Below are 72,089 nucleotides of genomic sequence, written 5' to 3' on the forward strand. Positions count from 1 at the left end.
GCGTACGTGCAGCGTACCAAGAGGTATGCCCAGCGTATGCGAGAAGATGCCAAACCCTAATTTTTAGGGTTTAAGACCTATAAATACCCCATTATAGCCTCCCATTTGGCCTCCTCACCTGTCCCTCACCTCCAGAGAAACCCTAGTTCGTTTCATACTCCTTTCTTGTGCATGTTTGACATAGTTGGGCTTATTTTAGTGAAGAAAGGCTTAGAAGAAGAAAGGAGAGGTCGGAGAAGAAGCGCTTAAGTATCTTGAGCTCAAGGATCTGGAGAAAGCTCATCATTTGGCACCCAAAGGAGGTATAAAGCCCATACCTTTCCTTCTAGAATCATAGATCTAGGGTTTTGTAGATTTTGACCTTTTAGGTCCAAAGTTTGGATCTTGACCATGTAATGTCGTTCTTGAGCTTAGGGTTGCCACCCTTGAAGCTCAATGTGTTCCTTTAGCTGTAAAGTTGTAAGCTTTGAGGATTTTATGAAGCCATGCAAGAGATCTAGCCATTTACATGAAAGTTCATTGTCATTTTTAGCGTTGGGCTCACTTAGTGGGTTGCAAGCCACCAAGTGATTGACTTTACGGGTTAGGACATAGTATGGGACTCAGATCTGTAGTTTGGACGTAGTGTCTTAAGGGATTAAGAAGTTTTGGAGAATAGAGCTTAACATGAGAATAGGTTGGGCATACACGCAAGTACACGCAGCGTAGAATCCATTTCAGCAGTACGCGGAGCGTACAGACAGGTATGCTCAGCGTACCCTTAGTCAATGGGTTTTCTTATTTGGCTTTATTTTGGGCCAAGTCTTGGACATAGCAATAGTAGGCCATGATGGGCCTTCAGAAGTCAGTTAAGGGCCCAAGGACTAGTTGGGCTTAAAAGGAAAGTCCAATTGAAGAGTTGGGCCCAATTTAGAAAATTAGGCCATTTGGGGACTTAATGGGCTTTAGTGAGGACTAGAAGGATTGGGCTTAGGTCATGGCCCAAATTAGATCAAATCGGGTAAAATAGTCGTTTTACCCATAGAAGAACCTTCAGTTTTTGACTAAGTGTTTATTTGGTTATCATAGTCGGGGAGTAGTTAGAGTAGCAGAAAGTGTCACCTTTGCACGAGTTTCAACAACCGGATTGAGAGATGAGTTTTTACTTCAGTAGGAACAGGTCTAAGGCACCAATGTCGGCCCGTTTATGTAGTTGTAGTATGCCGGGGCGATCCCGAGAAGTAGTTATGTATGCTTGATGTCTTTGTAATTCATGCATGTTTACGTTATGTGTTATATGTTCCGGACTTCGGTCCAATGCCGGGCGAGGCCCAAGTTATGTCGGACCTCGGTCCGATGTTGGGCAGGGGCCCAATGTCGGATTCGTCCGATGTCGGGTGGGGCCTAATATGTGTTTTATATGTTATTGTATGGTATGTGGTAGTTTGGGGAGCTCACTAAGTTTCATGCTTACAGTTTTCAGTTTTGGTTTCAGGTACTTCCACTAGTAAAGGGAAGGGCTCGGGATGATCGTATGACACATAGACACACCACAACTCTCAGCCTGGGATTGATTAAGACTCTGAAAGTTTAATTATACGTTTTGTTACAATATTGGATATGAGATTTCGAGATACATGACACTTGGTTTTCTTTATGTTTATGGGTGATTATGGTTTTTAAATTAACTTTCAAAACGAAATTTTGGCTTGTATTTTTGGGATGTTTCATATGTACCGGGCCCGGTCAAAACTAAATTGATGTTTTCAGTTATGTTCTATGTCAGACGAATCAGAAATCGGGAAACAAACTGTTGGACAATAAGTATGACATTGTTCCATGTATTTGTCCAGCTGATATCTTGAAAACAGGGGATTATATGATCCCTTATCTAAAGGATACATCACTGACTGGGTCAGAGTTGGCAGCGACTTTTAAAAGCTTATGATTGTTATGTCGGATCTGAAGTTAGATTGGCAGCTATAGTTAATAAGACATATACAAGTGGGAGACTATTGGATTTGGTGTCTCAGCCCATAACTATAACTGGGATGTACTTGACCCGATAGTAGCATGGTCCTTTTGGGTTGCCTTCACCAGTGCAATTTGATAGGATGAAATTTTGAGAATAAGGTTATTTATAATTTATTAATAAATTATAACTATAATATATTAATATATGAAATTATATTATTTAATTAGTATTGATCAAAAAATAATTTGGAATTAATTTTGTGGTCAAAAGAGACTAATTAAATATATGGGGATTGATTATGTAAATCAGTGGTTCTTATAGTGTGAGCTAATGATCCATGATTATGTAGATGAGCTAAACCAATGAAATAATCCATGGATAGTCCACGGAGGTTAAATCCATGGAGCATAAGAATGTGAAAAGACATGGAGCATTAGGGTTTACAAAGTGTAACCCTAGCATTTGCCAAAGTATAAATGGAATCCTCATGAGCCAAAATCGGTTACACCATCTTTTTAAGATAAGTAACTTATTCTATTAAGCCTCCTCTTGCATATTGGTGTTTGTGAACAATTAGAGGCATCACACTTGAGGTGCTCAAGCTTTCAATGGTCAAGAACTCTACCTACTCAAGAGGTAAGCATCCAAACTAAGTTTTTATTATACAACTTCAATTGTATGCTAGCTAGGGTGAATGCTTTGGAAAAAAAATGCATGTATAATTAGAGAAAACATAGATCCAAAGAATTTAGGGTTGCATGTGCACTATAGGAGTGTTATAGTGCTCAGAACCCAACATTGTTTTCCTAAGGGAGCAAGCCTTTGATTTGGTTCTTCTCTTGTTTCCAAATTCATATGATCATTATATTAGGAACCTCAATGTGACCCTATTGACCCTATTGATTTGACCCAAATGTTGGTGGTTGCAGGAGCAGAAATGCTTAAGAACACATCTGAAACAGAGATGCTTATATGTTCTGATTCCAAGGTTTACATGGACATTAGAAATGGTGACATTGGTGGTCTAGAAAATATTTCTCTTCCCAATGGAAAGGGGTCGTCCAAGATCAAACCGTTTGATCGTATGGTAAAGAGAAAAGCTTTTTCTGGGATCATTCCATGTGTTAACCCCAAAGAGTCCATCTATTTCTACTACCAATTGAATGGACATTGGTTGTGAAGCTGCCCAAAGTACCTGAAGGATCTCAAACATGGTAAAGTCAACTCGTATGACTCTACTTCATGTGCATCTATTATCTAACTCAACCGTTTCATAAGTTCCTATTCATAGACTCATAATACATGATGTAATGATCACATTTTACAGATATTGCAGGATCTAATAGAAAGAAGGATGCTTAAGCAGAGTGAGCTAAATCTGATCATGAGAGATGGACTTTTTTCACATGGTTTGATGGTCAGAATATGAAGCTACTGTTAAGGAGTTAGGATAATTTAATAGATTGCTATTGCTTTTCAAATGTGTCTAGAAACATAGTTTTCTCTTTATGCATTGTAAGGAAAAGTTCCAATTTTCTTTTTCAATAAAATGAAGTGTTGGTTCATATGGTTGCCTCAACTTATATTTCCTTTCAATGGCGTAAATGAATATGTTGATCGTGTTTCTAATAGTGGCAATGTTAATTGCGGATTTGATTCTTATGATATCATTTGTGTTACTGTCATAATCAACCAAGTGAAAATGAATCTCATCACTAAAGTTTCGATTGGACGGAAACATGGAGTCATATAATTTGAATTGTGTGATGCATGAGAGTCTTGTTCATTGGAAACTTATGACTAATTCATTTCTCACATGTTTATGAAAAGCAAGTGAAGGAATAATGGATCTAGTACATGTTGATATGAACTATTCAGATCCACCACAAACGATGATAACTCTATTTGTCATGATTTACTGATGCTTCAGTCAATATGGTTTTGTTTATAAGATTAAGCATAATTCTAATACTTTGAAAACATATAAAGAGTAGCATAATGAATAGAAGAATCTATTAGGCAGAAAGATAAAAGTTTCTCCAATCTTAAAGGAAAGTAGAGTACTTTATTATCATGTTTTATGATCATCTTAGTGATCATGGAATTATATCACAATTGATACTCGAAGAACATCTTAGTGCAATTGTATGACTAAGAAGAGGAATCATATATTGTTGGAAATGGTTTGATTAAGAGATGAGTCATACTTCATTCCCAATCAAGTTTAGAGCAATACTAAAGTAACTGTTAATCGTATCTTGAAACTCATTTCAAACTAAGAAGGTTGATAACACCTCACAATATGTGGAGTGATAATGTTTTCTTACTCTAGCACATTTGGAATTGGAGTTGTGACGTTTTCATTAATCAAGAAAAAAAAAGATAAACTGAGACCAATTCTATGAAGTGTTTTCTTGTCAGGAATCTACACGAACTTTTGAATATTTGTTTTAGCTCATTAATCTTCCTTGAAAGAAAACAAATGGGTCAAGAATTCAGTAGGAGTCACATTGATCTTGAGAGTTGCAAGAGTCAGCCGACAATAAACCTTTTAGTTATCACTAACAAGCGACCTGAGGTTGATAACCTATCGTGTTTGATTGGCACATTATTATTTATGTGCACTTCAATTTTAGTTGGCAATGCTTATGAGTTCTATGTTTTTCATTTAAATAAAAAAGCAAAGTGCACTAGTCAGTGAAAGTACATTGATCAATATGGGTGAGTTACTGACAACATGTAAAGACTAGTAAGCCTTGTACTGCTAAAAGGCAATAAATTTTGAATAACAAAGTTTAGTCCATGAAGGAAAGCGAAATTTGAATTTGGTTTCGTCCTAAACCTTATCTTATGATTGTAGGCTGAAAATGATAGAGTCACATGGATGGGAGCGTATGCAATATAAAATATAGGTGGCAAAGGTTTCACTCTAATTCATGAGAATGATTATGAGTAAATACTTCCGCTGATAGATTTTAAAGATCTGATAAAGATTAATATGGATATTTGTTGTGTTAATTGCATTCACAAATTCACAATATTATCACAACATCCCTCTTCATATTTCGAAATATGAGGAAGGTCATGGAATTGTTTCAACTTTCGATAGATATATCTTTCAGTCTTGAAGGGTTAAAACACACACATATGCTATCTAATTATGGTGTATAAGCTTGAAAAGTCTAATCGGAGACTTATCAAAGCATTGCTTAACAAAAATATGTAATTCTCCAAGAAAGTCAATGAGTATTGATTTCTAGAAGTCTATTTGATTTATGGGTACAAGTCAATGCTAGTGGGAGCATAATTGTTATGTTGGTATTTCATGTTGACAATACTATACATAGGAAACAATGCTTCCAATTTGCAAAGTGCAAAGTTTGGGAATTGTTTCACTATAGTAGACTTAAGGGAGAGGGAACTCCTACTTTAATTCGGATCTAAAGGTTTAGATCGTATATTTTAATATGACTTAGTCAATACATATATGAATATCATGTTGAAATGTTTTGACATAGGAAATTCGATATATGGAAATATTATAGCAAGACATTGAACATATATCAAGTGCTTATGTGAGACATAATGAATCGATTCACATATGCTTCGGACACAGGATCGATCATATATTCTATAATATTCACTTATTCTAAATTTTCAAATTCCTTGAGCATTTTCATGCGACTAAAGTTGTTAAACAATTGTCAAGAACATTCCGATTCTGAGTTTTTACTAAAGACTAGTTCCTTGTGGACAGTAAGAAGTATGATATTATATAGGAGGGACATAGTGACGCGTTTCTGGATTGAGATGATTCTTGGTAGGAATTGATTGTCATATGGAAATATGAAAATGATTCCATAATGTGAGATGCTTGTCAAATTTACACGTGAGTTGGAAACCTTAATGCAAGAAAGGTGTTCAAGGAGTGTACCTTGAATTTGAAAGTAATGTTCATTACCATGGAATTGTTTCTAGCAAGAAAGTTCCAGCAGAATGTTCTATAATATCAAAGACTCAGTCTTTGAGACTTTGGAATCTCGATAGAACAAAAGATAAATGCATGTAAAGTTGTAATTCCACCCTATCTTGGATAGTGATAAGAATTTGGAACTGTGAAATGAGCATCATTGGAGTAATGTCCAGTTGATCTTTTCACAAATGAAGGACCATAGAGAGGCATAGTATGCATTTTCATAACATGGCATGACTGGTGTTATTTAATTCAAGTGGTTAGTTGATTACTTGAAACATTATACAATGAATAAATTCGTAATTATTATGGTGATTAAATAACAAGAATTTATTTATATTCCATAAGTATGATACCATAGTCAGTTGTTTTATTATTGTGTTTCACTTTACATGTTTTACTTCCTAAATGATTTGATTATTCGAAATTCTACGTTCGCTCTCACTTTTGGGATTAATTATTGAATTAAGACTGTCATGAATAGATTGTAGACTGTCCATAGGGACTGGATAAACCCTCGCTCAGATAATTACTTCATCGATTCTATCACAATAAAATTTGAGATGATAATATCTTTTATTCTTCAAACGGAGATATATAAGTTATAATTTAAAAGTCAGTTATGCATTGGTATTGCGAAAACGCATTAGTAACATGATGTCATAAAACGTTGTATCATGTATGATTTAGTGAGTAAAAGATACAAATATATAAGTCAAAGTTTATTTGTTCCTTTTTCCTTAACAAGAAAAGTGCTATCTTTTGGCCCCTCGATGATTTGTTGTGGACATCTAAAGTGCTTGGCCGAGTCTGGATTAAATTGATGTGTTCAATGAGTAGTCTGAATTCAGTCTTCATAAATCGGGAAATCAAGAAACAAAATCTTGGACTATGAGATTAATTTTGATCTATGTCTCATGTCAATATGATATCTTGAGGAACAAAGGGATATTCGATCACTTATATTAGGGCCAATGTCTGATTGGACCAGAGTTCGGTAGTGACTTTGGAAAACACTCTTTTCTTTTTTGTTATAATTGCAATTGTAGTTATAGACTTATCCAAGTGGGATACTGTTGGATTAAGGTGTCTAAGATCATAACTAAATTGATATAAAGTTGCAAATGGAAGCAAAATCCTTTTTGGTTTTCCCTTAGAACTAGTAATTATGTAGAATGATTTTTGGTGAGAGAGGTTGATTTATCGGTCTATTATATGACTAATAAATAGCAATAAATGATTTCTTAATATATTATGAGATTAATATATTAATTAAAAATATTATTGTTTAATTATTAATTAATCAAAAATTAATTGGAATTAATGTTGGCATTAATTGGATTAATTAAAAGTGCAAGGACTTAAGTTGTAATTATTTAAATGTTGAACAAGCGAAATATTCTAGATCTTTCCTAGGGTGGCCGAATTTTTCGCCAGCCTTTAGGGTTTCTAGAATGATCCATGTGGATAATAAGAAACTACATAAATACCATATTTGAAATAATATTAATTTATTTCAAATTAGGGTTGCTAGGGTTTTCCTTGATAGGTTTTCTTGGTTATAAAAAAATTCATGTGGCGGAAAAACTCTTAAACCTTAAGTTCACATGCAACCTACAAAGGATATATGTTTTCTCTATTGGTAGCAACTAGCTAAGAATATAAAGAAACCCAAGGAACCCTAGTATAATCAAAAATCAAAAAGAGATTTAGGGTTACATATCTTTTGATTAATGTATCAATTAATTAAGTAAAACCTCCTTTGTCTTCCTTCGAAAGCAAGCACCAAATGCTTGGGTGCCTCTAATGGTTTGTACCCAAAACCCTAGCAACTAGAAGATTTTGAGAGAGGGGAGAGTAGAGAAAACTTGTGGCTCTTGTGTGTGTAAAGGGATAGATGAAATCAAGGAGCCCTTAAGGGGTTTATATAGGTGAGTAAGGAGGCTTAGATAATGCAGGTATCGTTAGATAACCCTTATCCCTTTTCTTGCTCCATAAGGCTCCTAGAAACTCTAGGAAGCCTCCAAACCTGTCCCCACTTTGTGGGAAGGTTCTGTAATTCTTCAATGCTCAACTTTTGAACATTTTCACCTTCAGTCCATTTATTTTCAATTAATCAAATTAATCACAAAATTAATTCTAATTAATTTTAGATTAATTCTTAATTAATAAATATATGTTCTAATTAATATATTAATCATATAATATATTAATAAATCATTTATTTTGATTTCTATTTAACTTATTAGTCATATAATAAATTAATAAATCATCATCTCTCTCTCTCCAAAAGTTATTATATTCAGTTACTAGTTATGAGGGCAATCCAAAAAGGACTTTGCTCTTAATTCAAGAATATACCAATTTAGTTATTGGATTAGACACCCTAATCCAACGTTCCTATCAGCTATAAATAGGACCCTTAGGAGTCCTCATTTTCGTCTATATCTTCTACAAAGAGAATAGCTAAAATTATCCTCCTCTCTCCTCTCACCTCTAATCTTCTTTTTACTAGGCTTTAAGTACAAACCATTAGAGGAATTAGATTTCTGGTGCTTGCTTTCCAAGACTTTTGAAGAAGAATTTAAATTGTTTGTTTTATATAATAATCAAAAGATATGTAAATCCTAAATCTATGTTTATTTCGATTATTATAGAGTTCCTTTAGTGTTCGTGATGTTCATGGTTTATTGCTATCAATAGAGAAAACATAGTTCAAAATAATTGCATGTGAACTTAAGATTTAAGTATTTTTCCGCCTCATGGATAGATTAATAACCTATAAAATCCATCATCATGATCATCTGCTACCTCTTCAAATGTTATTGGTTCTTCACTTGCAAATATCAGTACATCTGGTTTATCTACAAAGGATTGAGTTTTGTTGTATACATCTAGTATTGTTTGAAACCCTCAAACAGGTATGTGGTTAAATGTGGAATTGTCTATACTTGGAGTTACTTCTAATGATGGGGTCATTTTAATCCCTTTTGTATAGAGGAGTACTTGATGGCACACTCATGTTGGTGATCGATGATGGAGAAAATTTTCCATCTGATTATGGTGTAGGACTCTAGTTCTCACCTTGTACTAGTTCATTAATCTCTACACCATCTAGCATTGTTTCCTCACTTGGGAACCTTAACTACTCATTGCTAAGTATTATGCCTTATTGGGTCCTAACCTAATTCCACATGGGTTTTTCTTCAAACACCACATCCCGAGCTACACATATTCAATTTTGTTTAGGGTAAATGCAGTGCTTTACCGCCTCAGTCATTTACCAAGTAGACAAGTTCCACGCTTCTATAACTCAGCTTTATGAGTTGATTTGTTGGCAATTTTTCATGTGTAACACGTCCAAAAACCCTAAAGTGATCCAACACCGACTTCTTTCTATTTATACTTTCATATGGGGTCATATTTTTACTCCTTTTGTTTAAACATAGTTGAGAATTTGTATTGCGTGGCAGAAAACTCCCCCATAATGTTTTGGGACATCCATGGTTTCCAAAAAAGGTTCTGGTGACTCCAAGAATTATCCAGTTTTAGTGTTTTACTACCCCATTTTGTTGTGGGGTAGGGTGTTATTAACTGCCTTTGATATCCCCTTTGCTATAATATTCATTGGGTTCTTTACATGTGAATTCACATCACTGATCTGTACGTGGCATTTTTAGTTTGTATTGGCCTTCATTTTTAACTTGTATCTTGAACTTCTTGAAGGTTGTGAAAGCTTCACTCTTACTTTTAATCATAGACACCCACATGTACCTATTGTAATCATTGACAATTAGAAGGATTTATGTAACATCACAATTTCCGGTATGTTTTAATTTCTGAGTTTATTTAATTGTTTTTGGACTATAAAAATGAATGAGATAATTATATTAAATAGTAAAGAGTCTTTTATGCCAAATTAGAAAACTATTTTTGATAACCTTTCTGTCAAATGGGTCATGTTTGGTTGCCATGGGATCTAGAGGGTCTAGAATTGGAAAGTATGATATTTTAAGCCTATATCATCGTTTTGAAGGGGCCTTTCAGTCGGTTCTTTGCAATCCATTCTACCTTTCTTAAGCCTACATTGAGTCTTTAATACAACATTAATTGAAAATTTAAGCATGTGTGCTAGTATGGCCGGCCAAAATTAATAAAATATAGGTAGAGATGAGTCCGAGAAAAGAGAGAATCTGTGAGAAGGAAAAGAAGGAGGAAATCGATGGGAATAAAGAAAGAAGGAAAAGAAATAAGGAAAAGGAAGAGAGAGAAGGAAGTACGAATTGTTTTTCTTGTCTAGGTAAGTCTACATTACCTTGTGTCCTCTTCTTTTTCTTTACAATGATCGAACCACCTCCACCATGGCCGAATCATCGCCATCTTTGTGGTAACGGTTGTGTGTGGGTGTGTGCATTAGTGATATCCTCTTCTACTCCATGTTTTGACAGGTACTAAGGCACATAGGATTGATATCTTACAGATCTGGAAGGTCTTAATCGGATTTAGGACTTACGGGTTAAGTGGATTGAATCCTAACCCTAGTTTTGATTTTCTACAAAATCCATTGTTCAGTCCTGTTTTTGTAAGAATCATAACTAACTCTAGAGAAGTCATATTTGGCTGGTTCCAATGCCCAAAGTTTAGAAATTACACCCAGTTTATTTTGTGATGTTGAAGCATGGAAATGGCTCTAGCTTCGGTGAAATTTTCAATCTTTACAGACTGGTCCGGTTTGAGCTGCTATGGCATGCTATCTTTAAATTTTCATAATAAATAGTAGGGAAATCATATATACTTGTGTAATATGTCCTTGGAAAGGAAAAGTTTAAAATATAATGTTATGGAATGACAATGGAGAATTGATGGTTTTGAAAAAGGATAAAGTGGTCTTGATCAGACTGCTATTTTGGGTCTTAATTCGGTAATTTGACAGAATAATAATACAAGTGTAATAAGTGTTAAGGACTAGCCATTAACACTTTAAAATGATATTATAGGTGTGTAAGGGATGTGACTTGGTCTTTGTTAGATTCTCGGTTTGCTTTAGGGAGTTAAATCTACAGTTTGAGGTGAGTTTCTCACTATATTGTGTTGATATTGTACATCCTTTGCTTTAGCTCGTGTGTGCTTATCGGATGTACATGAGTAGTACTAGGTTGTACAAGGGATGAGCATGGGACATAAACGGTACCGACCGACACCGTTCCTAATTTCCCGAATACCGAATTTGATTGAAAATCAATCCTGAGTACTGTACCAAATTAACGTTACTGGTATCGGTACCGGGAATGATAACAGTTTTCAGTACTAGTACCGGTACCGACAATAGCGAATCCCAAATTTCATGATTTTGGAGTACCGATGTAACAACGTAAATTTTCAAACCAAATTTTTCATTTTTAAAACATACAAAAACTCATAATATATCTCAAAAACATAATTTTCTCATGTGTTAACACAATCCACATATAAATGTCAATATTCCAGAATCATCCACATAATCTCGTATCGGTGTGTACAATCAATCTGGTGCCTTCCTATGATCCTGAGAGGTACCTGAAACATATAACACATAACACGGTAAGCACAAAGCTTAGTGATTTCCCCAAAATACCACACATATCTCATTACCCTCTCATGGCTATGCTCAAATAAGACCCTCCGGTCAATGTGTCTCGGTGGGACCCTCCAGTTCCACACCTCGGATGGACCCTTTGGTCCTAACTCGATAAGCTCAGAATAATACACAACACAAATCACAAAGACATAGTGCAAGATATCACAATACTCAATATAACACATAAGACCCTCCGGTCACACAAAGATTACCGCTCTAGGTAAAGTATAGTGAGAAGACTCACCTCGTAAGCAAGCAAGTAATAATCTCGTACACGAATCTCGAACTAGCCTTCGCCTTCCAACAGAAGCTCAAAGTGAATGAATACTGGATCTCACATCGTTATCTCCTTCCTTGCTTGAATCTCACTTCTTCTCTTCCAATAATTCACCAAAACACTCAAATATTAGCTCTATCACTCTCTCTTAGCTCAAATGGCCGATTTTGGTTTCACATAGGGGAGTTGGGTAGATGTTGAGGAAGAAATGAGGACATAAGTTCCTTTAAATATGTCCCAACCCCGGAGATTTAGGGTTTCCTCTCACAGCGTCAACTCGGTGAGTCGACTCTGACTCGTCGAGTCTGTCTTTAAACCCACGTGCTCAATCCAACTCTACTCAATGAGTCAGACACTCAACTCGTCGAGTCACTTATTAAATAAATAAATAAATGAAGTACCTAGGAGTCGAGATGTTACAATTCTCCCCCACTAGAATCAGACTTCGCCCTCGAAGTCATGCTCCGGAAATAACTTTGGATACTACTCTCGCATCTTGGACTCCGGCTCCCAAGTCCACTTGGACCCCTTCTGATGTTACCACTGGACCTAAACCAGGGGCACCTCTTTGTTCCTCAGAACCTTCACTTTCCGATCCAAGATCACAATCGGCATCTCAATATAATTCAAGCTCGCATCCACCTGAATGTCCTCTAATGGTACCACCTTTGTCTCATCGGCTATACACTTCCTCAACGGAGACACGTGGAAGGTGTTATGAATCTGACTCAACGCTGCAGGTAGCTCTAACTAGTAAACTAACTTACGTACTCTGGCGATTACTCTGAAAGGACCAATGTATCGGGGCCCAGCTTGCCCGTTTCCTGAATTGGATCACCCCTTTCCATGGGGATACCTTCAAGAGGACAAAATCTCTAACCTGGAACTCTAGCTCGGATGGTCGCCAATCTGCATAACTCTTTTGGCGAGTCTGGGCTATCAGTAACCTCTGTCTAACCTGCTGAATCTGCTCGGTCATCTCCAGCACTATCTCAGTGCCATCCATAACTCGTTGCCCTACCTCTCCCCAACAGATGGGAGTTCCACACCTCCTCCCAAATAAGAGCTCGAAAGGAGGCAAGCCAACAATGGAATGGTGGCTGTTGTTGTAAGAAAACTCAGCCAAGGGCAAATAGGTGTCCCAACTTCCTCCGAAGTCCATAATATATGCACGTAGCATGTCCTCGAGTGTTTGAATCGTCTGCTTGTTCTCCCTGTCTGTCTGCGGGTGGTATGCGGTACTAAAATACAATCGGGTACTCAACTCCTCATGAAATTTCTTCCAGAATCTGGAAGTAAAATGCACATCTCGATCTATCACTATCAAGGTTTGCACTCCATGTCATGCTACCACCTCTCTCACATAAATCTCAGCCAGTTTCTCTGCAAAAGAGCTCACTGACAATCACCCATATCGCATCAACCACACGCGCGGTCTGTGATAGTTTGGTGATAAAATCCATCGAAATCTGATCCCACTTCTACTGGGGAATCTCTAGAGGCTATAACGGACCATGTGGATGCTGGTGCTCCGCTTTAACCCAGGGACATGTCAAGCACCTCTCTACAACCCATGCCACGTCCCTCTTCATACAGGGCCACCAGTAGCCTCTCTTCATGTCCAAATACATCATAGTGGCCCTTAGGTGGATCGAGAATCTTAATCTATGTGCCTCCTCCATCAATACACGACGAGTTCCATCTATATAGGGCACCCAAATTCTCCCTTGGAAAGTCATAAGCCCACGACTGTCCGTCTCAAACTCGGGAACCGGCCCAATAACCTGCTCCTTCTTGCGGTTCTCCAGTCTCACGGCCTCCACCTGGGCCTCTTGAATGGTATCTAAGACTGGATTCATCACTATCATCCTCATGCACACATCTCAGATCGGAGCACTCGCTGCTCTACGGATCAGGGCATCAACTACTACATTAGCCTTGCCCGGATGATATAAGATCTAACAGTCATAATACTTCACTACTTCCAACCACCTCCTTTGCCTCATATTCAAGTTGGGCTGGTCCATGAGGTACTTTAGGTTCTTGTGGTCCGTATATATGGTACACCGGACTTCATACAGTTAGTGGCGCTAGATCTTGAGGGCGGACACCACTGCCCCCAGCTCCAGGTCGTGGGTGGGATACCTCGTCTCATGAGGCTTCAGCTGCCTTGATGCATATGCTATCACGTTCCCCCTCTGCATCAACATCGCGCCCATCCCGGATATAGAAACATCAAAATAAACCACAAAGTCCTCCACTCCCTCGGGAAGGGCTAACACCGGGGCTTCGCACAATCTCTGGTGAAGGGTCTCAAATGAGGCCTACTGCTCGGGACTCCAAGTAAAAGTAACACCCTTCCAAGTCAACCTGGTGAGAGGAACGACAATCTTGGAGAAATCTCGGATAAATCTCCGATAGTAGCCAACTAAACCCAGAAAACTCCTGATCTCGGTTAGGGATCTTGGCACCTCCCATCTCATAACTGCCTCGATCTTGGCCGGGTCGACCAATATCCCATTATGATTATCGACATGTCCCAGGAACTGGACCTCTCGTAACCAGAAATCACACTTGGAGAATTTGGCATAAAGCCTCTCCGTCCTCAAAACTCCAAGAACCTCTCTAAGATGCTCCTCGTGCTGCTCTATGGATCTCGAATACACCAGGATATCTTGATGAACATGATCACTGATCGATCCAACATAGGCCTGCAAACCCGGTTCATGAGTTCCATGAACGCTTTCGGTGCGTTGGTGCGCCTGGAAGGCATCACCACAAACTCGTAGTGCCCATAACTAGTCCTAAAGGCCATCTTCTGGATATCCTCCTCGCAGACTCTCATCTAGTGATATCCAGATCTCAAATCAATCTTGGAAAACCAAGACACTCCCTGCAACTGATCGAACAGATCGTCAATCCTCGGTAGTGGGTAACGGTTCTTGACCGTCAGCTTGTTCAACTCCTGGTAATCAATACACATACGGTGTGAACCATCCTTTTTCTTCACAAAAAGGATCGGCACTCCCCACGGTGAGCTACTTGGTCTGATAAAACCTTTCCCCAGCAGCTCATGGAGCTGTGAGGATAACTCCTGCATATCTGGTGGCACAAGGCGATAAGGTGCCTTGGCAATAGGCGCTGCTCCCAGAACCAAATCAATCCAAAACTCCACCTGCCTCTCAGAAGGCACACCTGACAACTCCTTGGGGAAAACATCCAGAAAATCGCACACTATCGGAACCTTAGCGATAGAACTCGGCCTCTCTATAGCAAGCCACGTATCCATCACGTACACCAACAAGCCCATACAACCCTTTTGTAGACTCTGTCTCGCTAGAGTAGCAGATCAGAAAGTTGATCCAGATCTAGTACCCTCGCCATACACCGTGAGCACTCCCCCACTAGGGTCTCGTATGGTCACCTTCTGATGCTCACACTCGATCACAGCTCCAAACCGACTCAACCAGTCCATCCCTAGTATGAAACAAACATCGCCATCGTGATCGGTACCAGGTCTATCGGGAACTCAACACCAAAAATCTCTAATACACACCCCAGATCACATCAGTAGCAAAAATCTCATGCTCATTGGCTATTGAAACCCTCAAAGGTCGACTCAACGCCTCACATCGGATACTGATATGACAACTAAAAGCTAAAGACACAAAAGATCGCCTCGCACCCGAGTCAAATAACACCAAAGCAGGTACATAAATCATAAGAAAAGTACCTATACACAACACAATATAAGCACAATATATCTCGAAAAACATAAATAATGAAATATGTACCGGCCCCGATGTCATGTGCTATGTGGAGGTCCTTTGCTATCAGCTGAAAGGCTCTCCCATGAACCCTTAGTGTCTCAACCATCGTTGGCCGACTCTTAGTAGCACGTAATGCAGCAGGTGCAGATCCCTATGCTGATCAATGAAGAAGCTGGGGGCACTCGGCCTTCTGATGGCCGGTCTGGTTGCAATGGAAGCAAACTACAAACCCCTTGGGGCAATCCTTCGCCATATACCCCTATTTGCCACATTTGTAGCAAATCCCCGCTCGGCACGATCCCTCGTGACTCTTGACGTACTTACCACAAGTTCGGCCCTTCTGACCCCCAATCCTGATATCAGTGGGCTTAGCCTGCTTCGTTGCCGGCTGTGATTGCACTGGTCTCCGATCCCTACCCCGGGACTCCTCCTCTTCCCTAGTCTGTAACTCTAGCTCGATCTCCCTCCGTCTGACATTGGTCTGAAGCTCAGCAAATATCCTGTATGATGAGTTCGCCACGAACTATCGTATATCCCTCCTCAATATGACCAGATACCGGCTCACACGTGCCTGCTCAGTGGACACATGTTCAGGGCAAAACAACGCCCTCTCGTGAAACATCCTCGTAATCTCCATCACTGACTCTGTCTTCTGCTTGAGAGACAGAAACTCCTGGGCCAAACGTTCCCTTTCCACCGGGGTAACATACTCATCTCGGAACAACTGGGTGAACCTCTCCCACATCACTACAGCATGGTCTGCAGGATTAAAATTGGTAGTCACATACTTCCACCAGTCCTTTGTCCCCACGTGAAGCTGGTTCAGCGCAAACCGAACCCTCAAATGATCAGGACATGAAAACGTATAGAAACACCACTCGATATCAGAGATCCATCTCATAGTAGTAATCGGATCCTGTGTCCCTTCACACTCTGGTGGCTTCGTGTTGCTGAACTCCTGAAACAACAATGAGGCACCTCCCTGTGGCCTGGCAGCGGCAACAGCTGCAGCAGTAGCCACCTTAGTAACAGCAGCATACCGCTCATCAAATGTCTCAATCAGTGTGGTCTTAATAGACCCAAACATCGAATGAATCGCCTTTTGAATGGCTATGGCCACCTCCTCGTGAATCATCCTGTGAATCTCATCATCACTAGTCCCACTGCTCTCGGGGTTGTGACGTGTACCCACCATGATGTTTGTGAAACACAACACAAAAATCATCAGAGACTCGCTCGAGCATACTCACACTCGATCACTCATCCCTACTTGTTCCTTAGCATCCTAAGGATTCTTACTTGGGTTGCATACAGATCCGATGCTTTCAGAAGTAGGGCCCAATACTACCTTCCACACCAACGTGTAGTCACCCCAAGTCCTCCTCCTAGGATCACAGTTCGAATGTACTCTGTCTCTCATGAATAACAAACTACCTAATCATTAGATCTATCATATACTCATCTAGGTATCTGTCCTAGATTATCTCTCGACTCAGAACTCTCTCCCTCCCCCTCTCTCTCTCTCTCTCTCTCTCTCTCTCTCTCTCTCTCTCTCTCTTTAAGTGATTCCTGCTAGATACTCTTACTCGACACATACTCAAGACATATAACAGATAGCAACGACTCCTAGACTAAGGCATCACAAATCAGGTAACTCTAGCCCTAAATATGAATTACTTAGCCTATCCTCTAGTATGCATCACGAATATCTCATAAATATCTCATAACACAAATAAGTAAGGGTATTTTTGGAAATCACCATTCAGGCTCTTGCTGATTGTACACACTGCTCCAACTCGTTTTCTCTTAAAACTCTTTCTCATTTTAGAAAATCATTTCTTTGAAATTTTTTCTCAAATCCTCAGTTTCAGTTCAGACATACCCGAAGGTACACCCGAATCCCTCAAACCAAAGCTCTAATACCAACTTGTAACAACGTAAATTTTCAAACCAAATTTTTCATTTTTAAAACACACAAAAACTCATAATATATCTCAAAAACATAATTTTCTCATGTGTTAACAGAATCCACATATAAATGTCAATATTCCAGAATCATCCACATAATCTCGTATCGGTGTGTACAATCAATCTGGTGCCTTCCTGTGATCCTGAGAGGTACCTGAAACACATAACACATAACACGGTAAGCACGAAGCTTAGTTAGTTCTCAAAATACCACACATATCTCATTAGCCTCTCATGGATATGCTGAAATAAGACCCTTCGGTCAATGTGTCTCAGTGGGACCCTCCATTCCCACAACTTAGAAGGACCCTCTGGACCTAACTCGGTAAGCTCAGAATAATACACAACACAAATCACAAAGACATAATGCAGGATATCACAATACTCAATATAACACATAAGACCCTCCGGTCACACAAATATTACCACTCTAGGTAAAGTATAATACGAAGACTCACCTCGTAAGCAAGCAAGTAATAATCTCGTACACGAATCTCGAACTAGCCTCCGCCTTCCAACAGAAGCTCCAGGTGAATGAATACTAGATATCACATCCTTTTCTCGTTCCTTGCTTGAATCTCACTTCTTCTCTTCCAATGATTCACCAAAACACTCAAATATTAGCTCTATCACTCTCTCTTAGCTCAAATGGTCGATTAGGGTTTCACACAGGGGAGTAGGGTAGTTGGTGAGACAGAAATGAGGACATAAGTTCCTTTAAATAGGTCTCAACCCCAGAGATTTAGGGTTTCCTCTCACAGCGCCAACTTGGCGAGTCGGCTCTCTAACTCGTCGAGTCGGTCTTTAACCCCACATGCTCAATCCAACTCTACTCGACGAGTCGGACACTCAACTCGTCGAGCCACTCATTAAATAAATAAATAAAGTACCTGGGAGTCGGGATGTTACAACCGAGTATCGTCCTATATTTTTAAATTCGGTACGGTTCAGCATCGATTGCAGTATGGTACCGGTACGGGATCGGGATTTGGTAGAAACTCCTCATCCCTAGGTTGTACTAGTTTCTAGTAGGTGTGTAATATTTACTCGTTGTATTAGGAATTTGTATACGACATTATCTCGACATACTGAGGGATTTAGAAGGGCTCGATGTACGGAGTAAAGGGGTTGACATTTGCTGACGTGTCCCGAGTTTTGGTATGCTTGTTTATTGATTTGTTCTTAGACTTACATATGTAATGATTGTTTGGTTGTATCCTTGACGATACACACTAACATGATTCGGATGTTGGATGACATTTTTTTTCATTTTGTTTCCGCTGAATTGGATTTATGATTATGAGTTGTTTAAGAATAATGGTTTTGGTATTTGTTTAAGAATAATGATTTTGACAAATTTTGGTATATGTTTAAGTATAATGGGTTTGATATAAAATGTAACTTTTAATTAAAGTAAAGATGTTATTAAAAATTAAATTTACCATAATTTTTGGGACATTACAAAGTATCAATTACTTGTTGGGGTTTGGGGTTTTATGGAACCACATCGATCCGCATGTACCAATTGTAGTGGATTACTAGTTCTTCATTGTGCTTCTTTTGGAAATGGTTGTCGGGTTTTCTTGGCAACTAAGCATTCCTCACAAACCTATGTGGGATGATGTATTATTGGCACTCCTCGCACCATTCTTTTTTCTACAATTGATTCAGTCACATGCAAGTTCATGTGCCTTAGTCTTGCGTGCCATAACCATGCAGTATAATCTATACTAGCACCAAGACTCATAGGTTGTGTAGTGTGGAGAACAATCTTGTACAAGCGATTTTTTGACTGATATACCTTCATTATTAGCTTCTACCCCTCATCATGAATTCACAAGAATTCATTCAACATCTCAACCTTGTACCCCCACCTCAGTAATAGGCCCTAGACGGAGTATGTTACTAGTCACGATGGGAATGTAGTAGTGTGCACTTGTTTTTTCATCCACGGAGTATGTTTCTTCTATCACGATTTGTTCCTTGTTTTTTCATTCCAGTAGAATTGTGCACTTGTTTTTGATCTGAACTTTGGAACCATTACCAAATCGTACCTAAATGGTTATTCTTTCTTTGTGTTCCCACCCTCGATAGTGATTAATTACCTTATCATCCATGTACCAAGTGTTCTCCTTGTACCCTTTTCAGACCAAAAAGAATTCGTCTTCATTAAGAAACACCCAAACATCTATTTCCTCTCCCCATAAAACAATAGTAGAGTCGGTTCTTCCTCGTGTGCTTGAGTGAAATTGGCATCGGCCTCCTTCCGCTTAGGGTTGGGACGCCTTGATGTAAAGTGTGAAAAACGTTTCAAATAATGAAACACTTTATGTGTCTTTTATCTCTTATATTTCCTCGATTCTTTCTAGTGTCTCATGGTGGTTGGTGGTTGTCGCGACCGCCTATACCTCATGAACTTCATCTCTTCTCTCTTCTTTCTCTCTCTCTCTCTCTCACTGTACTTTGACATCTTATCTTACTGTGATAAGAGCCACGTCCTCTGCAAGCTATGATGGAACTCAACCCATCATACTTTTAACCTATTTCTCTTTTGATCGAGTAAGTAATAGAACCACTTTTTCATTTGTGTTCTCACCATGAAGTCATCACTGATCCTCATAGGCATTAACTATACTGATTTCCTCTTCAGGTGACATAGTATCCACGTATGAGCACTATTTGTTTAATGCCACAAGTTTTATGCATTTGTCTGGGACAAAATCTAAGAACTTTCTTACCAAAGTGTTGTTTTTAGTTCTCACTCCAAGGCTATTGTACTTTGATTTCAACCTACTCAATTGTCCTGTAAACTCATCTATAGATTCTCCTTTTTTCATTCGAAGAGCATCAAATTCGCTTTTAAGGGTGTGCAATCTTCCCTTTTTCACTCAATCAACACCAAGATACTTAGTCCTTAGTGACTCCCACACTTCTTTCGCCATTTTCTTTTTAGTAACTTGTGGGAGAATGTGTTATGGTATTGCCTATAAAATATAAGCTCGCCTTGTCTTTTTCTTCTTTTCATTTACAACCACTCCGACTGGTCTAATACCAAATGTTGGAGGCGGCGTGAGCAAGGCTAATAGAAATGACAACAAGGTTGAGTGAAGGAGACTGTTACACCATGTAACACCCTGTTCCAAATTGTTTTTTATTTCAGGGTGGTGACTAAAGATCAAGAATTATCAAGCTTAGGGCCATTGAGGAAATAAGATTCGGACCTTTTTGGACATGGGTGATGTAAATTTAGATGATTCGGGGGTTCGGCTTGTGTTTTGGAACCAAGGGGTATTTTGGTAAAGTGTCAGCTCGAACTTTGATGGAAATTGGATTTTATTCGGTAAATTTTTAAGGAGATTATGAGATGATTAAAGCATAGAGCTTCTCGTTACCTTTTCATGGATATAAGGATCATCGGAATCAGATTTAAAATGAATAAGTTATGGCCTTCGGAAGAATTTAGGGTTTTCGGGAAACCCTAGTACGCGGGACGTACATGGGGGAGTACCCAGGGCGTACTCGTGTGAGGACATGTACGCGAGGCATACCTTTGTGTACATTGAGCGTAGTCAGTAGTTGGTTGTAAACCTTCGGCCTCGTACGCTGGGCGTACGAGCGATTCAAGAAACCCTAATTTAAGGGTGTTAAACTTTATTTAAGCACCTTATGTCTTTAGGGCTAGCCTCTTTACCAGCCCCCAAACCTCCCAAAACCCTAAATCGTCCCTTAAGCTTCCTTGGTGGTATTCTTGAGCCCTTGAAAGGATTTTAATGGTTGTTCTTCTTATTATGAAGGAAGCTTTAAAGATTGAAGGTGCTTTGCTTGGAAGGAAAGTCATAGATCCAGAATCATCTTTATTGTTGCAATCTCTTTGAGGTATCAAGTTCATACCTTGACTTGTATATTTTTAGATCTCCTCATATTTTGTTTTGTTATGCTTTTGGTCCCATTTTGGGTTGATTGAAGAGTTAAGACGTTTTAAGGTCTTGTTCTTTTAGATTTGGGCTTGTGGTGGACTCTTATGGCATAAATGTGCAAGCTTTATGGGTTTTTGGTCACATGCATGCATTAAGTCACTTGTAAAGTCCTATTTAAGCTTAAGAGCTTCATTTAGCCATGAATGAACGTAAAGTTGGCAACTTTACATGATAATTTAGCTAAAGGAGAGCATATCTACGTTTTGGAGCAATGTGTTAAGGGATTAAGGGCTGAATGTGAAAGGTGGCTAAACATGAGGAGTACGTTGGGCATACAAGCTAATGCGCGCAGAGTACAAGCCCTAAAGCGTGTACGCTTAGCGTACAACTGACTACGTCCCACGTACTCTGCAGAATGGGCCTCATATCTTTTGGTCTTCGGTTTAAGCCAAGTGTTGGGCATAGATGTTTGGGACTTTGCTAGGCCATCTGATTTCTGGTGTTTTGGGATGAGAATATTATTGGAGCTTGGGTTAAGGCCCATGGAAGGGATTTGAGCCCAATTTGGAAAACTAGGCCATGCTTGGGCCTTGGGTGTTTGTTTGCAATTTGGGCTTTTGGATTTGGCCTTGGCTTTTGGCCAAATTATAAAGAGGGAAAAAGGTCTTTTACCTTAGTTTGGACATTTAGGTGCTATTTGTTTTTTCTGAGGCAAAATGTCTGCAGTCTGCGGACCACATCTGTAGACCTCTGCAGTAGAAGAGGTGGACCAAACGTCTGCAGTCTGAAAAAAGAAGACTGCTTGTTTTTCTAACATTTGTGGGCTACTAAAATAAACTGAAATATAAATAAACTGATTTTTTTTTTAACTTCAAAGTGATTTTTTAATATCTTTATGACTTTGTTATAAATAATTAACGAATCTAGATCAACTTTTATATATTATTGTATAAAAAATAAAAATAAAAATTGTATGAATTAACATATATATTTGATAAAAGCCAACAACTTTGGTTGCACTGTTATAACTAAATATTATAATTAGTGATTAAAGAATTTTATACATAAATGGATGGAAATAAACTTCGATTTTTTTAATTAAATCCATTAAAAACGTACCAAAAATATTTTCCAGAGAAATTGACGATATTGTATTAAATAATGTTTTACAAAATTTGACAAAAAAAAATATAAGAATATATTATGATTTTTTTTTCATATTTATATAAACAAATTCAACGACTATTATTGTAATAAATCTTTATTTATAAATTTGTCAAAAATATCATGTTTGTATCGTCGAACGTTTTTTTTAAGTTTTGTATTTTTTTTTCAAATTGTTTATCATTAATAAAGTTGGAAAAAAAATATAAATTTAAAAAAAAAACTTAAAAATAATAAAGATATATATGTTTTTTCAGGCTAAAAGATATCTGAAGATGTTAGAAGACTCTGGTCAACATCTGTGCCAAGAAGAGGGCGTGCAGACATATTTAGGTCTATAATCTTCAAAAAAACAAACAGTCTGCAAAGGCTAATGTATGCGCGTGCTCTGCGCGGCGCAGACAGAAGAGGTCACGCAGATCCGCAGACAAAAAACAAACACTACCTTAGTTTGGGTCGGATTCAATTATTGATGGATGATTAACTTGTGATTGATAACACATGGATTCTTGCGGGCCAACAGTCATGGATTCTTTCTATGAGATTCGGCAGTGCGAGGTGAGTTTTCCTCACTGTACTTACAGGTCGAAGGCACCAAAGCCGGCCCTTTGGATTGTTATCCTGGTTTATCGTATGATTTTGTGCTGTAGTGATATGTTATATCTTTATTTTGGTACATAGGATGATGTTATGCTTAGTGATCTTTAAGATTTGTCTGTTTGTTTATTGGTTGGCTATTTGTATGCTTGTCTGTTATATATGTGTGTCAACATGGTGTATGTGTGGTTGGGTTGAGGCGGTCCTGCTTTGTGCTGAAGGCCAACTGACCCAGGGCATCCCCAATAGACTGAAGGCTAGTGGGGCGTTCCAGTCAGGCCGAAGGTCTGGAGAACGGTCCAAATAGTCTGAAGGCCTGGTGTGGTGTACTAGTCATGCTGAAGGTTCTATGAGTGTACCAGATAGACTCAGTTAGACTGAAGTCTCTGTATGCATGTTGTTTGTTGTTATTATTATGATTATGTGTTGTGTTGGTACTTTGGGGGAATTCACTAAGCTTTAGGATTACAGTTTTGGATTATGTTTGAGGTATCCTAGATGATCGCGGAAAGGCAAAGGCATTATTGTACGCCTCCTCGTGTTTTGATTTATGATTTTGGGAAAACTCATATGTTAAACATGTTTTAAAAACTAAATTATAAACAATGATGATTTGTGGATTGGTTTTAAAAGTTTAAATTTTTCATGAATTTTATGGATGTTACAAGTTGGTATCAGAGCCTTGGTTCTAGTGAATTGGAGGAACACTCCTGTGAATCCAGTCTGAAACTAAGGGAAAAGATTTTAAAACAATTTTCAAATGGTTTTCAAATTATTTAAGGAGGATGCGATGTGTACGATCATTCGGAGCCTGTAAGTGGACCCCAAATTACCACACCATTATTTGAGATTTTGTTATGATATGTTAGAACCACATTCTAGTAATAGGTTAGGGATCTTTAGGGACTCTATGATAGAATTTCCTGATATATGACGCCTTATCTCCTGTAGAGTACTTGATTGATTGTTGTATGACTCTTTCGTATGTGAACTTACTATTGAGTGAATATGCTAAGTCACATGCTACATGGGTTAAATGATCTTTGGGTAAAGGATTTGGTCCTGCTGCGCAGCTCTTGTCTGAGTCTAACCGTTGTAGGATTGAATATTTTAGTCTAAGATTGTTTAAGTTTTGCGACTTGTGATTCTATTCATGCGATAGCTATCTATAACCAATGGAGGGTCGTGTGGCATTGGTGGTAGGATGAGTTAAATAGGGTCAGTTGGCCAGTTGCATTATGTTTAGTGTTCCTCAAGGAAGTGAGGATCGAGAGCATGAGTTGTGGTATGTGAGAAGGGATGTTTTTGGTTATTCTATGGATTGGAATGTTACTACACAAATGTTGATTGCTTTGTGATTTATGGGAATCTTAAGTGATGTGAGTTAGCTACTGAGTGAATATGTTACGTAACATGTGACAAGTGTTGAATAATCTCTGAGTAACGGATTTGACCCTATTTTGCAGCTCTCATCTGAGTCTAACCTTTGTAGGGATGAGTCTATTACTCGAAGGATTATCCAAGCTTTGTTTCATGTGATTGTATTCATGATATAGTTAATTGACATTACTGGTATTTGTTTAGTAGCTGATGACAGCATGAGGTCGGGAACCTAGGAAAGCCTAGGAAATGCTTCAGTGGGTTTTGTTGTGTTGTTTAGCGAGTACTTGGAGTATTAGTTTATGAAAGTAACTTGCAGGATTCGTGATGATTCTTGAGGAAAGTATGGATATGTATGGAAGGTAGTATTGGACCCGTACTACGTAAACCATAGGATCCATACTCGAATCGGGGAGAGTCATGGAGAATCTAGGAAGCCTGTAAGATGAGGATTCTTGGGTATGTTCTGATCTTTTGCATGTGGTCTTTTCATTATGGTGTTGAGCACCCAGGAAGGGGATTTAGGTTTCGGTTCCGGCTTAGGTACAAGTTCTGAGCAAATCGATGAGCGGATGCGAGGGTTCATCTCATTGTAGATTAACCGTGGTATTTTGGAATTAACTCCGGTGACCTTTGGTTCAGTCAAGGAATGGATTTTGGAGCTCTTGGATGGTCGTCCTAGGGCCTTTCGAGCCGAGATTTTAGCAGGGCAGTTGGGGGCTCATCTAGAGCCCAAAGCTTGTGGATCCCTATAATCCCTTAGGAAATAGGATCATATCGCTAGTTCTAGTCATTCTCATGATTGAATCCCCGTGGAGGTTTTGCTAGCCTTACGCGAAGAGTTACCCAACATCATTGGGCGTGACACTGATAGATTGGTCGCCAGGTCTGAGGGTCGGACCTCGACTATTCAAGTGGTTGACGGGATGGACAGGGTAAGCCAGGAGCACGAGGTTGGTTCGGATAGGAAATTGGAGAAGAAGAGACAAACTCATGGTCTAGCTCAGTAATCAGATCAATTGGACATTGCTATAGTGAGTGTTAGAGACCCGAGGGGCTGTGGTGGTTGCACGAAGGATGTATGGATACACTAGGATGTGCACAACAGGTCTAAGTGCGGCAGGTGTGGGTGGAAGGGTCATTTCCGCCAAGAATGCACCCTAGAGGTAGAATTTCATTGTCATCAGCCAGGTCATACCAGGGCAAATTGCGCACGCTTAGTGGTCAGGGCAACTCATGTTCCATCGCGAGTACATCGGCAGGAAGAGGGGGTCAGGATTCCAGTGTATGCTTGTGCGGGTATGTTATCTTATGTTTCCTTCTTGTTTATTTTCAGAATTTATATTGTTTGGGAATTTTTTTTATTGGTTCGGGGTAAGCATTATCTTTGGGTTTGGTATTCTACTTTTGTCTGGGTCATATCATTAAAGATTGTTACATGCCATTTTTGCATGCCATGAATCATTAGTGGGTCGTATCTTGCTGAGCGGGTTTTGCTGTGTTCTGTGGTTATTCTGGGTCCTTGATGAGATCAATTCAGGGGTAATGTTTGAAGAGTCTATGATCAGGAATAGTGGGTTAGTTCTCCAGGGAAGTTAGGTTTTGGGTGTTTTATATGTTGATCTGGTGGGATCGGGGTCGTTTAAGAGTTGTTGGTCACCAGAAGTACCAGGGGAATCTTATTATAGCAAGGATTGTAGATGGTTAGAATTCGGAGATTCATTTGAGGATGGGGAAGTTAGGGTGAAGACTCGCCAGTTCGGAGCAAGGGTTATGGTCTTTATTCGGCAGCACAAAGGACTTCAGGGTTTAGTGTTGCATCATAGGGATAGTTGGGATTATCGTACCTGCTAAGATTTCAGGGATTATTCTTCTCGATTCCAATAGTTGGGTGGTCTTCAAGATCAGCTAGTATTGGAACGTTGATATTGGTAAGCAGGTCATGGTCGGTTCCTACTATATGTAGATTGGTGGGTGGGAAATCCATCGAATCCTTGGGGATGGGAGAGTTTTCACAAATTCAAGTGGGGGAAAATCAATCAGAATCTCTGGGAATGGTTTGGATGTGGAACTAGGGAAAGTTTCACACCCCGGTTACGAGGAGAGACGACCTGTGTGACTTTCTGGTTTGAAGTCATGTAAGTTAGGAGCTTAGTGAGTGTGTGGTCAAGGTATTGGATCTGGAGTTGTGGGATTGAATGTGTGTCAGCGAGTGGCGCAGAGGGATGCTTAAGCCAGGAAATTCTCGTCTTTGAGCTCTTGAGAACCTAGTGGTTGGACCGGGTGCAAGACTGGTATTCTCAGCGATGGTATGGGAACCTTTATATCTCAGTTTAGTGAGGGATTGTCATGAATCATAAGGTTTTCGGTATATTGCAAGAGTAGAACCTTGGATATCGGGTTATGAGTTAGTTACCAAGTTCGTTCTTGGTGGGACTCGCGTTGGGAATCGCGGGTGTGTATGTGCAAAGTCTTCATTTCGGTAGGGTATGAATTAATGAATATGTATGTCAAGGGTAGCAGTTAAAGGGTTCAGGGTTAAAAGTTGGGTTCAGTTTTGATGGCAGATAAGATTCTTGAGATTGTGGATTGTTTGGTTCTATGTAACATCCCAACTCCCAGGTATAACATTTATTTATTTATTTATGAGTTGATTGAGCAACTCTACAAGTACAGTTTTGGAAGAGAAGAGAAGAGTATCAAAGCAAGGAACGAGAATGGACTGTTGGATCTGGTGTTATTTCATCTATAGCTTCTATTGAAGGTAAAAAGTTTCCACCTTTCTCAATAGTTTGATTAGAACTCATTTTATGGAGTTTTAGGGCTTATTCCATCTTTTATTGAGGCTTTGAGTGTGTTGAGCTTATCAAGACCTTGAGACTTCATATCTGGACCTTGTGAGGTCCCTAGAGTCCAAAGCTCCCAACTTTATCCTGCTAATAGAAGAGCTTTTAAGATTAAGACCCTAAATGGAAGTTGTTTTGGAATTTCAAGCCCTAAGTGCCAAGCATGGAAGTAAAGCTTGCAGCTTTACATGGTATCTCAGCCTTAGGAGGCTAGATCTAGAGTTTGGGTTTGTAGATCTGCCTTAAAACATATGAATCAGAAAAGGCTCTGAAGGGACTTGACGAGTTGATGAGCTGAATCGATGAGTCGGCTAGGGTTTTCCTCGACGAGTCTGGACATGAGTAACTCCACGAGTTAATGATACAACTCGACGAGTTAAGTCCGCTTATCGCGATATTTCTGATGGAATGAGGGAACTAGACGAGTTACATAGTTGCACTCGACAAGTCGGGTCAACATTGAATGTTGACTCGAGTGTTGACTTCTATTGACTTTAGTGTTTGGTCAAGACAAGGATTATGGAGACCATGGAGGGGTAGCATAGTCTTTTACCCATTCCAAGAGATAAGAGAGAAAATAACTTGGTTTATTTGGAGTTGTGATTTAAGTCTTAATTAGAGATAATTTTCGTATGTGTTTGGCGGAGGCTAAATCGGTGATTCGTGTACGAGTTTTATTTGCTTACTTACTAGGTGAGTCTTCTAACTATACTTACCTTGAGTGGTAATTTTGTGTGACCGGAGTGTCTGGTGTATATTGACTATTGTGATATCCTGTATTACATCTTTGTGATTTATGATGTGTATTATGCTGAGCTTTACCGACTTAGGACCGGAGGGTCCACCCGAGTTGTGGGACCGAAGGGTTCCACTGAGACACATCGACCAGAGGGTCTTATTTGAGATATATCCATGAGAGGCTAATGAGATATGTACGGTATTTTGGGGAACTCACTAAGCTTTGTGCTTACCGTGTTATATGTTATGTGTTTCAGGTACTTATCAGGATCACGGGAAGGTGCCAACTTGATTGTACACACGAGACGGAGTGATGTTTTGAGGATCATGGATTGTGTTTAAACAATTTATGAACATGTGTTTTTGATAAATTGTCATTTTTGGAGAATTGTGAATCGTGTTTATGACAATTATGTGATTTTTAGATTGAAAACTTTGTTTGAAAATTTATGGTATTACAAGTTGCTATCAGAGCCTTGATTTGAGGGATTCAGATGTACCTTCAGGTGTGTCTGGACTTAAACTGAGGATTTGAGAAAGATTTTCAAAAGAAATGATTTTTCTAAAATGAGAAAGAGTTTAAATAGAAAAACGATTTGGAGCAGTGTGTACAATCAGCCAGAGCCTGAACGGTGATTTCCCAAACTACCCTTACTTATTTGTGTTATGAGATATTCATGAGATATTTGGGAAGCATGCTAGAGGATATGCTATGTATTTCATATTTTAGGGCTAGAGTTTCCCGATTTGGGATGCCTTAGCCTAGGAATTGTTGTTATCTGTTATTTTCCTTAAGTATATGATGAGTAGGAGTATCTAGAGGGAATTACTTAGAAAGTGTTCTGAGTCGAGGGATAATCTAGGAGAGATACCTAGATGAGCATATGTGGGGTCTACTGAGAGATTAGTCTGTTATTCGTGAGAGATAGAGTACGTGTGAATTGGGATCCTAGGAGGAGGACTTGGGGTGACTACAGGTTGGTGTGGAAGGTAGTATTGGTCCCATACTACTGGAAACATCGGATCTGTATGCAACCGAAGTAAGAATCGTTAGGGTCCTACGGAGCATGTAGGGGCGGGAAGTCGAGTATGAGTATGCTCGAACGAGTCTCTGATGATTTGTGTGTTGTGTTTCAGAGACATCATGGTGGGTACACGCCACAAACCCGAGGGCGGTAGTGCCAACGACGAGGAGATTTGCCAGATCATTCATGAGGAGGTGGCCGCAGCTATTCGTGAGGCGATATCAGAGATGTTTGGGTCTATTAAGACCACATTGATCGAGACATTTGATGGGCGCTATGCTGCTGTTACTAAGGCTATTGCCGTTGTAGCCACCACAGTCGTGGCTGCTGCTAGGCCATAGGAAGGTGAGTCATTGTTGTTCCTAGAGTTCAACAACACGAAGCCACCAGAGTTTGATGGGACACATGATTCAATTGCTGCCATGAGATGGATTTCTGATATTGAGGGATGCTTTTATACGTGTTCATGCCCAAAGCACTTGAGAGTTCGGTTTGCGCTGAACCAGCTTCGCTGGGGAGCAAAGGACTGGTAGAAGTTTGTGACAGCCAGTTTTACTCCTGCAGACCATGCTGCAATGATGTGGGATAGGTTCACATAGTTGTTCCGAGACGAGTATGTTCCCCAGGTGGAGAGGGAATAGTTGGCCCATGAGTTTCTGTCTCTCAAGTAGAAGACAGAAACAATGACTGTGATTTCGAGGATGTTCCATGAGAGGGCATTGTTTTTCCCTAAACGCATGTCTACTGAGCAGGCACGTGTGAGTCAATATCTGAGCATAATGAGGAGGGATATACGGGAGTTCGTGGCGAACTCGTCATACCGAACATTGACTGAGCTTCGGAACAATGCCAGGAGGAAGGAGATTAAGCTTGAGTTGCAGACCAAAGAGGAGGCGGAGTCACGGGGTAGTGACAAGAGACCAATACAGTCGCAGTCGGTGACGAAGCGGGAAAAGCCCGCTGATGTGAGAGCTGGGGGACAGAAGGGCCGCAATTGTGGCAAGTGCGGCAAGAGTCATGAGGGATCATGTCAGGCAGGGATTTGCTACAAATGTGGCAAAGAGTGGCACATGACGAAGGATTGCCCCAAGGGGTTTGCAGTTTGCTTCCACTGCAACCAGGCCGTCCATCGGAAGGCCGAGTGCCTTCAGCTCATTCAGGGATCAGCCTAGGGTTCCACCCCTACTGCTTTACGTGCTACTGATAGTTGACCGGTGAAGGCCGAGGCTCAGAGGGCTCATCATAGAGCTTTTCATCTAACAGCGGAGGAGGTCTGTGCAGCACCTGATGTCGTGGCTGGTACGTATTTCCTTATTTATATTATTTTTAGATTTGTTGTGCTTATTATGTGATGTATATAGGTACTTTTCTTGTGAGTTCTATACCTGCTTTGGTGTTATTTGACTCGGGTGTGAGTCGAACCTTCGTGGCTTGAGCTTTTAGTCATCTCATTTGTATCAGGCGTGAGGCGTTGAGTCAACCTCTAAGGGTTTCTATAGCTGAAAAGCATGCCGTTTTTTCTACTGATGTATTCTGGGGATGTGTACTGGAGATCTTTGGTGTTGAGTTCCCAATATACCTGGTACCGATCGCGATGGGTGATGTCTGTGTCATAGTGGGCATGGATTTGTTGAGTTGGTTTGGAGCTGTGATCGACTGTGAGCGTCAGTTGGTGACTATACGAGACCCTAGTAGGGGAGAGCTTACAGTGTTTGGCAAGGGTACCATATCTAGACAAGCTTTCTCCTCTGCTGCCAGAGCGAGATATAGTCTACAACAGGGTTGTATGGGATTTTTGGCATATGCAATGGATATGCGGGTTGCTGCAGAGAGGTCGCATTCTATCGCCAAGGTTCCGATAGTTTGCAAATTTCCGGATGTGTTTCTCGAGGAGTTGTCGGGTGTGCCTCCCAAGAGGCAGCTAGAGTTCCTGATTGATTTGGTTCCAGGTGTGGCACCTATTGCCAAGGCACCTTATCGCCTTACACCGCCAGAGATGCAGGAGTTATCCTCCCAGCTCCAGGAGTTGCTGGGGAAGGGTTTCATTAGAACCTGGATGGTTCACGTTGGATGTGCACCGATTACCGGGAGTTGAACAAACTGACGGTCAAAAACCGTTATCCACTACCGAGGATTGACGATTTATTAGATCAGTTGCAGGGGGCGTGTTGGTTCTCCAAGATTGATTTGAGATCTGGATATCATCATATGAGAATTTGCGAGGAGGATATCCAGAAGCCGACCCTTTAGGACTCGTTATGGGCACTACGAGTTTGTGGTGATGCCTTTTAGACTCACCAACACACCGACAATGTTCATGGATCTCATGAACCGGGTGTGTAGGCCCATGTTGGATCGATCGGTGATCGTGTTCATCGACGATATTCTGGTGTACTCGAGATCTAGAAAGCAGCACGAGGAGCATCTTCGGGATATTCTTGGAGTATTGATGGTGGAGAGGCTTTACGCCAAATTCTCCAAGTGTGATTTCTGGTTACGAGAGGTCCAGTTCCTGGGACACCTCGTTAATCAGAATGGAATATTGGTCACCCCGGACAAGATTGAGGCAGTTATGAGATGGGAGGTGCCGAGATCCCCACCGGCTACTATCGGAGGTTTATCTGAGATTTCTCCAAGATTGTTGTTCCTCTTACCAGATTGACTTGGAAAGGGGTTACTTTTGCCTCGGGGCCCGAGCAGCAGGCATCATTCGAGACTCTTCGCTAGAGATTGTCCGAAGCTCCAGTGTTAGCCCTTCCCGAGGGAGTAGAGGACTTTCTGGTTTACTGTGATGCATCTATATCAGGGATAGGTGCGGTGTTGATGCAGAGGGGGCATGTGATAGCATATGCATCGAGGCAGTTGAAGCCTCGTGAGATGAGGTATCCCACCCACAATTTAGAGCTGGGGGCGGTGGTGTTCGCCCTCAAGATCTGGCACCACTATCTGTATGGAGTCCGATGTACCATATTCACAGACCATAAGAGTCTTAAGTACCTCATGGATCAGCCCACCCTGAATATGAGACAGAGGAGGTGGTGGGATGTAATGAAAGACTATGACTACGAGATCTTATATCATCCAGGCAAGGCTAATGTGATAGTCGAAGCCTTGATCCGTAGGGCAGAGAGTGCTCCGATTCGAGATGTGTGTATGAGGATGACGATGATGACTCGAGTCATAGATACCATACGAGAGGCTCAGGTGGAGTCTGTGAGGCCAGAGAACCTCAAGAGGGAGCGAGTGATCGGACATGTTTCCAAGTTTGAGACGGATAGTTGGGGGCTTATGAAATTCCGTGGCGGATTTAGGGCCATATATAGGTGGAGCTCGGCGCATACTGATGGAGGAGGCACATAGATCAAGATTTTTGATCCATCTAGGATCCACTAAGATGTATTTGGATTTGAAGAAGGGTTATTATTGGCCCTATATGAAGAGAGATGTGGCATGGGTAGTCGAGAGGTGCTTGACCTGTCGTCAGGTTAAGGCAGAGCACCAGTGTCCACATGGCCTGTTGCAGCTTCTAGAGACTCCCCAGTGAAAGTGAGAACAAATTTCCATGGATTTTATCACCAAATTACCAAGAACCGCACGAGGTATCGACGCGATATGGGTAATTGTGGACCGGTTGACGAAGAGTGCTCACTTTTTGGAAATCAGTGAGAACTTTTCTGCAGAGAAATTAGCCGAGATTTATGTGAGAGAGGTGGTAGCTCGACATTGAGTGCCGACATTGATAGTGTTGGATCGAGATGTGTGCTTTACTTCTAGGTTCTGGAAGATGTTTCATTAGGAGTTGGGTACCCGGTTTCACTTCAGTACCGTATACCACCCACAGACAGACAAACATAGTGATCGGACGATTCAGACGCTTGAGAACATGTTGCATGCATGTGTTATGGACTTTGGAGGAAGCTGGGACACTTGTTTGCCCTTGGCTGAGTTTTCATACAACAACAACCACCATTCCTGTATTGGTATGCCTCCCTTTGAGTTCTTATATGGGAGGAGGTGTCGGACTCCCATCTGTTGGGGATAGGGATGAGCAGCGAAAGCAGGTACCTGCTTTCAGAACCGGAACCGCCTCGGAACTGCCGGTTGTAGAACTGGAACTGCCTTAGGTGGTTCCGGTTCCGTTTCCTAAAGTCTCGGAACCACCTTAAGCGGTTCCGGTTCCAATTCTCATTTTTACAAAATCGATACCCGCTGGATACCCGCCGGTTCCGGTTCCAATACCGGGTATCCGGAACCGGCGGTTACCCGGAACCGGTACCGACGGGTACCCGCCTTTTCTAAAAAAAATTAATTATTTATATATTGTTGATTTTGTCTAGGGTTATATCTCATCTAGGGTTATATGACTATATCGACTCATTCTAAAAAATACGTCGACACACGCTTCTTTGAGTTCTCTCCCGTCTTAGACCTGAACTGTTCCTTCGTCTCCCTCGTCTCTATCTCTCGCATTACCAATTTGCCCCAAATAGGTGAACCACGTCGCTTCTTCTCAGTACCACATCGCTCCGATCGTCCCTAATTAGGTTCTTCATCGTCTCACTCGTCGCTTGATTATCAGTCCTCTCTCATCCTCAAGGTTAGATTCTTAATCGTAACTCTCAAATATGATTGTATCTGTTGACTGTTGAATTGGTTATCTCGATTATCGAGTTATTAGGTTGTTCAACCTCCATATGTGAATTCGTTTATTAGACTGTTAATTTCGATTTTTTGTTGATTTTTTTTGTTAATTTGTCGATTCTTTAGGTTCTGTTAACATCTATATGAAGTTTAAGCTGCAACAGGCAGGAATCAAGGCAATCCAATGGCGAAATCTGTTAATATGAAGTTTTATCTATATTCTAATTCAGTCATTATAAGTGCATCTGTAATATGTCGGTTTGACCCTTTTAGAAGATTTGTTCTTTGGTCTCCACGATTACCTTCTACTGAAGATATTGTTAGCCTGTAAGTGCAAGAAGCTTCAGAAATTCATATCATTTGTATTCTAGTTCAGTCACTATAAGTGCAAGAAGCTTTAAATTTTCCAATTGCAGGAGTAGGATTGAATGTTGAGTTACAGAAGCTGATATTACCTTATAATGACTTTGGATTCTTTGGATTTACTAAAGCTCATTATAGTTAAAGGAATATCTAGTTGAGGCATGCAAATTGAAGCTTTCAATATTAGATTTGTCTAATAATTCACTATCTAGCCTCCCCCTGAGATTGGTAAGGTTAGCATTTTATTGTACACGTAAAATTCAGTACTACATGAAAACAATACTTTTATGATTTTTATTTGTATTTTTATTGGAAAAGGTACTTTTATGAATTAATAATATTATTATTCTCTAATGTCTTTTAGGCTTGATGACAACTTTGAGGAGGCTTGTACTCACTGGAAATCTATACGAAACTCTAAGAAGGTTTAAAAAGCAACCCCATTTTAATTATTTGATCCAAATTTATATTCTTCAAGCTGAAGAAGGTACCCACTATTCATGTGCACCATATTTGGTATTGAACTTTTATTATTATTATATTATTATTATTATTATTATTATTATTATTATTATTATTATTATTTTGTAGATTTGGTCCTTTTATAAGTTTGAATGTTACTCCAATGTGTTATAAATGTAACTTTTTTATTTAATAAAATGTTAGTTTTTATACTAAATTTATGTTTCTTGTATAATATTTATTATTATAATTTTTTTTTGCTTAATTTCATTTTAGAAATCAGTCGCAATATGGAAGATCTTTTAAGAGGGAATAAGTAATTGTTGTTGTTTCTGCTGATTGTTGTTGTAGCTGTTTTCCGATGTTGTTGTTCTTGTTGCTGAGTTGTGTTGTCGTTGTTTTATTGTTGCTATTGTTGCTGTCACTATTGCTGTTTTTCGCTATTACCATTGTTGTTTTTATTGTTGTTGTTTTTGCTTTTATGAATTGTAATTTCAGTCTCCTGTTGCTATTTTATAGTTTTTAATTTGTTGTTTTTATTGTTGCTGTTTATAGCTTGTAGTTTAATATTTTGGCATGTTTTTAATAGCTTGTTATTTAAAAGATCAATTTTTGGTAAATGTTTTGGATTTATATCTTACTTATATTGTTTGTATTGGTTAATTTACATAATTTACATGACATGTATAAAATAACAAGTTTTAATACTCAAGAAGCCAGGTACCTGGAACCGGAACCGATTCTGGCGGTTCCGGGAGTGGTTCCAATTTTCTAGGAACCGGTGTAGGCGGTTCCGGTTCCAATACCAAAAACATAAGAACCGCCGGTTCCGGGAGCGGTTCCGGTTCCAGCTAAAATAGGCGGGTACCCGGTTATGCTCATCCCTAGTTGGGGAGAGGTAGGGCAGAGAGTGATAGGTGGCACTGAGATAGTGTTCAAGACGAATGAGCAAATTCAACAGGTCAGATAGAGGTTACTGACGGCCCAGAGTCGCCAGAAGAGTTACGCAGACCGGCGACGATCCGAGCTAGAGTTCCAAGTTGGAGATTTTGCCCACCTGAAGGTATCCCCGTGGAAAGGGGTGATCCGATTCAGGAAGCGGTGAAAGTTGGGTCCTAGATATATCGGTCCTTTCAGAATGGCTGCTAGAGTGGGGAAGGTAGCTTATCGGTTGGAGCTACCTGTAGAGTTGAGCCAGATTCATAACACCATCCACGTATCTGAGTTGAGAAAGTGTGTAGCCGATGAGACGGCAGTGGTACCTTTACGCCTTGTTCCCGAGTTTTTTTGTAAATTCATTAAAGGAAATGGAAGAAAAGTTTTGACAGAAAGAAAGGGAAGTGAAGGAAAATATTCATTATATCGTGTTCCCGAGTTCGAAGGAAATGAAAGAAAAATTTTAAGTTTTTGTGTTCTCGAGTTATGAGGAAAAAGAAAATAAAACGTAAAATTTTCCTTCCCCTCACTTTCTTCCCAAATCCGCCCAATTTGGGAGGAAATTTTGGAAGGAAAACATTCCTCCAAAAATCCTTTCCCTCCCTTCACTTTCCTTCCATTAATGAAACTCGGGAACATGATTTTTCTTTGACACCCATCACTTTCCTTCCGTATCTTCCCATTTCTCTCCTTAAGTAGAACTCGGGAACAAGGCGTTAGAAGACATTTAGGTAGATTCGAGCCTGAGTTACATTGAGAGACTGACAATGATTTTGGATAGAAAAGTTAAGACCCTGAGGAACAAGGCGGTGAGGTTGGTTAAGGTGCAGTGGGAGCACCGTAGGGGATCCGAGTGGACTTGGGAGCCGGAGTTCGAGATGCGCGAGCAGTACCCACAGTTGTTTCCAGAGAATGACTTCGAGGGTGAAGTCTGATTCTAGAGGGGGAGAATTGTAACATCCCGACTCCAAGGTATAATATTTATTTATTTATTTATGAGTTGATTGAGTAACTCGACGAGTTGGATGCCCCAACTCGTCGAGTAGAGACGAATTGGCCACGTGGGTTTTATGACCAACTCGACGAGTCTGAGGGACCAACTCGTCGAGGTGGCGCTGTGAGAGGAAACCCTGAATCTCCGGGGTTTGGTCCCATTTAAAGGACCTTAAGCCCTCATTTTCGCCTCACCAGCCACCTTACTCCCCTGTGTGAAACCCTAATCGTCCATATTGATCTAAAAGAGAAAGATAGCTAATCTTTGGGCATTTTAGTACACTTTTGGAAGAGAAGAGAAGAGTATCAAAGCAAGGAATGAGAAGGTACTATTGGATCTAGTCTTATTTCATCTATATCTTATGTTGAAGGTAAAAAGTCTCCACCTTGTTCATTAGTTTGATTAGATCTCATTTTATGGAGTTTTAGGGCTTATTCCATCTTTCCTTGAGGCTTTGATTGTGTTGAGCTTACCAAGAAATGGAGAATTCAGATATGGACCTTGTGAGGTCCCTAGAGTCCAAAGGTCCCATCTTTATCCAGCTAATAGAATAGCTTTTATGATTAAGACCCTAAATGGAAGTTGTTTTGGCATTTCAAGCCCTAAGTGCCATGCATGGACGTAAAGCTTGCAGCTTTACGTGGTATCTCAACCTTGGGAGGCTAGATCTAGAGTTTGGGGTTTTAGACCTGCATTAAAACGTTTGAATGAGAAAAGGGTCTGAAGGGACTCAACGAGTCGATGAGCTGACACGACGACTCAACTAGGGTTTTCTCCGACGAGTCTGGACATGAGTAACTCGACGAGTTGATGTGACAACTCGACGAGTTAATTTTGGTTTTCACGATATTTTTGAAGGAATGAGGGGCTCGACGAGTCACATAGTTGCACTCGACGAGTCGGGTCAACATGGACTGTTGACTCTAGTGTTGACTTTTGTTGAGTTTAGGGTTTGGTCTAGATAGGGATTATGGAGACCATGGAGGGGTAGAATACTCTTTTACCCCTTCCAAGAGATTATAGAGAGAAAATAACTTGGTTTATTTGTAGTTGTGATTTAAGTGTTAATTAGAGATAATTGTCATATGTGTTAGGCGGAGGCTAGATCGGTGATTCGTGTAAGAGGTCTATTTGCTTACTTACTAGGTGAGTCTTCTCACTATACTTACCTTGAGTGGTAATTTTGTGTCATCGAAGGGTCTTGTGTGCTTATATTGAGTATTGTGATATCCTGCATTACGTCTTTGTGATTTATGTTTTCTATTATGTTGTGCTTTACTGAGTTAGGACCGGAGGGTCCACCCGAGTTGTGGGGCCGGAGGGTTCGACTAAGGCACATCGACCAGAGGGTCTTATTTAAGATATAGCCATGAGAGGCTAATGAGATATGTGTGGTATTTTGGGGAACTCACTAAGCTTTATGTTTACCGTATTATGTGTTATGTGTTTCAGGTACTTCTCAAGATCACGGGAAGGTGCCGACTTGATTGTACAAACGACATTGATCGATGTCTTGAGGATCCTGGATTGTGTTTAAACAATTTATGAACATGTGTTTTTGATAAACTGTAATTTTTGGATAATTGTGAATCGTGTTTATGAGAATTATGTGCTTTTTAAAATGAAAATTTTATTTAAAAATTTACGGTGTTACATTCTATCTGTGTGGGGGTTAGGCAAGCATGGGGTTTCAAAATTTTAGCAGTGGTATGTTCGTTCGGGAGTTAAAGGAAGTAGTATATTGTTCAACACTAGAAGGCTTATTTCCCAGTTTGTCTCGCGTTGTTCATTATGTTCATGTAATTGTTATCGTCATGATGAGTCTCTTCTTGAAAGATTATCTAATTCCTTTGGTCAAGTGGACTGGAATTAGCAAGTTTCGGTATGGTCAATTTGTCATGGAGTCAGACTAACTCGGGACTTCAGATTTTAGGATGAGTAGAAGTGATTATTCGACATGGGTTTGTCCTAGGATGAGAAAGGATTTGTTCATCTTCGTGTTGGGAGAGACATTTTAGGGTTGGTTTCGGTCGTCGTTGGGAAGTCTATGGGGTGCTCGAGGTTGTGGCCATGTGGCGCAGGATGTCTGGTGTGCCTAGGATGGTAAGCAATGATTTTGAGGAAGAAATCTAATTTAAGTAGGGGAGAGTTGTAACACCCTATTCCGAATTGTTTCTTATTTCAGGGTGGTGACCAAAGATCGGGAATTATCAGGCTTAGAGCCATTAAGGAAATAAGATTTGGACCTTTTTGGATGTGGGTGATGTAAATTTAGATGATCCGAGGGTTCGGTTTGTGTTTTGGAACCAAGGGATATTTTGGTAAAGTGTCAGCTCACACTTTGATGGAAATTGGACTTTATTCGGGAAATTTTTAAGGCAATTATGAGATGATTAAAGCATACAGCTTCTCGTTACCTTTCCATGGACATAAGGATCATCGGAATCAAATTTATATTGAATAAATTATGGCCTTCGGAAGAATTTAGGGTTTTGGGGAAAAACCCAAGTACGCAGGGCATACTCACGTGAGGACCTATAAGCAGGTGTACCTTGGCGTACGCTGAGCGTTGTCAGCAGTTAGTCGTGATGCTTCGGCCTCGTACGATGGGGGTACGAGGAGTACACTGGGCATATGAGGGATTCCAGAAATCCTAATTTAAGGGTGTTGAACCCTATTTAATCACCTTAAGTCTTTAGGTCTGGGCTCTTTACCAACCCCCAAACCTCCTAAAATCCTAAATCATCCCTTAAGCTTCCTTAGTGGTGTTCTTGAGCCCTTGAGAGGATTTTAGTGGTTGTTCTTCTCATTGTTAAGGAAGCTTTGAAGATTGAAGGTGCTTTGCTTGGAAGGAAGGTCATAGATACATAATCATCTCTCTTGTTGCAATCTATTTGAGGTATCAAGTTCATACCTTGGCTTAGATGTTTAGATCTCCTTATAGTTTTTTTTTATGCTTTTGGTCCCATTTTGGGTTGATTGAAGAGTTAAGACGTTTTAAGGGCTTTTTCTTTTAAATCTAGGCTTATGGCGAACTCCTATGGCATAAAGGTGCAAGCTTTATTGGATTATTGGTCACATGCATGCATTAAGTCACTTTTTAAGTCCTTTTTAAGCTTAAGAGCTTCATTTAGCCATGCATGAACGTAAAGTTGGAAACTTTATGTGATAATTCAGCTCAAGGAAGTCAGATCTATGTTTTGGAGCAATGTCTTAAGGGATTAAGGGCTGAATGTGAAAAGTGGCTGAACAGGAGGAGTATGTTGTGCGTACAGGCCAGTATGCACAGTTTACAAGCCCTAAAGCATGTACGCTTAGCGTACAGCTGAGTACGCCCTGCGTACTCACCAGGACGTACTCAATAGAATGGGCCTCAGATCTTTTGGTCTTCAGTTTGGGCCATGTGTTAGGCTTAGATGTTTGGGGCTTTGTTGGGCCATCTAATTTCTGGTGTTTTAGGATGGGAATATTATTAGACCTTGGGTTAAGGCCCATGGAAGGTGTTTGGGCCCAATTTGGAAAATTGGGCCATGCTTGGGCCTTGGGTGTTTTTTTTGGAATTTGGGCTTTCGGATTGTTGGATTGGGCCAAGTTATGAAAAGGGTAAAAATGTCTTTTACCCGAGTTTGGACACTTAGTGTAGTTCGAATCCGATTATTAATGGATGATTAACTTGTGATTGATAGTGTGCGAAATCTTACGGGCCAACGGTCAGAGATTCTTTCTGTGAGATTCGGCAGTGCGAGGTGAGTTTTCCTCATTGTACTCACGGGTCGAAGACACCAAGGCCGACCCTTTGGATTGTTATCCTAGTGTATCGTATAATTCTGTACTTTAGTGATCTGTTAGATATATATCCTCGTAGATAGGATGATGCTATGCTGAGTGATTTGTAAGATTTGTATGTTTGTTTATTGGTTGGTTATTTGTATTCTTGTCTATTATATATGTGTGTCGACATGGTATATGTGTGGTTGGATTGAGGCGGTCTTACTTTGTGACGAAGGTCAACAGACCCAGAGCGTCCCAGAAAGACTAAAGGCCAGTGAGGCCGAATGCCTAGAAAACGGTCCAGATAGGCTGAAGGCCTGGTGTGGTGTAACAGTCATGCTGAAGGTTCTGTGAGCGTACCAGATAGACTGTAGACCGGTGGGGCGTTCCAGTCAAACTGAAGGCTTTGTATGCATGTGGTTTGTTGTTATTATTATGATTATGCGTTGTGTTGGTACTTTGGGGAACTCACTAAACTTTAGGCTTATAGTTTTGGATTATGTTTTAGGTACCTCAGATGATCGTGCGTAGGAAAAGTCGTGACCGTGCACCTCCTCCTGTTTTGATTTATGATTTTAGGAAAACTCTGAAGTTAAACATGTTTTGAAAACTAAATTGTAAACAATGATGATTTGTAGATTGGTTTTAAAAGTTCAAATTTTTCATGAATTTTATGGATGTTGCACACCAAAGGAGACATGAGTAAGCAAGGTCGCAAGAAAGCGACGAGGTGAATGAGTCGTCAAGGATTTGATGAAATGTGTGCTCGATCAAGGAGTCAGAGGAAATTAGGGTAGCCCGATTTCTCCTAGACGCTTATAATCTAATTGAGATACCAAAAACGTTAAAAGATATGAAAGCCTAATTTTAAGGAAGAATTATTAAACATTATATTAATGATAATATAAAATGTCGAAAATACCCTCATCATTTAAAATCTAGTTAAATAAATGATAGGCTTAGAATTTTCTTTACTATCTTTGAATTCCTATTATTGGATGAAGAACGAGATGGAGAAGGCGATAGGGATTAGTTGTAGTTGTTGTTAGGGGTGTGATAAAAAAAACCTAAACTGAATAACCAAACCGAACCGAACCAAATGATGTTTGATTTATTTGGTTCGAGTTATTCGGTTTTTGGTTAATTCGGTTTGGTGAACCGAATAACGAGACCTTATTTGGTTATGTTTTCGTTAAATTTTCATTATTTTTGTTAAACCGAACAAACAATTTAATTAATATTATATTTTGTAATAGTTTATATCTATGAATTAACATTTTATATTTAAATTGATAGATTAGTTTCTAAAAAAGTTTTTCATAACTCATTATTTAATTATTAATCATTATAATAATTGTTTCTATTTTGTATTAAAAAATCACAACCAATTTGTCAAATGTCAATTAACCTTCGTTCATTTTTTTATTTTTCTATACGGCTAAGACTATATTAATAAATCTCTACAATTTGTATGGATGCATCGATATCTTTAAGACAATACAACGTGAAAGACCGAATATAATATACTATGTATTAATATATATTTTTCATTTGGTAAAATTTTAGTAGGTTTTGTTTCTATTAGTTTAATATTTATTTACATGCGAAATTTTATCCAGTTTAACAAGTAAACCAAACTAGATAAACCGTAACCAAATACCAAAACCGATTAAACCGAGTCTTATTTGGTTATTGATTTGTTTTAAGATATAAAAAACCGAAAATAATCAAATCAATTAAACGCAAACAACCGACGGGGAATATGTAGCCATGCAGGGGAAGAAGAAGTAGGAGAAGGTTAAGAGTATGGACATTGGGCCCTTCCAAAAATCTAATTAACTATTTTTTTAGTAATTAAATTTAGAAATACAATAAATTGGTAATTATTTTTTCAAGACCTTATTACTTAGTAGACAATTTAAGTTTTGGGTTACTGATTTTTAGAATATTTTATTCTTTCATTTCGCTATAATTTCGTTGATATGTAATAATTAATTAGTGATCTTAATAACAACCTTCCATAAAACTAAAAGGGTTTGTAGCAAATCTATTCTCGATCTTTCACGACACTTGCATTACGCGGTTCTTGATTTCAGAACTCTCGGGGGTTATAACACACATCATCGTCTCATCAACACATCATCGTCACATCTTCCCCCTTATTTTCAAAACATTATTTTTACCCCTCAAACACAGAAACACACATCATCCTCTCATCGACAACCATCGCCATTATCATTTATCACCAACATGGTTATAACCAGTGTCGCCGGAGATACTCTCATGAACAAGAAAAGAACTAAAGGCAAGCAAAAGATTGATATAAAGAAGATAGAAGACCCCAACAGCCTCCAAGTCGCCTTCTCTAAACGCCGCACCGGACTTTTCAAGAAAGCCGCTGAGATCTGTGTCTTGACCGGAGCCCAAATCGCCATCCTGGTTACTTCCCCCGCTGATCGGTTCTATGGCTTTCGCCACCCCAACACCGACGTCCTGTTTGACGACTTTCTGAATGACAACAACACATACGCTGCCACCAACACCACCACCGGAGGAGAGACGGGAACCACCCAGAAGAACTATCTATCGCCGGCGCCACCGCCTATAATGGAGGAGTTCAATCAACATTACTCTGAGGTTTCGAGGGAGTTGGAGGCTGAGAAGAAGCGGGGAGGAAAGATTCCGGAGAGCAGCGGCGCATCACGTTGGTACGAAGAGCCTGTTGATGGGCTGGATGTGGAGGAGGCTCAACAGTATCTTTGTTCGTTGGATGAGTTGAAGAAGAAGGTTCTGACGAGAGCTGTTGAACTGATGATGATCAACAAGTCTTCTGCTTTATTCTTTGGTTCGAACAACGGCATTCAACCGCCGGTGGATATTCCTTCAAACGCAGTAGTCGACGACGGTGGTTTTAACTTCGAGTACGACGGGAATTTTGGGAATTTTTAGTTACATTACATCATTAGTTGGTTTAATTGGTTAAGATAGATTAAGTTTTTAATTAATGTCGTAAATATTCAGCGTTGAATTAACTGTTAGATAATTAGATTTTTTGCATTCTTATTGGGTTTGTTTTTCACTTTTCAATTTTGTTGAAATATGTAAGAAAATTTACTTGGGATTTAATTTTGTTCTTACAAAGAGATTAGATTAAAATGGTCTTTTTGAGGGAATTTTTATATGTTAAAGCGCTTGAGAACCGAAAGCAACTAACCGAGTTTTGGCATTTGTTTCGTGATTTTTGTAGTAATATTTCTGTATTTAAAAGGCTTTGCAGAAATAATGTTGGTTATTTATTTATTAAATAGAAACATAGAGATCTATTAAAAAAAGTCGCAAACCTTTCTAATAACTCGAAATTGTCATTAATCTCATAATCGCACAGTAAATTTGGTCATCCGTAATTAAGATGCTCTTTTATTATTTTTTTTATTACCATTTAGAATATATTTTTAATTTAGCATATAATTTCGCAAAAATGATTTATAAAAATCACACAAGAACTTTTAAAAAACAAAATGAATTTTTTTTTTGGAACCGACAAATATATTATAAGAAAACAAAAAAAAAAGACCCCGACTAGCAAGAAGCTATAGGGAGAGTCCATTTTCAGTTTATATCATTCTTATATCATATCATATTGGATTACATTTGGAATTCAATTAGTTAATAGGGGATGAGCACCAAGTAGCCCATTCATAAACTATTGCCGAGCTCCTGTATTTCAGCAAAGTGTACGCCGTCGATTGGATGTTATCAACAACCTTTGTAGGGGTAGTGATAAGTTTTTTTTAAATATCCTTTCATTCCTAGCCTTCCAAATCTCCTAAAGTGTATCGTAGCATATGTTGATCATAACCTTCCTCGTCTTATTGCGTATGCCTTGTTTTGTTGCATAATCGATCAACTCTCCCACCGTGTTAAGTTGAATGTGAGGCATGTTGCACCATCTCCACATCCGTACCCAACAGTTTTCGCAAAGGTACAACTGAGTAGGATATGATTTGGGCTTTCATCCATCGTCATACATTATCCACATTGAGTTGATTCTAAGGTTATACCTCTCTTAGATAGTTATGTGGCTGTCGGTATCCTTCCCAGATTTGCTCTCCAAATAAAGTGGAGAACTTTTATACGAATTTCATTTATCCAGTCAACTTTAACTTGAGGTATTGGATTTTTAGGCCAATCGATCATATGCCTAATTATGTCAATATGATATGTACCATCACCCGATAGTTCACAACTCCATTTATCTCCGACTGTTGTTGGCTGAAATCGACCCAGGGAAGAGCAAAGAGCTGCAAGATCGATGATATTCAGACTATTTTTCCAATTCCATTCCAGTCCAGTGGTCTTCACTCTATCCTCCACAGTGCATCTTTTTTTCTTTCCAGTTCGTATAAGTTCGGAAACGCTGCCTTTAATGTTTCGTTCCCTACCCATTTATCCAACCAAAACAATGTCTTATCACCCTTATTCACCTTTTTCTTCATTATAACCTCCATGGGCACGCCTACCTTTTTTAGTTCTTTATCAACAGATGCGATATTCTTCCATACTCCAGTGATCGATCGATTGGCTAAGCGTGAATCTTCCATTGATTTTGTTTTATGAATTCCTTGGATGACCTGACACCATAGTGTGTTCTGATTCTCACTTAATCGCCACCACCACTTCGTGATAAGAGCTAAGTTAAGGGCCCTAAGAGAGCCAATTCCGAGTCCCCCTGCTTCTTTATGCTCTAGAATATTTTCCCAAGCCACCCAGTTTATTTTTTTGTTGTTTTCTATTTCTCCCAAGAAAAATTTCCTTCGTATTTGTTCAAGTGAATTAATGACCCCCATCAGTGCCATGAAGAGGGAGAAGAAATAAGTAGGGAGGTTTCCAAGGACTGATTTGGTGAGAGTTAGCTTTCCACCAAACGACAATGATTTTTCCATCCAGGATGATAACTTCCCATTGAATCTGTCAATTACTTTTGGAGGTTCATATTGGCACCTACCGGTACTCCAAGGTAAGTAAACGGGAGACTTGCAGGTTGACACCCAAGTGGGGCTGCCATTCGGGAAGTCTCATGCAGCGATGAACCAACTTCGAACACCTTTGATTTGTGGAAGTTCACTTTAAGTCCTGAAGAGATATGGAGGCAGCGAAGTATTCGTGCCAAGTTTTTGATATTATTTTCAGTCCATTCACCTATGAAGAGGGCAATGTCTGCATAAAAGAGATGCGAAACCATATTGTTTGACTTTGGGATTTTAAGACCTTGAAATATCCCTTTATCGCAGGTAGATTTCATTGCTATATTGAGACCCTCCATAGCAATTATGAATAGAAATATGGATAGGGGGTCTCCTTGCATAACCCCTTTCTCAAGTGAAAACTCTTTAGTGGGAGAGCCATTAACAATAACTAAAGATCTAGATGAAGTCAAGCATCCATGAATCCAATTGCACCATTTCATACCATACCCCATTTGCTTCATAATTGCATCATGAAAACTCCAGTTAACGGAGTCAAATGCCTTATCAAAGTCTACCTTGAATAGTAATATCTTCTTTTTCATCTTCTTTGACCATGGGAAAATTTCAATTTACAATGAGGGGACCATCAATAATACTTCTTCTATCCATATATGCTGACTGAACTTCATCCACTGTGAGTCCCACCAGCTTCTTAAGTCTACAGGCTAACACTTTGGCAATGATCTTATAAAGACATCCAATGAGACTTATAGGGCGAAAATCCCCTAGAGATAGAGGATCTTTGACCTTAGCCACCAATGTTATGAATGAGGAGTTACACCCTCTTGATAATCTGCCAGTGTGTTCAAAATATTTGACAAAAGCGAAGATATCGTCTTTAAGCCTTTCCCATTGATGTTTGATGAATTTAAATTTAAATTTAAAGTCGTCCGGTCCCAGGGCTTTTTCATTCCCGCAAGCCCATATAGCTGACATGATCTCATCAAGTGTGAAAGGTTTCTCCAAGTTTTCACTATCCACTTCAAAGAGGGTCTTAAACTGATTATTGATCAGTTTAGGTCTTTCAGGCCATCTTTCCTTGAATTTGTGTTCAAAGAATCTAAATGCTTCGCCCATAATTTCCTGCACATCTGTAGACCATGATTCATTGATAGTCAGTCCGTATATGGTGTTTTTCCTGTTCTTATTGTTTATGTAACCGTGAAAGAAATGGCTATTCTTATCCCCATCAACTGCTTATCGAATGCGTGACTTTTGTTTGAGATAAAGGGTTGCCAATTTCTCCAATTCAATAATTTTTTCCCCATCCTAACATCGTGAAAATCTTCTTCGTGTATAAATTGGTTGAAGCTTCTAGAACTGGATTGACAAATTTGTGAATTTATTTGTTCCTCAGGGTGTCCCACCACGTTGAAATCTCCAAATGTTATCAAAGTCCAATGTTTCTCATTCTTTATCCTGCTTAGATTATCCCATAGTGTTTGTTTTTCTAAAATCGAATGGGGGACATAAACGTTGACAAAAATGGTTTTTCCTTGTATACCCTTCCATTGACCAATTGTGATTAGGAAGTGCCTGCTTTTGATAACCTCGGTGGCATTGAAAAGATTTTCATCCCAAATGCTCAATATCCCACCAGATCTTCCATTGGAGTTTACAACCGTGTAACCAAAGTTGTTGGAGTCCCAACATCCTCCCACATCAATGTCTGCTGCATTAATTAATTGGGTCTCTTGAATTCCAAAAAAAGAGAGTTTGTGTTTGATTTTCAATCTCCTGGCCCAAATAATTTTTGGGGTTTCCCCCATCCCCCTGATATTAAGTGACATCCAATTCATTGGAGCAATCTGTTAGTTCCCACATCACCTAGTACTTCTGATAATATGGGGTTGTCCATCTCGATTTCAAACCCCAATTACTTACCAATATTAGTTGTTTTCTCTGCTTCAAGCGAAGAGGAAACACAGTCGCTAGGTTCCTCTTCTGTTGCATTATGTGAGTTCTCCATAAGCCCTCGATTAAGATGAATTGAGCGTCTGTCTTCATTTACACCCATCGGAACAGAGTTTTCATTGGGAAGGGCCATGGATGTTACGTAATCGGCCTCCGATTCAAGATTAGCCATAGGGAGTATGTGATTTATGAAAAATCTAGAGGTATCGCCATATGTTCTACGTCTTTTAGGTGTGGATCCACCAATGTTGAACTGGGGGATTGTCACACCCCCAAACCGGAACGGCGGAAACGTTCGGGGGCAGAGGACGTTGTGCGTAGTATCACAACCATTGCATCATAGTAATCATAGTAAACACAACCATCACATTGAATACATATATCAAAAGGTATTTACATCTGTTTTGATTCTTGTTTCTAAACATCAAAGTATAATCAAAAGGAAAGACGAGACTCTATACACTCCGTCTTCTCAAAACTCCAGAAGGTACCTGTCTACTAATTTCCTGAGAATGCTAGCAGTTTTGAAAGAGTATCAACATAAAGCTAGTGAATTCATAAGCATGTTTTGTAATGAAAATCTGTTAATGACTTGTAGAAATGTTTGTATGTTTCCAAGAAAACCCAATATTTTCTTAAGTAATGAAAAGTAGTCTTAAACCCTAAGTCCAATTGTAAGTTCTTTATTAAATTATGTTCTTATGTCTGAACGTACTTGTATGTCCGCCTGGTACCACACTACTAGAATACAGGCCTTTAATGACGCGCAAACGATGACACGCGACGATTAATGATACGCAAAAGTGTGTACCCTAAAAATAATGTCATCTCCAAAAAATGTGAAGGATTTAAGATACGCATTTTTGCGGACCTAAAATTCATGTCAGTAAAATTAAAAAAAAAAAAAAACACGGAGGGCACCCATTAAAAAAGTGTATCGGGCAGAAATGTCGCTTTATAATTTTTAAAATGAACGCGCACGACTATTTACTCATCAAAATCGCAGGGGATCTAGGGATTTTTTAAAAGGATGTTGTCTACAAGGTTCGTTGCATCTGCCTCACTTCCACCTCACTTCCGCTATCTCTGCTCACATCTTCCTACCGACGACCTCCATTCACCTCTTCCCCCCACCCCTCCCAAATTCAGTTGTTTCCAATTTGTGGGTAATTACCCCAATTCCTTTTTATTTCTCTCCGATTAAGCGATTTTTTTTTGCGATTGCGAAGCCTCCACAAACCCTACCTCGACTCCCTCTCCATCTACTTTTTCCCAACGTTGACCTGGTTTTACTCCATCATCGTCTACTTTGCCCTCGGTCGCCATCCTTCTCTCTCTGTCTGCCTCCTTTGCTGCTTGTAACTCTTAGGAGATGTTTTTTTTACATGCTTTGGTGATCATCGGAGAGAGAGCCACCGGAAGGACCTCATTGAAATCTATTCAAATTTGTTTCTCTTTCTCCGATCTTGCAAACTTGATTTATGTTCATATGTTTCAGTTTGGGAATTTAAAATTGTTCTTTTAAGTTCTAACAAGATGCTGAATGCTCGTAGACTTCTAATTTTGATGAGCTTCAAGGTTTTTCTTCAACTCAAGAAAGAAATAGCATGAATCATTTTTTGAATCTCTCATATGAACTCATCCTTCATAATGGGTTATAGCATCTATGTTCATCCTAGGATTTAACACAGATCGACTTCCCTTCAATAGCCATACCTAAGAGAATTCCTCTGATTTTGACGATGATGAGGCTGCCGTTGATCCAAATATCATCAGGGATGAGCCTTATGATGCCGACGAGGATGAAGGGGAAGGTGAAGATATTTTCAACAACAATTACATAGAGTAAGTTGTTTCTGCATTTTACCACCGTTTTTTTCTTGCATTATTTGTGTTATTCACAGACAGTTAAATCCAAAACGAAGTTATTGTTGTAGAAGCACGCCAGGTAACCAATTTTTGTGACACTCATTATATTAGTGTTTGTTTATAATTTATTTATTCTTTACCATTTTCCAGGTGTCAGAGGCAAACAAAATACATGTTGAACAAAACGATGAGAAGATTAAGATTCTATAAAATTTTGTTGAAGAACTTGACAGTGTCATAAACGTATTGGAGAAACAGGTTAGTTTCTGTGATTTTGAAATGTAGAACTAACAGTGCCATATATGTCTCTTAATTACTGACTATGATACATATTGACAATTACAGAGGTATTGACTATGTTGTTGCTAACAATGAAATCTCTAGAAGAGCTCCAGATCTTCCCTTATGATAAAATAGGTTACCTTTTTTTTTCTTCCACTATTGGTGATAAGTGATAAGTGATAACTTCTCTTGAACAGTACAAGTCGTTGGAATGATGATGTAAGTTACGTTGTGTTAACAGATATGTATGCCCTACATCTTGTTAACCTTCTCAAATACCCATTTTCTCTTGTTAACCCATTTTAATTATGTTTAAGTATGCATCTTTTAATTCAGGGGTACTTTTGTAATGCAGTAGTAGTAAAAGAAGTAATCGCAACAAGTTCTTCAGTTTCTGCCTTTGTTGCTTGAAGGTGTAAGCTTTGTGGTCACTCACCACTATGCGAGTCTGGGGATGGGGACACACTGGTTTCAGTAAGTTGTTTGTTGTTATTATAACTACTTACTCCCTTGGATTTTACTCTGACCATTTTACCCTTTTACTTTTTTTTTATAATTATGTTAATCATTCACAGAAAACCCTTACTTCCATGTGATTATGTTTTTCAAGTCCTGAAAGCTTTGATATTTCACAAGGACAATCAAAAGCTACCATGCTTTTAATTGTGAATAATGTAGCTCAAGGAATTTTATCCTCTTTGTTTTTTTTTCACTCTAATCTCTGTTTGTTTCAAATTGTACATATGATGTCCAATAGTTTTAAATTTTTTATAAAATTTTTTGATGAGTGAAAATAAATAAATAATATTTATATAATAAATATGTGAAGAGAAAGAAAGAGAACAATTGCCAACACTTGTGGATATTAGAGATCATTGTATGAAGCAATTGGGTCAAATGAGGACAGATCACATAAGAAGATTAAATCCAACCCCCTACAAGGTATTTATTAAAAGAAAAATAAAGTATTATCTATTAATAATTTATATCTGTTATCCCATATCTATTTCTATTCTATCTTATAAAAGAGGTCGTTCAAGAAAAATTATCTTTTACCACATTAATTTGAATTTTTTTTGTTAACTCACACAAATTAACGTATAAACCTTTTAATTCATTGATACTCTTTTTTATTTATTTCTTATGGTTGAATGAAATTACTTGGTGGAGTAGATTAGTGTAAGCACAAAGATGTATGAGTTCATTCATTTCTTATGGCTGAATGAAGCACCTGTTGGGGACATGGATATTACCTTGTTTTTCTTGGTCTTATTCTGGTCTGAATTGTTTCTAGGTATGATGAAATGTCATCCAAATTCACTATAGAGTACACTGCTAAAGGTGCTACTCAGAATTCAATTAGAGTTTCCCAGGTAAGTATCTTCAACATTTTTGTGATTGTTGTTCATGAAAGTGAAAAAAGACAGATTTACCCTCTTTATGATGGTTTGCAGTGAATTCTTGTTCAGGTACTATGGATGAATTATGTTTGTAAAGTATTTAAGAAGATGATTAGAAACAAGGGTGAATTTGTACAGATTAGTTAGCTACTTGCAGGTTGATCTTGAATAAGCAAAGGGGCAATGGATTGTATTTTTTGTATCTAATTCGTTTGTAAATTTTTGTTACAACTTATATTGATTTGTTTTATCTTTCCATGGAACGGTTATTTGTATGACATCAAATTTATGCAATGGATTCTATTTTTTGTATATGATATTTTATTTTCTATTATGAAACATTAAATACAACTTTAATTTGAAAATAAGTAAATCTATAAATAATATTTTTTTTTAAACATTTAAAATTATGATACGCAAAAATGTGTGTCATCTTCATTTATGACATGGCCTTTCTTGACATGGGCTTTCTTCTTGATACGCATTGCGTGTCATTAACACGCGCGTCGTAAGGTTACGACACGCGAATGCGTGTCGTCTTCCTTTATGACAGGGCCTTCCTTGTTACACATTGTGTGTCATAAACGCGCGTCGTAAATGCACGTCGTCTATAGACGACGCGCAAAAGCGCGTCATCTCTCTTTATGACATGACCTTCCTTGATGCGCATTTGCGCTTTGTCTGATCCTTTTACGATGCGCAATGAGCGTCGTAAAAGGCTCAGACAAAGCGCAAATGCACATCAAGGAAGGCCATGTCATAAAGAGAGATGACGCGCTTTTGCGCGTCGTAAAAGGCTGTTTTTCTAGTAGTGCCACCAACTATATCTTATGGTTTTGTATGAAAGTTCTTGTATAAAGTCCCTGGCTACCACCAGTATTGTAAGTGGTGTATAGTATGAAAGCCTTGGTTAACAGCAATATGTATAGTGTGAAAACCCTAACTAACCCCAGTATGTGTAGTAGTTTATTACTTAAAATAAAACCATTGAAGAATGAAATTCCGTAAACAAATGATTAGTTTATACTTATTGTGAGTCGTCTAACCATGCTTGATATGACCTAGAGACCTTTACAACGTTCTTCAAGTGTTGGTTAAATGACATTTGTCACCCCAGGCATGCATGCCAAACTGTAGCTAGCAGTTCAGGTGTGGGATTGTCAATCCCGAATAGATCTATTCACAAATCTCACGCTCTCCCTCCAGGAGACTCTAGTTATACTAGGATAGGAATTAATTCAATACCCTAAGGGTGTAGTTTTGAAGTAGAGCCTCAAAATGTTGTACAATCTAGTTTACATGTAATTCTAAAGTGTTTTCTTGTATTATAATCCATTGGATGCAGTATACAGTAATAATTATACTTAAATAATTATTAAATGCCATGCCCTTGTAGTAAAGAATACCATAAACTAAATATGCCATAGTTTATATGTTTAGTGGTGATTAACTCTGAATTCGTAAAAGTGATGATTTGAAACCCCAAACTATACCTATTATAGTTTACATGTATATAATGTGAATGTTGAATCTGAAAAACTATGCAATTTTGGTGGTAAGTTGAAAACGTTCCTTATGCTCAACATAGTACAAAAGGGATAAGATATCTAAATATATGAAAATCGTTGTCTGAATCAATTGCATGAGTTTTATACATGTTAAAAGTTCTTTTTTATTAGTTCACAAAAACATTTGTGTTTGGCTTCTATTCCCCCCCCCCCCCTAAAAAGGTTTAAAAATCGTAAAAGTGTAGGGGTATGAACTCACCTTTAGTGAGTGGTTTGTATGAAGGATCGATATGATATGCTAAGTGTCAAATGAAGCCTTGAACACAATTGCATCCTAATTATCATGTAATAACACATGTATGATTCAAATTAGGGTATTTCACGACTAGACATGATAGAAAACCACCCTAAGGACTTGGAAACACTTGGACTAAGTGCTAAACTCACATATGATTGAGTGAGGGAGGTATACGACCACCCTAGGGGTGTGTACGGCCATGGGTGTGCGGCCCATGAGTGTATGGCCATACACTCATAAAAAGGGTGCATGTTGAGGTGTTTCAAGGTCCTAAGAAGCATCAAGGAAGTGTTCTAGGTCCCGTACTTGGTTGTAATGCAAGTTTGAGGCCTAAAATGTTCATCAAAGTGGGTGTAAGGACCTATGGTGAGTGTGCGGCCGTACAAAGGGGTGTGCGGCCGTACACTCTTCATTTTTATGTCCAAGTTGTCGACTTTAAGGTGTATCAAAGCTAAGATCATGTCCCCCTTGAAGTTAGGGGCCAAATTCTCACTTTGGAGACCCTTTAAGGGGGTGTACGGTCGTACAAAGGGGTGTGCGGCCGTACTCCTTCAAAGTGGTGAAAAAATGATGGAATTTGATGAACTAAGGCTTGAATCAAGAGGTCTTTCAAGTTTAACAAGCTAGAGGATGGAATACACACGTTTTTGAAGCCTTGGAGAGTTCACGGTTGAAGAAACTTGAGAGAGAAGAAGTAGTGTGCAGCCAAGAGGAGAAAGGAATGAAGGAAGGGGGTCTACTCGTATATATGGGGGTGAGTTTGCGGCCATGAGGGGAGTGTACAGCTTTACACTCCTCCTAAAGGAGTGTATGGCCCGATTTTCTACTTTTACGACTTGATAACTCATCCCTAATCTCAACCTTGGTTGTAATCAAGCTTAGAACACTTAAACGAGCCCTTAAATGGAGCTAAAAGGCAACAGAATCGAGTTTAACATTGATAGAATTGATTAAATATACAAGATAGAAGTTTCGAGTTGTCACAGGGATGGAATTAGGCCAAGGGTTTTCCATATTTTTGATCCAATTGGATGAGAAAGGGCCGAAGCATTCGTTGTTAAGGAGCCCAATAGGCTCAGTGTTTCGTGGGAGCCCATTATCACTAATTTCTCTGTTTTCACCCATTCGACCTAATTGCTCCATCTGAATATTATTTATAACATTCAATGGTGTATTTTTACTGTTGTATTTAATTGGAGTTATTTCCCCATGGGACAGTTCATATTCTCCACTAGGAGGGGCTTCAGAGTGCAACGATTTCTCTTCTCAAGGAGTATCTCCCACATGTGTGTCTCCTGAGCTTCCGTCTCTGGCGCCACTGTTGGCAGCATCGTTGGCATCACCACCATCAGTTTGATTATCGGCATTTTCCATCTCAATCTCCCCTTCTTCAAGGTCTTTATTCTTTCCGGGTGTCCATGTATCAGAAATTCGATCATTTGATTTCGTATCTTCCTTTGAATATGTTACCGCATTCGAATCCTCCACATATGGATTAGATAGCAGATCAAACTTAAATGGGAACCAATCTTCATGAAACTCAATAATGCCAATCCTAGTCATTGTGCCCATTAACGATAATGTGATTACTTCGTTTATTCTGCGCCCGATTCCCGTTAATATTCCAAATCTTCATGTGAGACATATCCACACGATTTGGGAGATCATCGTATGGGGCAATGATGATACCATATTGGGCAACGATAACAGAAAAGTTTGTTTCCCCCCAGTACTGTAAAGGTAGACCCGTAATTCTTATTCATGCAACACGCTCGTATTTCATCGTGCTTTCAAGATCTCCAGGTTTCACCCATTTCATGTAGTCTTCCCATCTTTCTTCTGTTTTCCATGAATTCATTGGCCACAGTGGAGTCTTTAAATACAAGGACCTTGAGTCCCCCAATGTACTTAATCTCAAAATTTGGCGTCTCTTTTAGATGGATTAGAGATCTCATGTGACCGAGGTGGTCGAGGGATAATGCTTCCCCTACCACGGATATCTTCCTAAGTCTATGGCTTGTTTCTGTGTCAGGCGCTATGGTGATTATACGAGGGGGAGGAGGTGGAACCTGAGCTTGGGGTTGATGTTGCAGTCTAGGGTGAGTGACCTCTGCAAAAGTTCTAGTATCCCGGAAATTCTTAGTTGGATTCTTGTTGGAGAATCCATGTTTCCTTCCGTTGTGAATGATTTTGGAGGCCATAGTTCCTTGAGGATGCTTTTCAAGATTGATCGAGAGCTTTCTCCCCCTGTGTATTGTGCCATCAATTTTCTTTTCTAGAGCGCAAATATCTTCCACGTCCAGGAACTGATGAAGAGATAGAATTGTCCGTTCTTCCCCTTTCAGCTTGGGAAGTACATATCTAAAACATTGCCATATCGGAGGAATTCTTTCCTTATCTCCTCCCTGTTAACATCACCCGGGACGTTGGTAACAAAGTATGTGGTCTCGTTGAACGTTCTTGCACCAGTGTGTTTCTTTATTGTTATTAAGGGAATTTTAGTTTTTGACATACTAATAAAATTACAACAAAATGACATGTTCCATTCAACATCATCTACAAGAAAAAACACCATCTAATTCAAAGCCCATACATGATACTGGTAGATATGTTCCAATTTTTCAATTTACTGCTAATTTTACAACGCCTACTACTATTATTGATTTGTATAATCTTCCTTGTAATCTATATGAAAGAAATTAAAACAATTTTGACCCGACCTAAAAAAACTTTATTTTTTATTATTTATTATCATGCCTCCAACGATCCAAGATCCTAGATCAGCCACTATCAGAAGGGCAATGTGATCAAGTGTTCAAACCTTGACATACGGTTATTTGGGTTCATTCTTTCTTCTTCGGTCGTGAGGTTTCATTCCTTCTTCTTCGGTCGTGAGGCTTCATTCCTTCTTCTACAATCACGATAGACAGGGGTTATTCTTTCTTCTTAATGTAGTGGTTCGGTTTGGAGGACTTTATTTACATAACTCCATTCAAACTCAAAATATATAAACTCAAACTTAAAATAAATTAAATAAACGATATATAAGATTTACTTAAACTCGAATGCCAAATATGACAAGTAACACTTCAACTGCATTTTAGTGTAAATGAATATTATTATTTTAACAAAAAATAATATTATTCATAATGTTATTTTTTATAGTAAATTATACGAATGGTCCCTATGGTTTGGGCTAATTTGCACGTTTGATCCCTAACTTATTTTTTTAACTAGAAGGTCCCTACTATTTGCTTTTGTTGCACGCTTGGTCTCTATCTTACCTAAAAAGACTATTTTGCCCTTGATTTTTAAATTTATTTAAGTAAACACACCCCAACCCTATTTCCACTTCACCTTACCTTACCTTACCTACCTAACTTATTTAAATAAATTAAAAAATCATAGGCAAAATAGTCTTTTTAGGTAAGACAGGGACCAAACGTACAACAAAAACAACCTGTAGGAACCAGTTAAAAAATAATTTAAGGACCAAACTTACAAATTATCCAAAACTATAGGGACCATTAGTGTAATTTACTCTTTTTTATATAAAAAATATAATTAGATTGCATATAGTAAACTTTGTTTTCTATTCCTAAAACAATTACTCCGAAAAGTAAGTTTTCTTAGATACCTAAGGTTTATAAATTGTTTCAGGGAAAATTGTCCATATTTAAAAAATAACGTAACGGTCCTATTATGTATTTCAATTTACCCTTTCAGTCCTTCAAAAAAAATTTCTACCTTTTAAGGAAACAAACTGTTTAGTGACCTACTCATTTAATCCATTTACCTTTACTACCCAGTTTCGATGACTTTTAGTTAATTAAAAAAAATTAAATCACCTTACCTCTCTCTCTTTCTCTCTCTCTCTCTCTCTCTCTCTCTCTCTCTCTCTCTCTTTGGGTTTACAGGGAAGAGATCTACTGTAGATATTGTGATCACCACAAAAATAGAAATGGAAGTACATTAACATCAATAACATGGTAGATTAAATTTTTTTTGATAATTAATAGACCCACACATCCATCCAAAATCATAACAAAGCATAACAAAATCTTCATCTACTACGATCATTGAAGGACCTACACCATCTTGAAGTTTCTAAAGCAAACTAGTTAAGAGCATCAGGATTGAAGAAGTGAAAGGTAAATTAATGGAATGACTAAATCTTTACCTTCTTAACGAAATAACAAATACTATCTTTCCATTCAGTTTCCTATGAGATTGATGGAGTAGCAAGGATGACACCATCGTCCTCGGCTAATCTCTGTTCACAAACATGCGCCATGGTGTATAGTGATTCGCCAACAGCTGGAGCTGCTGTCACTTTCTTCCTACCAAAATGGCAGAGTTTGCTAGTAATACATTTGACATCTTACTTTTTGATGTTATTGAAATCTGGAGGTACAACATATTCAACGTCAAACTTCATCGGAAGTAGCTGCTTAGGGAGGCGTGGCTTGGATGTTGGCCGTATCAGCAATGTCGGCGAAAGGTCTCGATTCTTGTCCTTGTCTCTCCGAAGAAGAGAGTCGAGCATTTCCTCCAAAAGAACTCTAAGCTACCAGGGATGGAGAGAGTAGCATTTATTTCAGAAATTACAACATCACACTCTCGAATTGAATTCAAAAACCCATAAATTAACATATACACTAAAATCATTATGCTTCAAAATTGAAACGATGTCGATGATAACGACATTGTTGAAAAAACTTTATGAACCCTAATCCAATCCAAGATCAATTGATCACAATTAAACAATCAATGACCCTAATTTCACAAACCAATTTCGAGATTCAATCCTTCTAAAACTCTACTATGAATCCCAACTTGGACAGTTGAAGATTCCCTTAATTTTTGGGTTTTTGACAAAAGAAAATATGTATATGAATCATAGCAAGAGTGAAGGATTGGTGTAGGGTGAAGTCAAAATTGGTGCTCTTGATGCATATGAACCTAAAGTAAGAAGTCAATGTCTATTTGTCAAATAGGTCGGGTTACCCCTTCATTTTGTCAAAAGTGACCAAATCGACCAGACAAAAAACAGTTTGTTCCCTTAAAAGGCACGAAAAAAAATTAGGGACTGAAAGGGCAAAACTGAAATACATAGTAGGGCCGTTGCATCATTTTCCCTTAACAAAATGACATTTCCCTTCTTTATTTTGCTCAAAGTTTTAGGGTTTCACATGTGTTTTGTATATTCTTGCATTACACGGTTCTTGATTTCGTAACTCTTGGGGGTTATATATACATCTTTGCCCTTATTTTCAAATCAACATTTTTTACCCTTAAAATTAACACACATCATTTTACAATGGACTTTTCAATAAAGCGTCTGAACTCTGCATCTTAACCATAGCCCAAATCGGCATCCCGGTTAGTTCTCCCGGTGGTCGGATCTTTACATTTGGCCACCCCCACTTGGTTGACTGATACGAAGAGAATGTCAGCACCACCAACAACACCACTGGAGCAGAGTCGGGAACCACCAAGAACTCTCAACTGCCGCCGCCTAGGTATTGTTGATGATCAACAAATCTTCTTTTCAAATTTAACAAATTACGTTTTTAGTTTTAGTTTTCTTCCAAACTTTAGCATGCATCACATCTATCTTCATTTTTATAATATCGAACGTAAATAATAGGGTTGTTATTTGTGAGATGAGAGTCTATTACATACATACTTTTGAATGAAAGAAAAAAGTAATGAATTATATTTATTTCATCCACAAATCAATTTTATTCCCCTGTTATTGTAACGTCCCGAAAATCATGACATAAACATTTTTGTTTTTAGATGAATAAATCGTTAATACACATCCTTCCCATAAAACCAAGGTAACCAAGATTTAGCTGAACATCATCAAATCAGAGTAACTCACAGTGTGCGGAAACATGTGGTGTGTGCTCTACAATCATACTGAGCTCTTCCAATTGAAAACCAGAGTACCTAAAACATAAACTGAAAACCATAAGCACAAAGCTTAGTCAGTTCCCCAAAATACCACATAACATACAACTACATAAATGTTGGATTAGTGTCTAAATCCATAACTATATTTGGTATGTCGTTGACCCGGTTGTAGCATGGTCCTTTTGCGTTGCCTTCACCAAAGCAACTTGATTGGATGATTAATGGAGAAAGAGGTCATTATGGTTTATTAAATAAGAATAATATATTAAAAGAGAAATCATATTAGTTAATTAATATTGATCAAGAATTAATTAAGAAATTAATTTTGTGATTAAAAGAGATTATCTGAACTTAGGGGGACTGTAATTGCAATTATAAGATAATTGGATTTTGGGCTGTGGATCTTGTGCATTAAGGGGGTGGACGAAATTAGGGTGGAAGCCCACCTTGAAATCGTCTAAGGCCTTATTCCAGAAGGTTCATGGGGCTGCTTAGGGCCTAAGCTATCCAATTAAGGTTTTGACTGAAACGCTAGCAGCTCAGCTATATAAGGACCCCTAGGGAATCCAAAATCAGCTACCACAAGAGCTCTAGAGTCTTTAGAGTCGATTTTGTGCCTCCATATCCTCTCTCCAAGATTATCCTTCTTGCCTTGGTGTTTGTGATCGATTAGAGGTATTACATTTGTGATACTAGGCTCTCAAAGTTGAAGATTCTTGCAACACTCAAAAGGTAATCATCTAAACCTGTTTTATATGTTATTTTGTTTTGATATGCTAGATGTAGGGTTTATAAGATATGGATAACTTGCATGTACAATAGAGAAACCTAGATCCAAAGCTTTAGGGTTTTGCATATGCACCATAGGATTGATGTTTTTCTCAAAACCCATCAGTGGTATCAGAGCCTTGCTTGGTTTCTATTGTATTTGATGCATTGTGTGTTTATTCATTGCTTGAAATCGAAATATCTGCCTTCTGCCAGATAGGCTTGTCGAGTCACCTGATGAACTCAACGATTCAGATGAATTCGACGAGTCCTGTAAGTGACTCGGCGAGTCGGAGTGTCATACAGAAGGATTTTCGGGATTTTGGCTTATTTTGACTTGGGATAATTTCCAAAATTGTTTTTAATTAATAAAATCCGATTTTTATTGAAACCATGTGATTATCCTAGTCAAAATTAAAGATATTTATCAATTAATTAGATAGTTATTGCCTTATATGATAAACCTTAATTATTTGAATTATTTGATTAAATTATCTTGCATTGAATTAGATTAGGTCAAAATTAGATAATCACCACTTAATTGTTTGATTATATTATTTGAATTTTGATCTAGATATTTTTGAAAAGTTTCAAAACTTTCCCTCAAGTTTTGGAATTTAAATTTTTGAGTAAAAGTTTAATTTTGAAATATTTAAATTCTAAACCCTAGAATTTTACAAGTTTAAAATTCAACCCTTATACTATTATAATATTATAAGAATATATATATATATATATATATATATATATATATATATATATATATATATATATATATATATATATATATATATATATATAAGATAAATGCTAGTCTTACCGTTAGTAGGCCTCATTCACGAAGCCGATCTATAAGGGGGTATAAGGTTGCTACCTATAAAATGGCAGTTTAATGGGTATCCACTCTCACCCATCGCTTCCTTGATTGGTAGGGGGTCGTTAGCCGAACGGGTAGGATAGGGCAAGTAATTCCTCATAAAAAGTATAATGATTAATAAAGTAACTAAATGGTTTTATAAATTCCCAATCTTAGTTACTTTAGGTAAAATGTGAACATGATGCTATTCCATGAAATTACACTTTATACCCTTGACAAGACGTTAGTGGAGCGTGTGTGGTTAACTGGCCCACTAATTTGGGTCTAGAAAAGGTGGCAAAGGGTGACTCGATATTTGTCATAGATTAATGGAGCGTGTGTGGCTAACCGACACATTGATTAGGTGACTGTAACATCAAGGGCACCATGTACATTTTCATGGTTATTCACACCTTGATTGTGATCGTCGGTATCACAGTCACAAACTTGAAGGGCATATCTAGATTTAAACATGCCATTGAAAAGTTCAATTGTGACAACCCAAAGTTTATTCCGTTACATTACCCCGTTACCACTAACGGAATATTTCATTTTATAAAAGTTTCGATAATTAGAGGTTGCCAAATAAATAAATATTTTATTTATTTATATTAGAGTGCGTATACTTGTTAAATTAGTATTAAATGTACTAATTGTATGTGAACATATGTTATCATATGTTAAATAGGTCACTAAGTGTGTCCAAGTCTTTACTTGACACCGAGCACCCAACCGACACCTTCGTCGGATCCACTTACACCAGGTGAGTTCATACCCCTGAATGAACCTTTTAAGTGTTTTTACATGTTTTATAGGGGGGGGGGAATACAAGTTAAACATGCCAGTTATCATATCAATCACATGTGATTGATAACCCGAATGCACAAGGATTTACCACACTGTAAACTGTTTTACCGAGTAGGATACTATAAATGTTTTCTGAAATGTTTTCACTTGTTCAAAACTCTTACTTATACTGTTTTACCAAAGTTCATTTTAAACTGCTTTATGAAAGGTTTCCAAAGAATTTCTAAAGGTTTTCAAACTTATTTTACCAAAGAACACCAAGTTGTGATTTTCTTAAGTATAAAGGTTTTTCCAAGGTTTTCATCAAAGCTCTCTTTCATGTCCTATACTCTTACTTGTTAGATACCATTGCTTCACTTTTACTTAGTCTAAACTCCTACTTGATAACGTTTCCACATCATGATACACTTATACCTGTTAACGCTTATACTTCACGATCCGGTTATTCCACATTGTTCGTTTATACATCACGATCCGGTTATTCCACACTGTTCACGATCCGGTTATTCCACACTGTTCGTTTATACATCACGATCTGGTTATTCCACACTGTTCATTTATACATCACGATTCGGTTATTCCACACTGTACGCTTATACTTCACGATCCGGTTATTCCACACTGTACGTTTATACATCACCATTCGGTTATACTTCACGATACGTTTCCACTTGTTACACACTCAGACGTAGTTAGATGTATGTCTGTGCTTGTATAGATGCATGTAAATAATGATTGAAGGACTTAGGAAGGCTTTTCCGCCTTATTTCCTTTTCTTCATTGAGATGTGGTCTGGTGGGATCGGATGGTCGTCTGAAGGTCGTTGATTCATTAGTTATATATTATGTATGCAAGCATAGACATATAGGTTTACATTAGTCAGTTCAGTTATGAGTCTCTACCTCTAGTTCAACACTTATATTGGAAACCCACTACCCACTATTTGGGATGCATCTTCGGGACACGGCCTTCTCCGTCGTTTAGTTGGTAACCAGAGTCTCCTGTAGGGAGAGCGGACATTGTGTGTATAGATCTATACGGGATTGACACCCCCGCACCCTGACTGCTAGCTACAGTCCACGGCCTACCAAGCCAAGGGGTGACAAATGTCACATTTTATAGACACTTGCAGGGCGTCAGGTACTCTAGTGTCGGTTAGTATGGTTACGAGTATCCCAGGTTACCTTATAATTCATGGCCTTAAGGTAACGGTATTTCACACTGTATTTTACCCTGTACTTTACACTGTATGCTGAAAACCCACTCTCAGAGTCACACTGTTTTTAGACCTTGCTAGCTGTATCATACATTTAATACTGTCTGGGGTTTGTATTCCCTGTTTTAGACCTTACTAGCTGTATCTTTCATTTGATACTATCTGGGGTCTGTATTCTCTGTATTTAGACCTTGCTAGCTGTACCTTTCATTTGGTACCGTCTGGGGTCTGTGTCTTCCTTGGTTAGACTGAGCCAGGCGTTTCATTTGTTCGATACTCTCCTGGAGTCTATGATTCCTTTTGCCTTAGTCAGGAGTCTTCACTGCTAAGGCATATGTTATTTCCCTGATTTCTCTTGCTTTCTTTAAATAATCAAATTTTGTATCTTGATAATGATAGCGATTAAGGGAAAATTACTTTTTACCACATAACTCCGTCCAGTCTTGGTACAAGACTGCTTTTATTAAAGAAAATATAGGATTTTCTGGAAAGGACTCTAACTTAATGGATACTCTAGAACTACCACTATTATTAAAGTTATTTGAATAAAATGACACTAAATACTTATGAACTCACTAGCATTTGTAAAAATGTTGATACTCGCTTTTCAAATAACTTGTATTCTCAGGTCATCATTAGACAAGTACATCCCCGGAGCTTTTGACGAAGACAGTTTAGTACCAAGCTGTACCTATATTATTACTTGTATTACTGTGATATATTGAAATGTAAACCATGTAAAACTATTACTATTATCGCAATGGTTGTTGTACTTTGATTACTATAATGCATGTGTTGTGATACTTGACATGACGTCATCCACCCTTGAACGTTTTCGTCGTTTTGGTTTTGGGGTGTGACATATTGGTATCAGAGCATTGTTTATATTGAGCTAAGTATATCAATTCATAAAAGATATATAGCCTATAAATAAAAAAGGGATAAAACACTCTGACCAAGAATTATACTTTAAAATATAACCATATTTTACCAAAGTATAAGAACATCCAGAATCTAAACACTCGAACACAAGTATCAAAAGAAGAACAATAATAAAAGTCTTCGGATGTTGAGCATTACCATCAAACCTGGGTAGTTATGTAATCGTAAGCTGGAATAAATGTAAGCTGATCAACTACATTTATTCGAGATGCGATGAACATGTGCTTGGGAGTGATAGTGGTGAGCAACAGGTCTGAAACTTACCAACTAGGAATGCTAGAGCCAAACATAAAGTCAAAATACTATAGGAGTATTCTGGAACACTAAAAGATTCACACTAATCCCAGAACCATATTTAGAAGATAAGAACCAAACAAGAAATTAAAATACCATAGGGGTATTTTAGGATACATAGATAACCATGTGTGAAGAACTAAAAAGATCCTTATTGATATACCTACAATTACAGAGAGTGTACTCCCAAGGTTATATATAATAAGGATCCCATAGGCTAAGAATGTGTGGTTTCGCTCTACCTCCTTTTCCTTGTTTGGATGTGGATACCGAGTAGTATCACATACTCTCAGGCTTATCGGATCTAAGTTATATATGATTTGTATACCCTATGTAATTGTAGCAGGACTCGATATGGATCATCCAGTGAAATGTTAATAATCTCTTAGGATTCTTTAGACATTTCCATTCTCGCACGAACCCTGTAGAAAACCCTATCCACTTCAGTGCTTGACAGAAGAGTTGATGCAGACCCAGAAGAGGTTCATTGAGAAGGTTTCATGTTCGGAAATAAATAAACTGGGTTGAGACTATTGAATTCACCAAGTGCCTATATCTTTTAGAGACACCGGTGAGAGATTCGCCAAACTTCTGAAATTTCCAGTCATCCATCATGAAGTGATGACACCCGGAGTCATATTCGGGAGTAAGGTGGAGTAGAAATTCAATGTGTCTTCATGAGAAAAGAACCCTAGGTAACTACCCGAAGGAAACCAACGCCGATACCAGCCAAAGATACGAGGCAGACCGAGGGAGCCAGTACATGGAACCCGAGAATTGTCTTTTCCTCGTGTTCGTCACACTAATAAACCCGTAAAATAATACAATATAGTGAGTTAGTGATTACACTACTCACGCTATGTGTTAGGTAAATGGTCGTTTCCCGTTGCTAGTAACACGATTAGAGCGGATCCCCGCACCTCTATTGAGAATATTTAGCCATAAGTCTTCATGAACTTTTCTTTCCGCGGTTTTCGTTCCGAACTGTTCTCAAATCTTTCCAGGCCGGAGAGTGAAACCTTCCCAGTATAAAGGTAACGTAGTAGGAACGACTCGCATCTTATGGCCTTTTCCAATACCCATACTCCTACCTTGATTACTAGGACTACATCATAGGGATGTAGGTCGACACTCGGACAACCAGTACCCGAGGCACGGGAAAAATTTATGCCTAATACAGTCAGGACAGATATGTCCAGGGCTAGCCATCGTCTCTCATTACCTCATATTCCTTTCCGTGTAGGAAAAACCATGCATCCAAAGAAACGCAACCAGTCCACAAGCAAGAAACCTACTCTCTTATTCGATGAAACTACATTCCAAGTTGTGGTCTCGGCAGCCGTAGTAACATTCATGGCTCACCTGAATGCTAACAACGCTAATGTTAGCAAGGGCCTTATCAGGATTTCCGATCCTAGCAATGGACAACAACAACCAACCCCTGCACACCCAACCACCCAAGAACCTCAACCGATTCCACTAAAGAGAAAACTCAAGATCGAGGAGGGAGGTACCTCGGCTCAAGGACCTTCCGGAGGGCAACGAGCTGAGGCAGTCAATACCCCTGTCAATCCTTCCCTCCCGACTTCAAGAAGGCCATACCTAGGAAACCTTCCCCATTGCGGAAAGTGTAGCTACCATCATCATGGTATATGCCGGGAACTCTTATGTGCTAGGTGCAACATGAAGGGGCATACTGCTCGCGTATGCAGAACTCCGGTGGAGCGTATTGCATCAATCACCAATGTGACGACCAATCCAGTCTGACGTCTATGTGGTGAGATTGGACACTTCAAAAGGGATTGCCCAACTGAAGAAAACAACAAAGACACAGGAGGATCCTAACTCTACTGCTTAAGGAGAAGCATCAAGGAACCCGGTAGATTTTGGTACGTCTCTCGATCTCAGATAACTAAACTGAAAACATTAAAAGACTAATTCAAATGTAAATATCTTCCCCATTAAGGCAAAAGTCACAACACTGATATAAAATTTAAAATTCATCAGGTAAAACTATAATGACTAAACATATACGTTACGGCCGTGTATAGTTAAGATGGATAGACCTAGAGTGAGTGGATACTGCCTCATTTCCTGTTCCTCGTTTGGTTGTGGATTTAGGGCAGAGTCGCTCAGTCAACAATCCTCCCCACCTTAATTATACATGACTAGTATATGTTAGGCGATTATAGAAATGCCTCGTGAGAATCGATTCATGAAAAAGTACTCTACTCGGAAACACTTAGGACTCTATATAGTTCCGTGTCGACTCTATCAATCCAAGTATCCACGGCAGTGATACATAGGACGAGACCCGAGATGCCTAGAACTTGTGTGCCTGTTCGGCACATGACTCTATCGACCCTCATTTTATGTCATGTCTGTGACATCCCCAAAATCTCGGCCAGAAAAGACCGTTTTTCATTTATGCTTTTAAAATATTTCAGAGTAAATCCTTTTGATTTGAAAGAGTTGAGGAATTTGTTCCCAAAAACAAAACATGATAAAACAATATTTACCAAAGCATTTCATAAAAGAAACGTATTTTTCATTATATAATCAAAACACGGGGTGTCATGTTCCGATACAGACCAATAAGCATAAACGATAACATTACAAGTCATTCAACAAATATATACATATACAGACTTGTAAACAAAACAACTGATGGTTCATCCATCTCATGCCCTCGCGCCACTTCCTGTAATGCAAATAAAACTGAGTGGGTCAGGCTTGGGAGCCTGGTGAGCATATAGGGTTTTCAACCCACAATAAATAATCATATTTAATTTTCACCAACCAACAATAACTCAATTACCCATTCCCGTTATTCTCACTTTATGTCCCTAAAACAACTAACATAAGGGACCTAGTCTAAGAATATTTCATCGGGGCGACAACACATGCTTCGGGGGTACCTCAGCAATATAAGTCAAATAAGGCAACCATGAGGGGGATGGAGTACAACGAATGAACACCCAAGTTCATTAACACCTACAGATGGCGAACATGCTAATGTTTCCACATGACTATCTAGAAAAGTATGTGGTCGTCATCTAAACTCCGCTAGATGACTAAATCAAACAACAACGAGGCCTCTCATCTGTTTATTACACACGAACTATCTACCCATGTTTTACCCAACATATTAGTAGATAAAATATACATTTTTATACATAGTTTTGAGAACCTGTATAGCATGCTTTAATCAACACATAATCCACATAACAGATGAGGCACACACACACATAACACATATTTCATAGAGAATAACTCAGATCTATGAGATAGAAGAGAGTGAATATACATTCACACATATAACAACAAAACATATACACATAGCACGTATTTTATATATAATACTTTATAATAATGTGTTGGAAGAAGGTAACTACACACTCACTTGATCAGAAGATGATCGGACAGCACTACGACTTGCAAAAGTAGTAATCCTCAGTAGATCTGGAAGATCTCTTCAAAAATCGAACTTCTCGCGGGCAGAGCTTCGGCTCGGGAACCGCACTTCTCGGGATCTTCGGGATCTCGGGACTTCCCTCGGGGCTCGAGAACAATACCGGGGCTTCGGGATATTTCTGGCACGCAAAACGATGCAAAACGGGAGAGAGAAGAGAGGAAATTGGCAAAAGACTCGGCTGCCTTCGGTTCCTATTTATAGGAGGCTGGAGCCTCGGAGTACGCGAGGCGTACTGCAGTACGCAGCGCATACTGCTTCCGAAATCGTCACTGCATGTGTCATCCGAAATGCCGACACTCTTCGGAGTACGCGGGGCGTACGTCGGATCGGACCGGTGACTCGTCTTCGGATAATGCCGGATTAAAAGATTAATTTTAATTACAAAATATTTAATAAACTTCGGAAATTCATAACTTTCGCATACGAACTCCGTTTTCGACGTTCTTTATATCCACGCGAAGGTGAGACTACGCCCTACAACTTTCGTTTAGACTCCATCGGCTAATTTTGATTTTTATTTTTATTATTTATTTTTAATAGGCCGCGACAGAAAAACTTCGTTATAAATTCATAACTCCTTCGTTTGACGTCCGTTCTTGCCTAACTTTTTATCGCTTCGATACCAACAATGAGATCTTCGATTCTCATTTAGATTGCTTCGGCTAAATACCGCTCGATCTCAAATCGAGTATTTCGGGCTGCACACCGCAAAGCCGAAACTTCGATAAATCATAATTTCCTCATACGAAGTCAGATTTGGGCGTTCTATATATATTCGGAAACCTCGTTTCAACTACTACAACATTATTCAAAGATATTAAGTTTATTTTACACTTAAATTTTGACGCTTATTTTTATTCTTAATTGATCAAACCATATAATTAAGCAATTAAGCACAAAACACATAATACTCAAATAACACAATCTTATTATTTCAAAACGGGTTACAGAGGTTAACCTAGACTATTACATTGCTACAAATCGCAAGCCCGGAAACACAGGCGTTACAATTCTCTCCACCTTAGAATGATTCCGTCCCCGGAATCACACATCAACAAACAAATGCGGATAGCGACTCAACATGTCACTCTCCGTCTCCCAGGTGAGATTCGGCCCATTCGTGTGTTTCCATCAGATAAACACTAACCCAACCATTTTGCGTCGCAACTTCTTAGTCTTTCGGTCAACAATTGCCTCTGGTTCTTCAATCAACCTTCTGTTCTCATCGATTCTCAATTCTGAAATTGGAATTATATCGGGAACTTCTCCCGTGAACTTCCTCAAATAACACACATGAAAAGTGTTGTGAATTCCATTCAGTTCTTCGGGTAATTCGAGCTTGTAAGCTTGGTTCCCAATCCTCTGAAGAACTTTAAACGGTCCAATAAACCTTGGACTCAACTTTCCCCTTTTACCAAATCTTATAAGTCCCTTCCACGGCGAGACTTTAAGCAAAACCGAATCTCCAATCTCAAAAGTCATCGGTCTTTGCTTTTTGTCAGCATAGCTCTTTTGACGATCTTGAGCTACTAACATTCTTTCCCTAATTATTTTCAACTTTTCAGCAGTTTGATGAACCATCTCTGGTCCCATAAACTGCTTTTCCCCAGCCTCAAGCCAACAAGACGGCGTACGACACTTCTGTCCATACAAAGCTTGATAAGGTGCCATCTTAATGCTCGAGTGGAAACTATTATTATAGGAAAATTCTAACAAAGGTAAATGTTCATCCCAATTACCTAGGAATTCCAAGGTACATGCTCTCAGCATATCTTCAAGTGTTTGTATTGTTCTTTCACTCTGACCATCAGTCTGCGGATGGTAAGCTGTGCTTAAACATAACTTGGTACCCATTTCCTCTTGTAGACTTTTCCAAAACCTTGAGGTGAAACGGCTATCACGATCCGATACAATCGTTAACGGAACACCATGAAGCCTCACAATTTCCTTCACGTAAGAATTCGCAAGCTTCTCCATAGACCATTTCTCCTTGGCTGCTATGAAATGCGCACTCATAGTGAATCGATCAACGACCACCCAAATCATGTCGTGACCATTCTTTGTTCTGGGCAGTTTAGTGACAAAGTCCATAGCAATGTCTTCCCACTTACCCATAGGCACAGGCAATGGTTCTAAACTCCCGTAAGGTTTCTGATGTTGTGTCTTGACTCTCGCACAAGTCACACACTCAGCCACATACTTTGCAACATCAAGCTTCATCGTCGGCCACCAGTAGTAGGGTTTCAGGTCCCTATACATTTTAGTGCTACCCAGATGAATTGAGTACATGGTCTTGTGAGCTTCTTCCATCAGAAGATCCCTAATTCCTCCTGACTTAGGTACCCAAATACGATCTTGGAATACCTTCAGTCCATGACCGTTTGTACCAAACACCAACGTTTTACCCAAACGTTCCTCCTTTCGGTCATTTTTCTCAGAAGCTTCGCTTTGAGCTTTCTTTATACTCTCCACAATTGTCGAGACAACTTCAATTCTCAACGCTCTTGGCCTTTTCCTTTCAAGATTGACCTTCCGACTGAGAGCATCAGCAACAACATTAGCTTTACCGGGGTGGTAAAGTATCTCACAGTCGTAGTCTTTAAGTAATTCTAGCCAGCGTCGTTGCCTCATATTCAATTCCATCTGATTAAAGATATATTGGAGACTCTTATGATCAGTAAAAAGTTTGCACTTCGTGCCATAGAGGTAATGCCTCCATATTTTCAGAGCGAAAACTACCGCTGCCAACTCCAAATCATGAGTCGGGTAGTTCTTTTCGTGCTCTTTCAGCTGTCGAGACGCATATGCTATCACCTTTTCTCTTTGGGTCAAAACACAACCCAATCCAACCCCTGACACATCGCTATAAACAGCGAAGTCTTCAACTCCATCGGGTAAAGAAAGTATCGGTGCCTCGCATAGCTTCTTCGTTAGCTTCTCAAATGCTTCTTTATGCTTATCACTCCAAGCATAAGTAGCTCCTTTGTGGGTCAAAGTTGTCAATGGAGTAGCAATCGAAGAAAAGCCTTGGATAAACCTGTGGTAATATCCGGCTAATCCTAAAAAGCTTCGAATCTCCGTGGGACTTTTCGATTGTTCCCACTTCATCACAGCTTCGATCTTCGTTGGATCAACCATTATCCCCTCTTGGTTGACCATGTGACCCAAGAATTGGACTTCACGAATCCAAAAATCACATTTGGAGAACTTTGCATACAACTTCTCCTGCTTCAAAACTTCTAACACTTCTCGCAAGTGTCTGCCATGCTCCTCCTGGCTTTTCGAGTAAATCAGAATGTCGTCTATGAACACTATCACGGATTTATCAAGGAACGGATTACAAACCCTATTCATCAAATCCATGAACGCTGCCGGAGCATTGGTTAGTCCAAACGACATAACCAAGAACTCGTAGTGTCCATATCTAGTTCTGAATGCAGTCTTCTCGATATCTTGCTCTCTTACTTTCAGCTGATGATATCCTGACCTTAGATCGATCTTCGAGAAATAGCTCGAACCTTGCAATTGATCAAATAGGTCATCAATCCTTGGCAACGGATATCTATTCTTTATTGTTGCCTTATTCAGCTCTCTGTAATCGATGCACATTCTCATACTTCCATCTTTCTTCTTCACGAACAACACCGGAGCTCCCCAGGGCGATGAACTAGGTCTAATGAAACCTTTGTCCAATAACTCCTGAAGTTGCATCATCAACTCCTTCATCTCCGTCGGTGCTAATCGATAAGGTGCTTTTGCTATTGGCGTGGTTCCTGGTAACAAGTTTATTCTAAACTCTACTTGTCTATCTGGTGGCAATCCAGGAAGATCTTCGGGAAATACTTCCGGATAATCACACACCACTGGAATACTCTGCATCACCTTCTTTTCCTTCTTAGCATCAATCACGAATGCTAAATATGATGTACATCCCTTGGTCAAACACTTTCTGGCTTTCATTATAGAAATGATTCCAGAATTCACTCTGCGTTTGTCCCCATACACCATAAATGAATCCTTACCAGGCGGGTTTACTTTAACTATCTTCTTCTTGCACAAAATTTCGGCATCATTGGCGCTAAGCCAATCCATTCCCAACACGATGTCGAAACCATTAAGCTTGATAGGCAATAATTCCTCGCGAAAGTTATTCCCATTAAGATCAATTAAAATGTCTTTCATACGATGGCTAACAGGTACAAACTTGCCACTAGCTACTTCGACTAATAAAGCATCATCTAGTCTATCAATAGGCAAAGCTAGCTTTCTACCAAACTCATGCGAAATAAAGGAGTAGTTGGCTCCAGAATCAAACAAAATTTGAGCAGGTAATTCATTTACGAGAAAGGTACCTGAAGCGACATCAACTTCATCTTTCGCAGCTTCGAGTGTCATCTGGAAGGCTCTCGCCTTCGGATTTGGTGGAATGTTGGGCCTAGTTGCCTCCTTCTTCTTCGGACAGTCTTTCAAAATATGCCCCTCTTCATTACAACCAAAACACATCCTTTTGTTGTTCGGACATTCATTGGCAAAATGTCTAACCTTTCCACACTTGTAGCAGGTCACATCCTCGCTACATTTCCCAAAGTGCTTTTTCTTACACTTATCACACCACTTCGCTTCGCCTCCTTTTCCTCCAAACTTTTTCGAATCAGATTTCGAAAATTTTCTCTTCTTACCAGAACTAGATGTTCCCTCAAACTTCCTTTTCTCACCAACCTCAACCTTGACGGTGGTTATTCCCTTTATCATGTTCTCAACAGACTTGGTAGCCCAAGTAGCTGCCTCTAGAGTAAGTGCCTGACGTACTGGCACCTCATAATCCCATGGGAGTCCCTTCGCATACCGGTCCACCTTTGTCAACTCGTCTGGGACGATACGCAAGGAAAAATCCATCTTACCGGTGAAGTTATTGGTGTATTCATCAACTGACATGCTGCCTTTCGTCAATGTCAGGAACTTGTTCTCCAACTCCAACAAATTTTGAGCCGAGCAGAACTTACGCTTGAACTGCACCAAGAACTCTGCCCATGACAATTGCAGTGGCTCATTAGGGCTCAACGTCTTCCCTAGAGTGTTCCACCAACGAACGGCTCCACCTCGGAACTGACGCACTGCATA

General features: G+C 39.1%; 2 protein-coding genes across 2 annotated transcripts; one reads left to right on the forward strand and one right to left on the reverse strand.

Annotated features, from left to right (window-relative positions):
• The first annotated feature begins 42,633 nt into the window (after nt 1–42,633).
• On the forward strand, nt 42,634–43,514 carry LOC111881110 (agamous-like MADS-box protein AGL62). Its single transcript, XM_023877508.2, has one exon. It carries the CDS (start codon nt 42,644–42,646, stop codon nt 43,340–43,342), a length of 699 nt encoding a protein of 232 aa, XP_023733276.1. The 5' UTR covers nt 42,634–42,643; the 3' UTR covers nt 43,343–43,514.
• Nucleotides 43,515–45,368: 1,854 nt separating this feature from the next.
• On the reverse strand, nt 45,369–45,962 carry LOC111881111 (uncharacterized). The gene has a single exon (XM_023877509.1). The coding sequence runs from the start codon at nt 45,960–45,962 to the stop codon at nt 45,369–45,371; it is 594 nt and encodes a 197-aa protein (XP_023733277.1).
• Between the last annotated feature and the right edge of the window lie 26,127 nt (nt 45,963–72,089).

This window comes from Lactuca sativa, chromosome 1, assembly GCF_002870075.4.
Source record: "Lactuca sativa cultivar Salinas chromosome 1, Lsat_Salinas_v11, whole genome shotgun sequence".
NCBI classification, from domain to species: domain Eukaryota; kingdom Viridiplantae; phylum Streptophyta; class Magnoliopsida; order Asterales; family Asteraceae; genus Lactuca; species Lactuca sativa.

What these genes read in the sequence shown, in the direction of transcription:
- LOC111881110 (XM_023877508.2), top strand. Translation starts at nt 42,644, where the DNA reads ATGGTTATAACCAGTGTCGCCGGAGATACTCTCATGAACAAGAAAAGA.
- LOC111881111 (XM_023877509.1), bottom strand. Translation starts at nt 45,962, where the DNA reads ATGAAAAAGAAGATATTACTATTCAAGGTAGACTTTGATAAGGCATTT.